Source organism: Manihot esculenta, chromosome 5, assembly GCF_001659605.2.
Source record: "Manihot esculenta cultivar AM560-2 chromosome 5, M.esculenta_v8, whole genome shotgun sequence".
Lineage (NCBI taxonomy): Eukaryota > Viridiplantae > Streptophyta > Magnoliopsida > Malpighiales > Euphorbiaceae > Manihot > Manihot esculenta.
In genome coordinates, this window is record NC_035165.2 from 27,762,640 (window position 1) to 27,834,572 (window position 71,933).

The following is a 71,933-nucleotide window of genomic DNA, read 5'->3' on the forward strand; positions in this document are numbered from 1 at the left end:
ATAACCACTATGGTGTGAATGATATGTATAATAGCTTAAACTAAATTTAAAATTATTAAATTTTATTTTTTTAATAAAATTATTGATGTGTTATAGTATTTTTTTATTGAATATGCCACTATATCTTCAAAACCATAAAATAAATTTCCAGGCTGCTCCGCATTCGCTAAGGAAAGAAGACGATGAAAACATTTTTCATCTTTATTGCATAAAAAATGGATTAATTACTTATATAATCATTTATTTTAATTAAAAATATATATCTCAAATATATATTTATATATATTTTTTTATTTTATAATTTTTATTCATTTTATTTTTTTATATATATTAAAAAAATAAATTTTTAATTATATTTATTTTAAAAATATTAAATTTTTATTAAATATGAAAAAATGTTTTTACAAAATTATTAAAAATAAGATAAAATTAAGTAATGTTATAATAATTTATATATTATAAGTAACCGACTTTCCATTAAGAATAAATCCTAGCCATTCAATTTTGATTAAATTTATCCCTTGACGCGTCGCTTACAGATCAATTGGCTAACGAATCAGCGCCCACCGCCTCTGAATAAAGACCGCGTCAGCATTCCGCAACCGACTCTGAGCTGCTTCCAGATTAACTGACACTGTGATTCAAAATAAATCCTAGCCGTTAATTTCAGCAATCACAGTTTAATCTCAGCCTTCAATCTCATTCCGACTTCTATAAATATCACTCCACCTCCCTCCGTTGGATTCTCGCCTTGGGTGATAGGTTTCAAGATGGTGGTCGGTGGTGGAGGATCTGGTTAATTCTGGTTTTTTCTTCTATTTTCTGCTAGACATCAGTGAGGTCGTGTTGGTTTGATTGTTTATATTGACGATATGATTTGTGTATGTTTCGGTTCCTATGTGCAGAAAAGATTATGATGCGAAGATAATTGTTGATGTGGATATTTCTTCTTTTCTCCATACCTGGTTATTGTTTGCAAGTTATTTTTGCCGAAGATCGAAATGCCTAGGATTATTTAGGATCACTTTCTGGTTTGGTTTAGATTTGGTAGATTGTTCACCATGTAGGTAGAATATTTTCTGGTTGATTTGTGGTGTTAGGTATTGGAATAAGCAGAATCAAGGCTTCAGATCGAAGATATTTAAATTGGTTACGTTGGCCTTCTGTTTGATTGGGGAATTTGTGTTTTTAATGAATTGCGATGCAGCTTCACACAGATCTGATGATTGGTTCATTGATTGATTTCAGCTCTAGTAGGAAAGAGAGGGTGATTCCTGATATTAACGCTGTGTTGCGGATAGCTTGATAATCGATTTAATATGATATTTTTGGATTATTGCAATTTATTCCTCTTTTCACGTCTCCACGGAGACATCCATTCAAGTTCGGTGATTTTAAATGAGTTTCTCTCTCTTGGGTCAAGTGTTATTTCGTCCCTCCTTCAACAAGTGTTCACAGTTTGATCATTTTTTTAAATCTTTAAACTCTGTTTAAAATGATTGTATGATGGCTAGCAAAAACGGTTCTTTTGGTGGTTCCTTTCTGTATCTTTTCAAGATTGGTGGTTTGTGGTTTGATTTTCAGGATCAGGGAGCATTTTATGTAATCCTTTTAAACCTGTCGGCAGGGTAGCGAGGGAGATTTTCTTTTACCCTCTTTTTTGTGCCCTCGTTAATTTAATTGGGCATGTAGAACTAGTTTCTGTGTTTTGAGCTAACTGTTCGAAGAGATGTTGACTGTGTATGATAATAACCTAATGTGATAATATTTAAATTTTTAGTGCCTCCAATGTATCATACTATGGAGCATAGTGTGATCAAACATGACGTTGTTTGGGAAGTATTCTCCTTTTTTGGTCTGGATTCTCTTAAAAATGAGAAATATCTGAGCTTTGTAAGGCATCCTGATCTTCTGCTTCTTTATCAGGAAGATAGATATAACAAATTTTACTTAAAAGACAAGAATTTATAGTACTTCCGAGTATAATAGTAGTAAATGAGTTTTAGATGTTTGTTTTCCAGGATCTGTATGTCATGGACCAATAGTGATGCATAAGTGGATTTGAGTGGGATTCCAGCGACTGGCAGCTTGTGCCTTGTGGATAGGCACGAATAGGAAGTCTTTGTTTGAGTTTTGGTGTAAGATGTGTTTGATACAATGGTATTCAGTCCTTCATAGAAGATGCTCTTTTTTGATACAATGGACTTGAGATGAACTGTATATAGGGAGAAGTTGATGTGAAAGGGAGTATTCATCGTCTTCTTTTCATGTTGGTGGTTTTTAGGTGTAAGCTTTTTTTTTGTCTGTTTCTATTGGTCCACAGGTGGTGTTGTGGTTAATTCTGATAACCATAGTAATTTTTCAGGATTCTGTTAATGTAGTGGACTAATGGATTTGGGGAGAGACATATAGATAGAGATGTTCTTTTTGCTGCACTCATTTGGTGTTAGCTACAGCTTAGATGTAAGCTTGAATATTCTATCTACAACTCAATATTTGATAATATCTGTACAGGCTTGATCCGGAAGTCTTTTTGTACCTTGGTTTTTGGTTGAGTTTTTCTACTTGAGGTTCAAATTTGTTCTTCTCAAGACCTGTCCATCAACTTTGATTATTCCAAGCATTGATGATTCCCTGGTGTGATTTCCAGGTCCATGGAGCATTTTGGTGGTTGGATGCTATGTTCACGGTGAAACCTGGGTAGTCAGGAAGATTTTTCTTTTATCTCTCCTTATTTTTCTGCCAGTTAAATTTATACCTCCATACACTTTAGTCACACAAAACTAGTTTCTGAGTTTCTATGTGTGTGTTTCCAGCTTTTGACGAAGATATGGAGCAGGGAGTTTTCTTGCCTCTTCTGATGTTTGCTCTTCCCCATTCTTGTGTGAATATTGTTATAATACTAGATTTTCTTTATCAGGTTTCCTTGGATCCAGTGGAGCCTTCTCCCTCTCTCTCTCTTCCCTTTTTTTTGCTTGTTTGAGAAAAATATTTGGCTCCTTTCCCTTAATTATCTCTTCTTAAATGTGTACAGACATACACACATTGCATATCCAATCCTTTATTTAATCTCTGCTCCTTCTCATCTTGGTTATGAAATTGAGCAGGCTTTTCTAATGATTCCACGTTTGGATTTGTTTGTCGTTCCTTGTGTTTAGTAAGCTTGCTATGCTGATAATATATTTTGTTCAATCCACTTTGAGTTCTACAGTATCATTTAAAGCAATGATGTTTTGTCATTGACCTTTCAAACTTCTTTTGTGTTAGGGGTAGGAGCAATTTAGCACTGTTCCATCTTGGTTATGATCTTTCCTCATGTTTTTGCTGATTATCTATTTTAGGATGTTTGTTTGGTTATTGGTTCAAAGATCATCATCTGAAGCTACATTTGGGTTTTTTTTTTTTTTGGGGGGGGGGGGATCAAAGAATTTATAGAACTTATGATAACAGAGTATTGGATGCTTTTTTTTTTTTTATTAAGTTGGTTTTTGCTTTTTCCTTCTAGTAAAGTGTTATTTGTACTTCCATCAACAAGTAATCTGTGTTTTTTTACGTCATGTTAAATCCTTTTTCGAGGCGTGGATTAGGATCATTCTTGGATATCATCATCATTACTCTTTGCTTAAGTTCCTTTGTCCTCAGTATTGGTGGTTTGTGGTGTGATTTCCAGGATTTCCAGGATAGTGGAGCATTTATGTAGTTCAATCCCATGTGAATTGTGAAGGCTGAAACTTGTCAACAGGGTGTGGTCAGGGAGATTTTTTTTAACCCTATTTTGTGCTTCTCTTAATATAAATTTATATATTCATAGTTACTAGGCCATATAGAACAATTTTCTGATTATGTATGTTTGCATTTGCTGTCAACTTATTGTTTTGAGGACGATGTTTACTAGGAATGATAAGGGAGTTTTCTTGCCTTCTAGAATATTGATTCTATTCGGTTTATGCCGGTAAAATCATGGAGTGGGTACTCTCTAACTTTTAGAGTTTTTTTGGTCTCCTGATCCAGGTTCATATACCCCAGTTTTTTTTGCCTAATCAAATATAAGGAGCCTAGTGTGATAAAATTATGGTATTGATTTGGAAGTATTCTCTCTTTTGCCTGGATTCTCTTAAAATTCAGAGATATTTGAGCCCCATTCCCTTGAGTTTCTGCATCCTTATCTTCTGCTAGGCTTCGAACTTGCATTTGCTTTTCCAATGATGCCATAATTGTTTTAGGGACTTGGAGGAGTGCAACAGGCTTGATTAGGATGTTAGTTCCTCAGTCAGAGTTCATAAATTTTAATATAAGAATGTGATGTCCTTGTGTAAGAACAGTAATAAATAAGTTCCAGTCTCTTTCTTTTTTCAGGATCTGCATGAGTGCATTGACAAATTCATTGTTTATGCTTGGTGAAACCTGTCGGCAGGGTGGTCAGAGAGATTTTTGTATTTTGCACTTCTGTTGATTAGATTACTATATTCATAGTCATAGGCTTGTATAATTATTTTCTGATTATGTATGTATGCATGTGTTTTTAACTTATTGTTTGCGGCAGATGTTTACTGGGAATGATAAGGAAGTTCTCTTGCCTCTGGGAAGTGTCCTCTCTTGTGCCTTGGTTCTCTAAAATGTGAGAGATATCTGAGCTGCATGCACTTTGGATCGGTAGTGATGCAGGAAGAGAGCAATGTAATTAAAGTGTTGGCCATGATTTCTTGTTATGTTGGTATGGTGCATGAAGCTTAAGGTGATTAAGTAGGATGTTGCCTTTTGTCTTGTCTCTGGGGTCCTATGGCTGGGTGTTAACCTGAGTGTGCCTCCAGTGAAGTCTTTGTGGCATCTTATGGATGGTCATGAACGGGAAGTTATTGCTTTGGTTTTGGTTGAAGGTGTGTTGGATACAATGATATTCTGCCCATAAGTGTCTACCCAAAGATGCACTGTGAAATTTCCAGTCTCCCCTAAAATAAGCTTCTGGATGGGGAAGTTCACGATTATGGAGGGAGTAATTGTTGTCCTCTGCTCATATTGTTGAGGTTCTGCGAGTAGTATCAGAGTGTTGTGTTTCTGCTTTTAATAATCTTGAATTCTTTTTGCAGTTTCTGTTCTCATTCATGGCGTGGTGCAGAGCAGTGTTCAAATGTCTTGTTGGATTTTCATTTTTATTTGTTCTTTTATTGGTTCATAGACGTTTGGTACTTGGTAGTCCTTGATATAATGGAGACATATTTTGGAAGAAAGAGTTTTTGCGTTGGTTTGTTGTTGGCTTCTTGATACCGGCATTGACAAGAGCTTGCACCTTCTTTCAATGGTGGAATATCAGAGAATATGCGCTCAGGCTTTACCAGGAAGTCTTTTGTGCCTTGGTTTTTGGATGGAAGTATTTCTAATTGACTTTCAGATTTCTAGTACTTAAGCATAGCAATTTGGATGCATGATTGATTTGTGGTGTGATTTCCAGGATTGTGGAGCGTTTTTTTCTTGTTCAATCCTGTGCACATGGTGAAACCTATTTGTTGTAATTCTGATGTCTTCCCTTACCAGGTTTTCTTGATTCCAGTGTGTAGTCATGGAGCATATCGAGATCAATTGAAGATTCTAATCAAGAAGTACCCTCATTCTTTTTTCTCTAACCTTTTTAAGGAACTTTTAAAGTCTAAGCTGCATGTGTATATAAAATTCTCCCATTGATGTTTCAACTACTTATATACCCTACCAAAGAACATGATTGCTATACTTTTATCTTTTGCATGTCCCTAGAAGTTATATGCACGAGTGCATTGAAAAGTTCATGGGCTTTGCATTGACCAATAGTGATCCAGGGTGTTGTGTTTGATAAGATAAATGTGTTGGCTGTGATTTCTTATTATGTGATCAAGTAGGAGACTGCCTTTTGTTTCTATTGTCTCTGGGTCCTGTGGCTGGCTTCTGCTCTTAGTACCAGTGTTGTTCTGCTATCCAGCCTTCCAGTGGTTCTTCTTGCAGCAGCTTGTGAACAGGAAAGTCTTTGCCAAGTTTTTGGTTTAACATATGCTCTGATACAATGAAATTGTGTCCATCATATTCCATTATGTGGTCTCACTCAAAGATGCACTTTCTTATGTCTCCAGGTTCTCTTGAGATGGACTGTATTAGAGGGAGAAGTTGATGTTTGTGAAGGGAGTATTTATTGTCCTCAGCTCATGTTATGTTGGGGGATTTCGGGTGTAGTTTTCTTGTTTGTTCTGGGTTCCATCAATGTAGTGGACATAACAGGTTGTGTTGAGATTTGCATTCATTTGGTGTCGGCTCTTTGGTTAGAGATGTGAGCTTGCATCTTCTACTACTCATTATTTGCAAATATGTGCACAGGCTTGATCAGGAAGTCATCTGCACCCACCTTGTTCTTTGGTTGAATTTTGTTCTTCTAAAATACTGAAGTATTTGGGGTCCATCAACGATGATTTTGTGGTGTGGTTTCCAGGGTCATGGAACATTTTTGTGGTTGAAATCCTATGTGCATGGTGAGAGCTGTTGGCTGGTTAGGTTAGTTCGTGGAGACTTTTTCATTTCTTTTTTTCTGGCAACCAAATTTATATTTCTGTACTCATTAGGCACATTGAATTTCTTGGTCTGTATTTTTGTGTGTCCCCAGCTTTTTATTTGAAGAGGATGTTTAAGTAAGAATGATCAGGGAGTTTCTCTTGGCTCTTCCTAGTGAATGTTGTTATAATTTTGAGATCTTTCCTTGACAGGTTTCCTTGATTCCAGTGTTAAATTGTGGAGCATAATGGTATCAATTGGTGAAGGTCAAGAACTACTATGTTTTTTTTTGGCTGTTTGAGAAATATAATTGTGATGCTGAATGGGAACAGTTGATGGTGCTCATCTTGGAAGTGTTCTCTCTCTTTTTTTTTTCCTTCTTTTCGTGGCTGTTTGAGAAATATTTTGCACCGTTTTTTTTTGGGGTCTCCCTTAGTTTGCTGTTTGAGAAATATGTCGTCTTTAATTTGATCTATCCCCTCATCGTCTTGGCTATGAGCTTGCACTTGCTTTTTTCCTGCGACTCCATGTTGTGTTGTTTGATTTATGGTTCCCCTTAGTAATGCTGTATGGGCATGTAAATTGTATTTTGCTCAATATGCTTTGCATTATGTGCATGAGATACCATTTAAAGCAATAAAATCTCTTCTCATTGATCTTTCACATTGATCTTTCAATTTCATTTTTAGATGTTTCAACTTCTCTTTCCTAATTCTTAAAAAGGCTTGGCTAATATAGGCGTTTTAGCATGTTAAAATTTCAGATTTATTGAAGGTTTACCAACTGTGATGTTTTGAGGATTGATGATTTGTGGTGTGATTTTCAGGATTGTGGAGCATTTTTTTTGTATCCCATGTGCATGGTGAAACCTGTTGGCAGGGTGCTCAGGGAGAATTTTTTTTTTTTACTATCTCTAGTTTTGTCTGGCAATTAAATTTATGCATCTCTATTTATTTAGGCACATAGATTAGTTTCTGAGCTTGCATTTTTGTATGTATTTCCAGCTTGTTATTTGAGGAGAACGTTAATCAGGGAGAACTCTTGCCCTTTCTAATATCAGCTCTTACCTTTATATAAATGGAATTCTTGAGTGAGTAGGGTTGTAATTTTGGGATCTTTCCTTATCAGGTTCTTTCTTTTTTTGGTGTCACTTTTGTGTTTTTGGTCTTTTGAACTTATTTCCAAATCTTTGAAAAGATCTTTTTTTTTCTCCCTTCCTTTCTTGGACTTTCATTTTTGGAAAATTTGCTAATATTTTAGTACATTAATGTATTGCACTTGGGTATGACGAATTTGATAGGAAAGTAGGAGTAAGTACTCCATCTTCTTTATGATCTGCTTTTCCAGCTTTTTCAGGACAGCACGAAGTGTAAATTGTGATATCAGAAACCCAGTTTAAGGAGCTCAGTTGCATGGGGTTCTCTTGCTGCAAATATAAGGTTATTTACGTTTAAGCATTAATTCCTGGTTTTCTTGCTGGCTTTAGTGTGAGCTTGAGTTTCTTCAAGGAGTTGTTTTGACAGCATGTGGATTGGGATGAACAGGAAGTTCTTGCAAGTGTCTTCAGTTTGAGGTGTTCAAAATTTTTTCTTGACAACAGGAATGTGGGTTGGATACCCCTTAGGCTCTAAGTGTCCTGCGATATTCTTCTGCCTTCTCCAAACAGCACAGCAGCCAGACAGACACAACCTTCTCCAAACCGCAGCCATCGTTCGAGTCTCCAACACCAATGCCTCCACAGGGTATGTCTCGTCTCATATCCTCTTTCTTGTTCTTCCTTCTTCGCACTTCTCCTGATCTCCTTCTTCTTCTCCGCCCTTCTTCAGTTCTTCTCCAGTTTCCTCCCTTCCTTTCCTCTCATTATTCTTCTCTCCACATCATTGTATGTCTCCACTCTCCAGCCAATCTCCAAACATAATGGGTGCTGTTGTTATGAATCTTGTGATAAATCATGAATTTCAATGTTTGTTTAGAAATTTATTATAATGGGTTTTGTTGATTTATGATTTGTTGTTCATTTATTTATGAGAATATTTGTTTATTTATTAAGAACAACACTGAATGTATCATGAGTGTTATTGATTTTAAATTGCTACTTATTCATAATTTATTTTAGTGGCATTGATGATGTTGAAGTTAGTCAACTATGTGAATATTTATATTATATATATTTATATGTATATATTTAAAATATCTAAAAATTTTAGCTTCTTGTCGCCCTTTTAAAAAAGTCATCTCGCTTCTTGCCTCTCTCCTAGGGTGATAGGAGATCTTGTTGCCTTAGTGTTGCCTCTAGCCCAAACTACAAAGATCAACACTGCCAGAGTTTTAATACAGTGATGTTGTGACCATAATCCTGTAATTTATTTTGCTTTATTGTTGGTTGCATTGTGCATCCAATTTTAAGTTCTTAATCAAGAGTTGCATATGTCTCCAGGTTCCCCACACAATTTGATCTCGTTATTGTTTGGCTTGTTATTTGTGATGGAGCATCTTTAGACGGTCTACATACTGTGTCAACCAACTTCAGCTGTTAACATGGGTTTGCAAGTCTCATCCTTTTCTCTCTTTGGTCCGTTCCCACTGTTATGCAGTTCCCGCATGTTCTGAAATAACAAGCGTTTCCTATATTTCTGGTGGTTTGCTGACTGGGTGGCATATGGGTTGGAATATAAGTGCAAGTCTTGTCCTCTTCTTTGGTCCATGTCCAGGTTTAGCTGCTGCAATTGGAAACTAGAGATGTGAAGAGAATCCTGATTTAACTTTTTGGTTCATGCTCCTACTCTCAATCTGTATTGTATTGCGATTTTAAGTCTGCATGAACCGGTTTCCTTCTCTGAGCTTGCTTCCCTCTCTCTGCATGCGTCTGCATTGATGATAAGCAATTGAGGGTGTCTGTCCCCTTCTCACATTCACATTTCTTTTACTGTAATGGAATAGAAGCTGAAAGTTGTAATTGCTTCTCAGCTATGATCTTGTTCCTTCAGTGATGTTCAGTGAGGGATAAGGCACAATTAGGCTTCAAGAAGGTGGGTGTATTTTCTGGTTTTGCACTAGTGTATTGGTGTTTTCTCACGTGTAGTTAGCTGGTTTCAAGATGTTGGGAAGGAGAACAGATGTCTTTTGATGTGTTGTTCTGTTGCTGCATCTGTATTTTCTGGTTGTGGACTAGTGGTGTTGGTCTTTTCTGTGCCACGAGTGCTGATGATTTTGCGTATTTGTTTTTTTTCCCGAGTTCTTTTTCTTCCTTTAGTGGTCTTCATTTGTATGGTTTTTAATGCATGCAACTCCGCCTGTGTTATCTAGTGCACAGCCGGTCTCAAGCCCGGATAAAGGAGGAGAGGCTGCAAATTGTTTGAACTGATGCTTGGTAGGTGATAGTCATTGCCTGACGCTTTGATTTGGGAGCTTTCAGCTAACTCATCTGTTACTTCTGATGATGATGCATTGCCTTTATTTAAATTCACAGACTTCTTTAGAATCAAAGATTTTATAAGAATTCACCTATTAAATTCGTCTTTGGAATGAAAGGATGTCTTTTTAACCTGAAAAATCTGAGCACAGTGTACTTTGCAAAGCCATTGCCCTCAGCAACCTGAATGCCTATTTTAACTCCCCAGACCGTTAATAGCTCCCTTGCTGCATTCTTTATAGCGACTGCAATGAACTGTTGCCCTCTGCAAACAACGTAAAGATGCATATCAAGGGACCCAGCTAGGGTTGATGCTAGGGTGTATCTTGTGTAGTTACTCGAAGCACATGTGCAAGAGACAGCACGAAGCACATGCACATGCACAAGAAACCTAATAAGCTTCGATGTGAATACTGCAGGCGTTCTTGATCAATAATCTCTTCTTAACTCGTTTAATTTTTAAATCAATTTTACCTTAAATTTAATAATATATATTTAAATCCAGTTTATTAGAGTGCAATCAGCCCAAATACTCAAATATTTCATGGGTTGCCAGGGATGTGTTATAGAATCAAACAGCTGTGAGATAGTGGCAAAAATACATAATCTTGTTAGTTGATTACCAGATTAATAGAGTTAGTATTATATCAACAACAACTACATTTATTTAGATTTGAGGTTTAGGAATCCACCCCGGATGTGGATTAGGTAGCCAAAACCTTTATTCATGGCAACAGATGTATTAAACTGATCCTTTTAACAAATGAGAAGCACAGCCCAATATCAAAACCAAAAGCATACTACTTGAAACATATTTCATCTCTGCATGATGCTTTGTCGGATTATATTCATCACTGCAGTTTCAGTATCCATCCTGCTGGTGATTCTCTTATCGGTATTTTCTCCATTACCTCGCAAGGCTTCATCAAAGGATCTCTCCAGGCCCTGGGTGGCACTCTCACTCTACATTCAGCAACCTCACATCTCAAGCACTAACGTGCAGCAGCCAGCTGCATGGCCAGATTCTGGAGCGTTTATCTTCCATCGCACTCTCACAGAAGGACCTGAGAACACTTCCAGGGTTGTTGGGAAGGCCCAGGGTTTCATTATTCCGATTGAAAATTTTGCACGTTCTGGTTTCAATATTATTCATCTCTCATTCGATACACCTGAGTACTCCGGCAGCCTGAATGTTCAGGCCAGGCATGTTGCACAAAGAGATAGAGAAGAACTTACGGTGGTTGGTGGGACTGGTTCCTTCGCGTTTGCTCGTGGGCTTGCTGTTTTTGCTCGGAGGGATGATCTTCCGGCAACTTACTATGTAAAGCTTCAGCTCAGATTTCCAAATCGATCTCAAATAATTCCAGGATGAGGTTGAGTTGTTTGTCCATGCTTGTGAAGGTTTTCTTCTTGAGATTGCAAAGTCCAGTTCTGAAAAGATTTATCGAGTCAAATTTAGATGAAAACGAAGGATTATATATATGCAAGTTTAATTAATTGACCTTTTAATCTTTACAAGAAATTAAAGCCATGTATTTTAACATCAAATATTTTTTATGATGTGTGCCTTGATTTTCTCTATTTGTGAATATACGTGGTGAAATGATCCGAAAATATCCGGAAACTGGACCGTTATCCGCACTAGTTTCAGACTTCAGATATACTTTTTTTGTAAATAATAAAATTTTAATTTTATATAACCTATTTTATAATTTTATATAAAAATATAATAAAAATAGAATTTAAGTATATGAATAATAGTTTTATAGTTTTTTAATTTTAAATAGGAAATTTAATTAATTTTTAATTAAATTAATTTTATTATACTAATTTTAAATTATTATGAGTAATTTTAATAATTTAATTATTTTATTAGATATATATATAATTTTTGTTAATTTTATTTTAATAGATAAAATAATTTAAAATAATTAATATTACTTATTATTTAATAACTTTATAATTAATGTATTTAATAAAATTATAATTCATTTTAAAATTTAAATAAAATTATAAATAATTAAAAAATTAAGAATATGGAGATAGAATAATTATTAAATTATCAATTCATCTTTTTTTTAATTATCTATATAAAAGAAAATCTTATCAATTAATTAAATTTGAATACATAAATTAATATAAAAATTAAGAATTTAGTATTTTTAAAATACTTTTTCATATTATTTAATATTTACATGTGCCATTCTAATAATTCTTGTCTTAATATTATTTAAATTTTTATGAACCATAAATAATAAAATTTATATTAATTCATAATTAAAATTACTTTTATTGTAATAATTTTAAATTATTATGGTAATTTTAACAATTTCATTTTTTTATCTTCGGGTTTTTAAATATAATTTTATTAATTTTATTTTAATTATAATAGTTTGAATTAATTAATATTATTTATTAGATTTAGGTAGTAAAATAATTTTAAATTAGAATTATTATTATTAAAATAATATTAACTTTTTATTTAATAATATATAATAATATTAATAATTGAATTTATCTCACAATCTTTACATATTTTAAAATTTAAGATTTTTAGATAATTTTATAATTAATTTATTTGATAAAATTATAATCCATTTTAAAATTTAAATATAATTATGAATAATTAAAAAATCAAGATTAATGAACTTAGATAACTCTTCAATTATCAGTTCATTTTATAAAATTGTGAAGATTTTATTTTTGATCCTTATAAATTAATAGAATTAAAAATTATTATTTTAAGATTTATTTTTTATATTATTTACTATTTAAATATATTATTCCAATATTTCGTATCTTAAAATTTAATATTGTTATAATTATACATATCTCTAAATTTGATATTTTTTAAACTAACTATAAAATTTATTTAAATAATAAAATATATCAATGAATTTAATATTTAAATAAAATTATAAATAATTAAAAAGTATTATTATATTTTTAACAATATTATTCTTTTTTCTCTTCATATCATAGATTACAAAATTATATTTTATTTAAGAATTATTAAATTAAAATTTAATTTTAAAAATATTATAAAATTACTTAATTTAATAATAAAGGTTTTTTTTTTGGATTTTAGTTTTTTGTTTAACACGGAATTAGGTTACATAAATTTAATATTTTATTTTTAAAACTTATACAAACACACTAAATAATTTAAATAATAATAAAAATTAAAATAATTTAACAATAATTAAATTTACTGTTTTATTGTAATAATATAAATTTTTTAATGGAGATTAAATTTTTTAAAAAACGTGAATTTCTTTTTTATTTTTTAAATTAATAATTTTTCAAATTAGAAGCATAAAATATTTTTTTTTTGGAAAAGATCTAATAATTTTAGCCATTTTTTATAAATTTTATTTTAAATTATATAACAATTTTTTTTAAAATTAATTTAAATATAAATAGGACAAGTACTTTAAATTTATATAAATTTTAAAATTATATAACTAATTAAAATTAAATTATAAATAAAATGTAATTTAAATTTAAATAAAAATCAATATTCAAATAAATTAAAATTTTAAAATAATAAAAAAGTTATATTATTTCTTAAGCAATCAAAACAGAGATCAATTAGTAATTATTAAATTTAAATAAGAATGATTTAGAAATTTTTTTATTATTTTTCTCCTCACTTTTATATATAATATAGATTATTAATTAAATAATATTATTATTAAAAAATAATTTTAAAATAAAAAGAAATGAATTAATTATAAAATAAAATAAAATACAATATATATTATATATAAGAAAACTCAGGCTATTAAAAAAATTATTCTATACTAATTTTATTCAACAACTAATATATAATATAATTAAGAAAACTTTTATAAATTATAGTTTTGATATTCTCTAAATTTTATCAGAGAATAAGTCCATTAATAATTTTATCGTGGAATATCATTTCAGAACTTAACTTGTGAATTGCCATTTTCATCCTTTTCCTCGTGTCATTAATAACTGTAATCTTTTAGCAGACTTATATAGAGTAATGAATATTTTATATTTTTATTTTATAGTAATATATTAAAAATTAATATAAAATTAAATTAATTAATTTTTAATTTATTATTTATATATTATAAACCAATTTATAACAATAAAAAATAATTCAAAGTTACATATTTGATGATTTAAATAATAAATATTTTTATTGATTTTATAGCCATACACGCCTTCTTTCTTTTTAATATTGCAATGATATAAACTCTTTTTGTATTCATAATCTTTTCTCATATCTCAAATAATTCTTGATATTGTAACCATATATAACTCTTTCTTCTTATAGCGATTCATAATTTTTTCGAATATCTCGCCACTTTAAAATAAATTTATCATTATAATTCATCTAATATATACAAATAACGATAAAGTTAATGTAATTTTAAAATTGAGTTATTTTAATTTAAATATAAAATTAATATAATTTATAAATTATAAAGATTACAATTAATACCATTTCAAAAAAAATTACGAATAATAAATGTATCATATTTTATTATTAAATTTTAGTTAAAAATTAATTAAATTAAAAAACGAAATAATAGTAAATTTATTTTTAATTTTAATTGAATTTAACTTTTTATTTTAAATTATACTTAAAAAATATTAATTTATTGTTTTAATAATTATCCAATATTTTAATAATCTTAATTTTAAAACTAATCTAATTGTATTTTCATTAATTTAAGTATTTCTTTTAATTTTTTTTAGCAAATTTCAAAATTCATTTACAAAAATTAAAATTGAAAGATTTTGTCATAATTTACAATTACATTTAAATAAAAATTAATTATATTAAAATATTAATAATAGTAAAACTTTTTTTTTATTTTTTAATTAATCATAATAAAATTAATTGTCAAATTTATCATAAAAATTTCCTTTTACGATTAATAATAAATTCAAATGAAGAATAATATATTTAATTAAAATTTTTTAAATATTAATAAATTTATATATCTTATTATTTTCTTAACTAATTTCTAAAATTAATTTAACAAATAAAAAAAATCTTCATTCCAATATATAGTATATATAAACTATAAAAATTAAAAGAATTAGAGATATATAAGTGAAATCATTTTTAAATTATACTTTTTATTTTAATTTTTTTATTTCATTAATATTTTTAATATTCATTAATTTAATTTAATTTTTTACTTTAAAAACATACATTTATTATTTTAATAATATTCTTAATATTTATCTTGACCCAAGGAGCTCTCCCAAGTCCAACTGGCTGGATGGCCCAATTGGCCATCATCAAGAGCTGTAGAAGGCTGAAAATTGGCTGGTGAACGGGTTGAGTTGCCAAAATCGAATGTGGGTTGCCTTATTCGGATTGGCTAGTAGGCATGTGGACGGATTGGCTGGCAAGATGGAAGGCCTGCCAGGCGGAACTGATAGGCGGAAGAAATTTGCTGGGCAAAATCAGCTAGCAGTAGCTAGCCTGGCAATAGGCAGCTCAGATGCCCCATAGGCCTACCAAGGAAAGCAAGGAGTTCCGTCGGCCAACCACGAATGCGCTGGGGAGCCTCGTAGGCCAACCACGAACAAGCTCGAAAATGCAGTAGGCCTATCAAGGAGGAGTCGGATGTCCCGTAAGGAGGAACTTAGATGTTTGGCGGAATTGATTGCTGCAGGAAGGCACAATCCACGGAGATGGCTTGGGCAGCAGGATTGTTGGGCCGTGGAACCTCGGCAAGACAGGCAGACGTCCTCGATTGACCAACGGGTTTGATAGCGCTAGACTCCATGGCCGGCCAGCGAACTTGGCAAGATTGGAAGCCCACAGGCCTATGATCTCGCTGAACGCCCAAAACACGGGGGAAAGGCGCGCAGGCCATGCCTCAGCACTCCCCAGACCCCTGGTAGGCCAACCAGGAGAAGATGGGTGAAAATTAGAGAGTTCTCCGGAAAATTCTAGAACCAACTGGATGAGTCTAGGCAACACCCCAATTCCAAGGCAGATTGAACAAATGGCAGTCTCTGATTGGTCCAAATAATTCAATGGCTAAGATATGTACACAGGTTGTTTTAATAATTTTTATTTTAAAATTAATTTAGTGGAATTTCAAGTAATTTAGATTTTTTCTTTAGATTTTCTTAATAAACTCTAAAATCAATTTAAAATAATAAAATTATAATCTCATGTATATCTTTATTTAAAAAATTTGATGTTATTGTATTTTTATATATCTTTTAAGATTTCCTTAATATTTTTATATATCTTTTAAGATTTCCTTAACTAACTAAATTTCATTTAAAAAATATAAAATTATCATTTATTTTAAATAATAAGATTATTAACTACTTAAGTAATTAAATTAAATAATTTCTAAATAACTTAAAAGTTAAAAACATTATAAAAAATCTCATTATTTCCAAATTTTCACTTTTATAAATTGAAAATCAGAAAAGAAAAATCTCATTATCTTCCAATTATACTGTTGGATTAGTAAATTCTTTTGAAAATTAATTAATTTTATTTTTTAATGCATAAAAAAATTACTATAAAAAAATGTAATATTTAATTTGAAACTAATAAAATAAAAAACCAAAGTATATTTATAAGATAGAGAGTAATTTTTTTATATTTTTAAACAAAAAGAAAATTCGAATTTTGAATTCAATTTGTTATAGTATTAAGCATAATCTCAAATACTGGAATTTGAAGTAATCTCGAAGTCCTATTGATTGGCATTCATCGGCAAACTTCAACTATGTTTTAAGTTTAAATACTTAAACCCTCTTCTCATATTCTTTGCTTAACCTAAGCATCGACAATCTCCATTGGTGCCTTTCAGTTTAAAGGTTTCGGCTGGATTTCCAATTTTCTGGGATTTACTAGCCATGGACAATCCATTGGAATATTACGGTGATGATTCAAGTGATCCTGATGAAAATGTGAATTCTGATTACGAATATGATGATGATGCAATTCTCTTGGCTGAGAAAGACGATGATTCCAACAAGGATTTCAAGCCACAAAACTGTAGGGTCCTGAAGCTAGAAGATGTTCGCCAACGCATGGAGGAAGATATCGCTAACGTTTCCAGCGTCCTTTCTATATCAAAAGCTGAGGCAAGTATATTACTTCGCTACTTTCATTGGTCTGTCAGCAAAGTTAATGATGTTTGGTTTGTTGATGAGTCTGAAATCCGTAAAAAACTTGGCTTGTTCGGGAAACCAGAAGTGGTTCATCATGATGATAGTGTAATTATAATATGTGGGATCTGTTTTGAATACTTTTCATATGATGGGTTATGTTCAGCTGCATGTGGTCACCTTTATTGTAAAGAATGCTGGGCTAGTTACATTACTACATCGATCAATAATGATAACCTTAGGTGTTTGTCTCTAAGGTGTCCTGAACCGTCGTGTAAGGCGGTGGTGGATCAGGACATGGTTGACTCATTAGTGTCGGAGGAAGACAGGAAGAAGTATTCTGAGTTCATGGTTAAGTCTTGCGTTGAAGAGAGCAGGAATACAAAATGGTGCCCTGGCCCAGGATGTGAGTATGTGATTGAGTTCATCGCTGGGGAAGGAAGCTTTGATGTGACTTGCATTTGTTTGGCGAGCTTTTGCTGGAACTGCGGCGAGGAAGGTCACCGTCCCTTAGATTGCGAGACTGTTAAGCTTTGGCTTTCAAAGAACATGTCGGAATCTGAGAATGTCAATTACATATTATCTTATTGCAAGCCTTGTCCGAACTGTAAGAGACCCATAGAAAAAAACCAGGGGTGTTCAAACATGACGTGCAGGATCTGTGGTCACAATTTTTGCTGGACGTGCCTTTGTCCAAATGGCTATCATCTTGCTTGTAACATATACAAAGCTTCGGATACAGAAGCCTCGAGAAAAATGATGGGACAGAAAACTATGCAGAAATATATGCATTATTTTGAACGTTGGGATGCTAATAAAAGATCCAAAGCAAAGGCTATTGCAGGTTTCGGAAATATGAAGAATGAGCAATTCAAGCGGCTGAGTAAGAAACTGAAGATTTCAGACGCAGATTTCGATTTTTTATCTAAAGCCTGGCTGCAGATAATTGAATGTAGAGGAATTCTGGGGTGGAGTTTTGTGTATGGATACAATTTGCCTGACAATGAGCCTGCAAAGAAGCAGTTTTTTGGCTACTTGCAAGGGGAAGCAGAATCTACACTGGAGAAGCTTCATCACTGTGTGGAAATTGAGATACTGTCGTTTCTCAATGTTAATAATCCATTAGAGAATTTCGATGATTACAGAAATAAGTTAATTAAACTGACTTTTGTGACAGGAAATTACTTTGAGAAGCTGGTTAAAGCATTAGAAAATGATCTACCTGGAGTCCATGAGTCTAGCAGCGGCGGCAGCAGCAGCAGCAGCAGCTCTAAGTATCAATCAGAAGATGAATATTGGATTTGTGCTAGATGTTCCCATGCCAATCCCTACTCTGTCAACAAATGCAAAGGGTGTCCGGCTGATGCTAATCTTGCAAGGATTAATTTGGACTATTTTCTTTTTATGGTAAACAACAGAACAGATTATCATTTTTATCCACGTTAGCAACAGTTCTTTTTTACTGCTTTATTTATTTACTTGCTAGATAACCAGGACTGAACCTCGCTGGTGCATGGCTTTTTGTGTTTCTCAGTTTAATATTTTCTATTCAGGGTTTATTTATTTATTTATTTACATTGTTCCATGAGTTCAAATTATCTCAAGAACAGATGCATGTGATTCATATCAAGAAGGAAATATATATATATAGATATATATATATATATTATGTTTCTTTGTTGCTGAAGTGAAACTTGCACAAATAAAAACTGCAAAATCCTTACAGGCTTAAAGCCCTGAAGAATTCCTCTACCTAAACCTTCATATCAGGAAACCTAAGCTGATGTTTATGTGGCAACTTCTTCTCATACAGATTTTTTTTTTATTTGTATTGTGTAAGTAGTATTCAGTAGAATATACAAAAGAATGTAATGACTAACAAAAAGAATAAGGTATGGTTCCTTCTTGGCCGTCATTTGTGCCAAATATATGTGTTATTTCTCGGCTACCTGCTGTCTTCTTCGGCAACAACACCATCGGAAAGTTTTGAGAGAATGAATATACAAGCTGAGGAAACCAGCACAGCTCCAGCAAAACAAGCAAGATCCAAACTGGTGACCATAGGTATTTTCTTGAATTTTTCCAACAATCCCACTTGAAGTATCATCATGACTGCATGCCCAATTCTGGACTTGGCTTGGGCAACCGTCTCCATTTGCACCCATGTTGGAAGAGACTGAAACAGACACAATAATCATCAGAAACCTTAGTATCTATACAACGTCAGGGAAAACAAAAGGAAAACAGGATCATGTCATGTGTGCAAATTTGAAAGAAAGGCTCACCTTCAAATGGTAGAGGCCAAAAAGATTTGATCCTGGGAGCAGTTGCCCATTTTCTTTCAAATTCTTTGGTTCCACAAAGATTACATATAACCCCACTCCAAACATAAACATGGCTGTTCCTACCAAGAACATGTCTGCATAACAGAAGGAACACAACTGTTCAGTAAACTGAATTAGAATCCCTTTGTTGTTACGCTTCATTTTGCAAATGAAAATTTTTTAAATTCTTTCGTTCCAATCAAAGAGAATGATTATAAAAGAAATCAATTGAATTAAATTCTTGCAGAATTCTTAATACTAAACAGAGAATTAGAAGAAAACGCTGAAGCATACAAGGCAGATGTATATACCAATGGCTTCTATAAGTAGCTGCACGATTTGTCCTCCCTCTGAACTGTGAGATAACATGCTAAAATAGTTGAAGTATGCCTCTAGAATGAGAAAGCAACCCTGCAAAATTTGATGTTAAATATGTATCTGTCAGTGTCCAACACAAGGCAGAGTTTCAAGAAAACAAAATTAATTTTTTTAAAAAATACAAGCTTCTCTCTGTTTTTTTTTTGTTTTTTTTCCAGTCTGTTTTTTTAAAATAATTAATGATAAAAATAATAGATTACCTCCACAAAACACAATACTGAACTAAGCAATGCTCCTGCTGTGGCAAATAAAGTAAAGAACCGACAATCAATTATGGCCTGCACAAGGAAAATTATATGATAATTAATTAGAAATCCACATTGACTATAAAGATTTTTAATAAATAAATAAATAAAAATAGCTAAAAATTACAACACTAGACTAAAAATTGCAGTTCCAGGAATCTGAATTTCATTTCCAGTAGAGCTCTTTGGATTTGATTTCCACGGGGATATAATAATGAATAATAAACAATCACAATGAAAAAGAACGAACCTTTTCAATGAGCGACTGGACCTGTATTTTCCACGGCTTACGTTTAACAGCAGGCCTCAAAACCTTAAACAAAGCATTACCAACAGTTGCAACCAAAGAAGCCAAATCTAATATTCCCTCATCAGCCCGTGAGTCTGTAGTGATACAGCTCTCGCTAATAGCAACGGATGCTTTCACAACCGCCGCCGTTGATTTCCTTTTATCACCATCACTTGAAACCATCTTCTGATCTCCACCCAACCCAGCAGCAGTATTCTTAGCGATGCATTTCAACGAGGCAGAAGATGAAGAAGTTGAACCAGGAGGATGAACATGAGGAAGAGGCCTAGACGAACGCAGGAGTCTTGTGGTCGCCATTACTTTTAGTTTTCTTGATTTTCGGCAGTTGGCCTGTGGAGGTTTTGGGAGTCGAAGTTCTATGCTTTTGAAGTTTTAGCCAGTTGTTGCGTGGCCTATAGTGCTTCTTATAGTGACAGTGAGAAGGAGAGAAGATTCGAAGCATATTAGCCGGAGGGAGTTTTGAGTTTTCCGCGAGAGTTTGGTGTTTGAAATTTTGACCTTACGTGATGATTTTCCAGTTTCCACCAACGTGTGGGGCCATAAGAGTTGTAAGCCTACCACGTGGCAAATGGGTATCTTTTGGAGGACTTTTACTGGGAGTTTTTCTATCGTCGGCTTGGAAGACTGTTTTGTTGGGTTCCGTTGTTCGGCAGGTGGGTGGAAGAAGGAAGATTCTCGTCGTGATTCACAAGTTGGTTCTTCTTCCAGGCCTCGCCGCCTCCGCAAGCAACGGCTATTATGGAACTTGGTACAATTCCTTATTCCCATTGGGAATGGTTTTGGCTTTGGACTTGCCCGCAATACACTCATGTGATTAATTTACGACCCAAACTTAAATTTACGGTCCCAAAACATGCACGCGGTGATCCAGCTAGCAGCTAAGGTTGACATAAAAGGACACCATCATTGTCTCTGTGATCAAATTTAGTTTCTATTCATGTTAATACTACTTTTTTTTCCATAACTTTTATTTATATTTTTATTCTTTATCATTTTAAAATTATTATAATTTTTATTTATTTAATTTTTTCATACATATTAAAAATTTAATTTTTTATTTTTTAATTATATTTATTTTAAAAATATTAAATTTATATTAAATACTAAAAAATATTTTGAAAACTTTTTTAAAAATAAAATAATTAAAATTATAATAGTAAATTTATATATTATTATAATATAAAATAATTAAATAATAATTTTAGAATAACTAAAAAAGATAAATAAAAATTAAAAAACAGAAAATATATATAAATTAATTATTATAACAGTATTTTATTTTATTTTATTTTTAAAATAATATCTTATTAATTATTTTTTAAATGAGTATTAAAATATTTTTTTAATATTTTTAAAGTGAATGTAATTAGAAAATTAATAAAAAAAATATTTTTCTATTATATTGATGCAGTTGTTTTAATAAAATTGATTGGATTTGATTTTCTTTTAATTTAATAATTTGATGTTTAATTTTTCAATGAAGCAATAAACTACATGTAAAATGCAAGCATTCAGTAACAAGTCCCTCCAAAGTTTTTTTATACCAAAAAATAGGGAAAGGATATTCCTTTTAGATACATTTTTTAAAAAATTAATTAGTGGTTTTTTATGATTTGACCATAGGAATTTTTGTTTCAATGAAATTGTAATTTTTTTTAAAAATAAATTTTATATAAACTTCTTAAAATATTATGCTAGTTTTAATTCATAAATTGAAAAGTTAAAAATTCTTTTTATTTAAATTAATTTGCAAACATCCCAAAAAATTTTCTCTCTTAAACAATAATAAATTATGAAAATTTAAAAATACTAAACAACCTTACTTCAAAATGACAAACCGAGTGCAAGATGCGACAATGGACACACGGTCGTGGGATAAAGCAAAGCAAAACAAATCAATAGCCAGATCGAGGGTCCAAAGCTTAGCTGGGGTCCCCTTCTCTCCTGCTTCTCATTTATCACGTGGGTTTGATCGTTGGATTTAGGCCTTATTTGTTCAAATCTTTTAATTTTTAAAAAATTACTATTAAAAAAATAAGATAAATAAGTTACTTTCTTTTTATTCAAAAAAATAATTTTTTTTAATTTTTAAAAATTTTAAAAATAAAAAATAATCAAACAAAAAATATATTAATTTATTGAAAATTTGAAATTTCTTGATAAACTTAATCCCAACTAAACAAGATTTTATAATAAGAATTCATCATCTATTATATGTACGATGGATTAGATTGAATGGAATTGGGAGAAAGAAACAAAAAAGAAAGAAATATACAGAACTAAACTTGCGTTTTGTTGGTAAAAAGAAAAAATATATAAATTATATATTTTTTAACAATTAAAATGCTCAAAAGAATTAATAAAAAAGTAAATTATTTTCAAAGATTCTATTCACCACTATGTAATATCCTATATTTTTTAAATCATAACTAAAAGAATAAATTATTTTATTGGTTTTTTATGAACAATATTTTTAAATACAAAGAAAAAATAATATAGAGAAAATAACTCGAAATACAAGCTTGAAAAAATTATATGCAGTGTGAATAAGTAAAAAAGGATAGAAGACTCGGGAAATTTTATACAATAAACTTGGAGTGCTGGTGATATGGTAAAGTTGCTACTTCCCAATATTAATTTAAATTAAAACATGTCAAAAAGTGTAAGCGGTCCCTAATTGTTCTTTTTTAAATTAATTCATTCAACACATTTAATAATAATTAAATAATAAAAAAATCCTTACAGCATAAATAAAATAAGCTGAAGTGAAATATTTATATCTTATTCAAAGAGAAAATATTTTTTCTGAGTTTTGAATTTTTATTTAGGACGAATTTTCATTTTCTACTATAGAGATTGGCTTTTCTTACCCCTTATCGTAGGGGAAGCGGTTGCTTCTCCTACTCAATGTTAGATACTCTATCCACCATTGAGAGATTTGACTTTCTTTTATGGTTGTATATTACAGGATTGAAGTATGACATTTGGATAGGTGATATGAATTATTCTTCTAACATTTCATGTGATTTGACTTTCTTTTGTGGTTGTATATTACAGGATTGAAATATGACATCTGAATAAATAATATGAATCATTTTCCTTAGCTTCTGATGTTTAATGGTGAAATCATTTCCGAAATGCTCACGATAACTATTTTTGGGTTGATCCGGTCTCTCACGAGCTCTATCTCGCCATTACATGCAAGTTTATCGTTTTGATCTCTCAATGATCTCTCTTGCCTCTTACAAAACTATAGATCCTTAAGCTTAACTAGTCCTTAAATTCTTGGAGGATAGCCTCTCCTTCTCAACTCTTTTAGAGTTTTTACAAATAGCAAAAGTCCTTCCGTTTTTCATATATTGCTTTTTTTTTAAAAAAATCTCGCCTTACTTGATTCAATTTTTGCATAGGAAAAAAAAAAAAGTCTCAGCTTACTTGATTGTTTTTTGCATATGAAAAAAAAAGTTTTGCCTTGATTGTTTTTAGCATATGAAAAAAAAAAAGTCTCGGCTTACATGATTGTTTTTTGCATATGAAAATCTCCACCGGTGGTGCTCCATGTTGAATCTTACTTGATTGTGCTCCATGTTGTTTCTTACTTGATTGTTTTTGGCATATGAAAATTTCCACCGGCAGTGCTCCATGTTGTTCCTCCTTCATAAGTCAGTTCCTCTCCTTGTTTCAGGTTTGACTTGGTTGAATAGGGTTTTATTGGGCTTTGGCTCATTTAGTTAAGATTGAATTGGTTGAAGAGTTTACTTTCTTTAAGGTTTTTTTTAGCTGTTTTTGGACTTTAAATATTGAGCCAAGCCTTCTATATTTCATTTTTTACTTTGGGCCATCTCTTGAAGGTCTGTGGACTTTATTGCATCTCTTTTTACTTCAATCAAATTTATCTTTGACAAAAAAAAGAATATAACATAGATGATTTGATATAAGTACTGAATATTTTTCTAAAATCAAAATGTTCTATTTTTCCTTATTACAATTTAAGGGTAAAATTAATGAAAAGATTTTGAATTTCAAAACAATTAAAATTGAAAAACTAAAATAGCTGAATTTTCCTATCCGAGAGACCAATTCATAATTAGTCACAAAGTAATGACCAAATGGCAAATTCCCTAATTAATTTCTCTTCTCTGCCTCCACTAACGTCAAGGTCAAATTCAACCATTAAAAGAGTTGATCACTCAATCACACAAATAAAAACTATTTACAAAGCGATGACATGAACACCAAGATTAAAAAGAAACTCAAAATCAGAGAATAAATGAATAAGACAAATGGAATTGCATTAGGAGATGAAGTAGAAACATTTCCCATTGTTTTTGGCCAGAATCAAATTTCCAAAGAGAGAGAAAAAAAAAATCAACCCATTAGATATTGAATATGAATGCTACTTAAACTTGATATTAAACAGATGCATGCCATTTATCACTTGCCTAATTTTTCAGGATACTCCCAGAATTTCCACATTCTCAAATCACTTGAATCATCAGAATTCCAACTAATATTTGGCAAAAATAAGAAATACATAGGAGAAGCTTTGAAGTGACAACATTCTCAAATCACTGAGATGTTCTTTGCACATAGGAAACCTACGCTTGTTGGGATTGTCATTTTTGAAGGTCAGAACAATAAAAGAAATATAGAGGCTAAAACTCTTGCTACACATTGGAATAAAAGAAAAAATAATAACATCAAAATCTCAACGATACATAATGATGAATCCTACATCGGTTGTGGAAAGGGGTAATGTGCCCCTTATATGGACTATAGACACTCCTCCCTCTTGAGCTACCTTTTGGGGTGAGTTAGGCCTGACCCAAATTTAACATGGTATCAAAGCCTCCCCATCCGATGCTAGACACCCCATAAATGTGTCACGCTCCCACATCGGTTGTGGAAAGGGTAATATGCCCCTTATATGGGCTATAGACACTCCTCCCTCTTGAGCTAACTTTTAGGGTGAACTTTTAGGGTGATATAGGCTTGGCCCAAATTTAACATGATATCAGAGCCTTCCCATCCGATGTTGGGCGCCCTATAAATGTGCCACGCACCAGTAAAAATTCTAAGCGTGAGGGGTGTGTTGATTCCTACATCGGTTCTGGAAAGGGGTAATGTGCCCCTTATATGGACTACAGGCACTCCTCCTCTTGAGCTAGCTTTTGGGGTGAGTTAGGCCTGGTCCAAATTTAACACAAAATAAAGAGCAAAAGCAACACTAGCAAGAAGGATAATCAACACATATCAGAAGAAAAATCAAGCATGAATCACTATCAAGTCCATGTATTTTATCAAAATTAACTATTTAGTCCTTTTTAAAGAAGGAAAACGAAAACTCAATTAAAAAGTACAAGTATTTTGTTTCAACCTTTCTTTTGCCAAAAAATTGTTAATCAACTTATTTTTAGTTAAATATTCAAGATTTTAATTATCAATATTATTTAGTTTCTGTAATTTTACAACTAAGAAGTTAAGTTTGGGGAGACAAAAAAGGAAAAAAAAAAAGACTTTATGCTAACTCACCCATTAATCAAACACTTGCTCATCTTCATAAAAAGAGAATGTGTAGCTGTAGAAGAAGCTTCCTCATGAATTTTTAGGCTTTCAAAATTACAATCTAACAAGAAAATTTTCATGCCTCCTATTGTGGATGAGATGGGTTTGTAGAATATCTAATTTAATTGAGAATTAAAGTAGAAGTTTCAAATTGATGGTAATCATGCATTCTTCCATGGAGTGAGAAAGAAATAGAGGGGGTGAGAGAACATTCAATGGGTGTAACAATAATGGCCTATTGCTACGCAGATTTTCAAAAAAATTTTGCTGAACTCATGAAATGAAAAAAATATTTAAAGTGATGAGTATAAATAAGATAATCAAATATAAGTATTAATACATCAAATAAGGACATTCAATCCATCATACATCTTTAATAATAATTAATTTATAGTTAAAATAAAAATTTAAATAATATAAATATGAATGAATAATTCTTCATACTCTAAATTTAATAAAAAAAAACTTGGCATTTAACAAAAAGAACTTCACATTCAACATTATTTTTATTTATAGATAGATAATTAATTTTTTATAAAAATTTAAGAAAAAGTGAGATATAACAATATAAAACTTCACAATCTAATAAAAAGAATATGAGTTATTTCCCATATAGCTTTAAAAAATAAATAAATAAAAAACCAACCATTATCATTATTTAATAATAAATAACAACCATTACCATTTTATTAATAGTAAATAACATCCATTACCATTATATTAATGGCCGTAACAAAAGTTGTATAATACATATAAAATTAAGAATTTAAATTTAAAAAAATTACTACTTAACCACAGTGGTATGGAAAAATTAATTAGTTCATCCCTCAATTTTGAAGAAATGCATTAAAACATCTCTAACGCTTTAAAAAGTCTACTAGTTAGTTTTTTCGTCAATTTTAATTATTAAATATTAAAAAAAAGTCTAAAATATCCTTAAAGAGAGTAATTAGTAAACTTTTTAAAAATTTGAAAGACTAACTAATAAATTTTTCAAAATCATAGATACTAAATAGTAAAATATTTTATAACAAAATTAACGAATTGACTGAGTAATAAATTTTTTGCTTTTTAAAATGTTAGGATATTTTAATATATTTTTCAAAATCAAATGACTAACTATTAAATTTTTCCAAATAGTAAGTTTTTCTTGAATTAATCATGAGAAAAACATAAGGGTGCAATTGAATTAGGAATGTCAAAGATAGATAACTCATGAAAGTCACCATTTCCAAACCATCCAAATAGAATTTGATGTGATCAAGCACCGAAAATATTCGACCCATTATCACTTCTATATTAAACTTCGGGTTCCAAGTTCAGGAGTCAAATTATGTTTTTTGCTGATAGTATTCTATATCTATAGGCCTAACTCCAAACCATATAAATTAGTCAGGCAAATGCATGATGAAAACTTATTAACACGTAGATTAGGCAAAAGAATTGAGCTGTCCCAACTTTTCATATGAAAGACAGTGGAAGAAGGTTAAGAAGGGAGGAATTGCAGTAGAAGATGAATTAGAAACATTTCCATTGATGTAGCCAAAACCAAATTAAGAAGCAATCCATTCAAGAGATGCTGAATTTGAATGCTACTTAAAACTCGATACCAAACAGATGCAAGCCATTTATCACTTGCCTAATTCTTCAGCACACTACCCAGAATTTTTTCTCAAATCACTTGAATCAATAGAAAATTTTCCAACTAATTGGTTCCACCTCCACTCTCCTGGTACTGAAACATTATAATGTAGCAAAATGAAAACACACAGAAGAAGCTTTGAAGTAACAGACAACAAGAAGCATTAATTCACTAATTGGAGACCTATTTGTTATGGATCCACCATTAAAAAAAGAAAATAAAAGAAAAAAAGTTTTTTTTATCAGTTCTTTTCCTTTGTCTATAAACAAATTCTAATAGAAAACATAGAAATGCGGCTCAAAAGTGCTTGAAACCTTATCATGGGCAAAATGCCTCAGGAAATAAAAGGTCTTATTCATCATCATCGCCGCATTCTTTTCCCTCAAATCACAATCATCATCTTCGTCAACAGTTAGCATCAAACAAACATTCCAAAAATCTAAATCTGAGCTTGAGCTTACCTGAAAACAACAGCCTGAATCTGAACTATCAGCCACAAATAGAAGAACCTCTTTCGGGAAGAAGCAGCTTTTACGTCCTCATCGTCATCTTCTCACCTTTTATAGTGCACTAAGCGAAAGTACGAAATTATCCTGAGCTTTTCATTTTATGTCTCGCCTATCCCTAGAAGTGAAACTCTTCCTTATTGCATCTGGACTAGGGATGGCAACGGATCGGATATTTTCTGATATTCGATCCGACCGAATTCTAATAGAACGAATTTGGATAGTTATAATCGGGTTTGGAATGGATTCGAGTTTTAAAAATAATACCCGTTGCAGGTTTGGATCGGATTCGGATTTTATGTATAGGTATCCACTATCTGAATCTGTTTATATAAATAATTAATTTAATATAAAAAATATATTTTATAATAATATTTATAAATTTTTTTTATATATTTATATTTAAAATTTTAAATTTAAATATTCTTTAGAAATATTAAATTTTTTAAATAAAAATTATTAATGAAAAATATTTTTTATATAAATTATTAATTAAAATATATAAAATTAAACGAATTCAAATTTTATTCAGATAATAATAATTAGATTTAGAACAGATTCCATAATTTAAATTAATTTTTAATTGAATTTGAAACGGATTCAAATATTACTAGTATAAATTAAATTCGGATTGGGATAGTTTAATTTTCGTATTTTACCCTGCCAGTTTACATCCCTAATCAGGGCGGTGCGGTCGCGTATAAGTACTTCCGTGGTGGGCCCTTTTTGCCTTCAACGGTCTTCTCTTGCTCAACTAGAATCGGACGCTCATTTTAGTCCTTGGTTTCTCCGGTGGGCGCTGGCCTCATAAGCTGCCAGATGAGAGATACCATAAAATCAGAATCTATTTGAACGCACTCCAAAATCGTATTTGGGAACTGGGCTTGTGTGATTGATGGGTTTCTCATCCAATTTGCAGGGGTGAGTTATGATTTTTGTAGCAGCGACTTCAAGTTTTAGCTACATTCCACCATGGCCAAAAAACGGTCGCCGTCCTCATTCGCGCGAGTTCGTCACATTAAACAGAGTTTCAAATCAGAGAGAATCTGGCTTTTTGTCAATAACTCAAGATGATAGGAGAACGTAAGTTGCTCTTTCTCTGTCACGCATTTTGACAAACACTACTCCTGCGTTCTAAATTTCACACGCTAAGCTTGGGGCTTTGCAGGTGCGAGCTTTTTAATTTGTCCAAGAGGCTAGTGCCATATGATGATGCATGGAATTGGCAAAAGGACATTGTTAGAGAGAAAAGGACATTTATCGAAAGGAAGGAAGAGTCCCCAGATACGCTAATCGTTCTACAGCATCATCCTGTGTATACATTGGGTACGGGCAGCTCTGTAGGATACCTGAATTTTGATGTAGAAGATGCTCCTTATGAGGTTTATCGAACTGAACGAGGCGGAGAAGTCACCTATCATGGGCCTGGCCAGGTATACTCTTCTTCATTGCTAAGCACTCATTTTTTCTATGTCATCTTTTCAAATTCTCAAAATCAATGGACTAAAGAGAAATCTTTATCTTTATGATACAAGGGCCTAACTAAGGATGAATTTGTATTACACTGTAGCTAATTATGTACCCAATTATCAATCTTCGAAATCACAAGATGGATCTTCATTGGTACCTCAGGGCACTTGAGGAAGTGGCCATTCGTGTTCTTTCCTCAACCTTCTCTATTGAAGCATCACGCGTTGATGGTTTAACTGGAGTTTGGGTTGGTAAGTTCCATGCCCTCCATTTGTGATTCTCTTGGATGAAAGTTCATCCCTTGCTATGGCAACTCATACTCATGAACTTTAACACTCTTTTTAGGAAGAAGTAAAGTAAGATTTTTTATGGTTTTTAGACCATGATAAGTTTTTTGGAAAATTTTTTTAAGGTATTTGAAAGTTTTAAAGAGAAGACCTTCTAAATCCACTGATTTAATGAGTTGGCTGTGGAATTTTTTGGAAAAACCTCCAAGAACCTTACTTCAAACGGCTTCAAGTTTTCGCAAACATAAACCTTAAAAAACCTCTCATTACTTTAAAAAAATCTCCTCCCAGATGAAGGATAAATGATCTTTATATGATAGTATATGTTGATGACTGGTTTTACACTATATGTGTCGAAATTGACCTAATTGGATTGTGTTTAGTGTTTGAAGAGAGTGGAATATGTAAATGTCACTTCTTGATCCTTGTGTCGAAAACTCTCCTTCAGGGGATCAGAAACTGGCTGCAATTGGGATAAAAGTTTCTCAATGGATAACTTATCATGGTTTGGCACTCAATGTCACCACAGATTTGAAACCTTTTGATTGGATAGTCCCATGTGGGATTAGGAACAGAAAGGTTGGAAGCATTAAGGGATTACTAGAGGAGGTCAGGCTGTGTAATGGAAGTGTTGATGGAGATGTGCATCATTTTGATGATTCCCAGCTGATTGATATTACTTCCAAATCCTTGATCAGAGAATTTTCTGAAGTTTTCCAGCTTAAGATTGTCATGAAACAATACCCAATTTGAGGATTTTGGAGAAGAACCATAAAAGGCTTACTGGTGGAAGATTGTGTAACTGGGTTCTTGTCTGAAACATTTGTGGTTAAGATCTTCATAATCCAAGGAGTCATTCTGCTAACAGTGGCAGAATCTTCATAACTTTGCATTTTAATGTAGTCACACTGTAGTTTTGTTTTCATTACAATGTACCTTATTCTGAAATCAAAATTCAAGAATTGCTTAGCTCTGTTGAAAACTCAAGATGTTTCCTACTGTTTTTGGAATTCAATCTAAGCAAGTTCAACAAAACTAGCCTTGATGTGATCTTGTTCTTTAATTCACCTGATAGCCAGATTCTGACCTTTTTGACCTAAATTGCAGATAAGTATCCTTGCAGGTAGGGATGTCAGTCGGGCGGGTTTTTGCGGGTACCCGATCCGTCCAAACCCTATTAGGACGGATTTGGGTTTTTATAAAACGGATTTGGGCGGGTTCGGGTTTGAAAAATGCTACCCGTCTCGGATTCGGGTAGGGTTCGGGAATAGGTGCTCGGATACCCGTTACCCGAACCCGATTAGCTATATTAACAAAACTAAGTGAAGTAACCCTAATCCCTAATTCATTTTTTCATTTTACTCTGCTTTCCTCTCTTCGTCGGCGCCTCTCTCCCTCGCTTCCCTTCCCATAGTTCTCAGTCACGCCTCTCCCCCACTTCACTGACGACTGCCGGCAGCCCAGTCGGCACCGGCGACGTCTCCTTTCTCTCCCCAGTCAGCGATCTCCCCAGTCAGCGATATCTCCTTCTCTCTCTCCAGCGGCGACATCTCCGACTTCCCAGTTGGAGACAACTCTTCCCTCTCCCCGGTCGGCATCGGCGATATCTCCTTCTCTCTCCAGTCGGTGACATCTACTCTTTTCAATTGACGCTTCTCTCCTCCACTTCACTGATGCTAGAGACAACCCTTCCCCTCCTCAATCGGCGTCGGCGACATCTCCTGGAACTCTCTTCAGGTTTACAATCAAATTTTTTGATAATCAAGATCTTTTGTGTGTATGTTCTTGAAAAATTTTTAGTTGCTATTAAAGATTTTTAGAATTTAGGAACTATTTATCTAATTATTTGGATACTGTTAAAAAATCTAATTATTTACTATTTGATTAATGTAATACTGTTGATTTTTAGAATTTATGGAATTAATCTGATTATATGATTATAAATCATTATTTGCTGGGTTGCTGAGTTGCTGGTTCTTGTTATTGAACACACTGTTGGGTTTGCTGGGTTGTGCAACTGTTAGGTGTAGTTTATTTGACAGTTTTTCTCATCGAATTGAATTAAAAAAATCGGGTTCGGGTATTGTGCGGGTATTGCTAAACGGGTTCGGGACGGGTTCGGATAGTAAAAATAAAATATTAAACGGATTTGGGACGGGTTCGGATTTTGTAAATATAATCGGGTTCGGATTTGGGTACCCTGAATTTCGCGGGTACCCTACCCGTTGCCATCCCTACTTGCAGGCCTGTAATGAGACCCCATTTCTTTGGGCTAAATTGCAGATATGGCCTCTGAATTTGATCAGTTACAGCCAACATAAAGCATCACATGATGCCACAGTTTGCGGATAATAACTAGCGCAAATATGTTATGGAATTCTTGGTGCCAATTTGCTACAGACATACACAGTCCTATTGATATGAAAGAAATACAAGACAGCAATGACAAAACCCTTTTTCCCCTTGAGGTATAAATAGTATCTTTAACCCCATTTTGAAAAGGATACTAGCTTGGTTTACACTCAAGCCATTATTGCACATCATATGCCAATTATAAGTTTATTTGTAATTTATAAATGCATTATTCTATAAGGTGGACCTGGTCTTTTTTTTTTTTTTTTTCATGACAAACATTTCTAAAACTCTTAACTCATGTGAGAAATTATATTTTCTATATGATATACTATTTTTAAAGTAATATTACACATTTGCATATAATATTCATGGCTTTTAAATATAAAATTAGTATTTCCTTCATTTCAGAGAGATGGACTTATAGTTATTTTATGAAAAAGAAATGTAGTTAATATAGTTAAAATAGAAGGTTTATTTTGTCTTTTCTCCTATGCCCTTCCCTTATAAATTTTTATTATTAAATTATTTTTAAAATTAATAAATTGTGTCTTTATATTTAGGCTTCGTTTGGTTGGGGCTAACTTAGAAAGGAAAATTCAACTTTCCATAAAGTATAAAATGTTTGACTTATTTGATTTTCATGATTCTATAACTTCTTGGGAAGTTGGTGTGTGTTACTTTCCAGGAAAGTAAATTCCCCCAAGTAATTTCAAGTTCCTTTCTTTACTTTTTATTTTACTTTTATTTTTTTTATAATTAAGTGTTTAGGTGAAAGTTTATAAAAAAAATTGAAGATTATGTTTGTTGATAGATAATGATAGTGTAAAAAATTTCATAATACAATTTTGTTTATATTATATATACATTCAAATAAAGAAATAAATTATTTAAATTAAAAATAAATATTTTTTTATATTTTATGATAATTTTTATTATTATCATAAAAAGTATATATTAATTATTATGTTGTTTGAGCATTTACTTTTTAAAATTTAAATATTTGGTTAATATATAATTTACTGTATTAAATTAAATATTATACATATACTGTATTTATTTTCTGAGAATTTAATCAAATTATATTTTTTTAAAAATAACCTTTTTAAAAATATACTTGTCAAAAAATTAACTTTTCTGAAAATAAACTATTTTGAACTAGACTTTAATAGAAATATATTAGAAAGATAATGAATAAATTATTATTTTAAAAAGATAAATAACTTTATATTTATGGGAGTGAAGAAATAAAAAATATTCATGTTCAATGAGCATTAATAAATGAAATATTGCACTTATTAGAAAAACCATCAAATCCCAATAATTAATTTGATTATAAATAGATTTATTATTGATCTTATTAATTAGGTTTTTAACTTTATAATTCATCTTATTGTTACGTCAGAACATTGTGATTGATAATAAAATAAAGGTAAATTTACTATATAGTGCTTGTTCCCCTTTTGTTTATCCATTTCAAATTACAGATTGATTTTTCTTTTTAAGATAATTTATAATAATTTAATATAACCTCTTTCCTTACCCTTTTAAACCCAATTCCACAACTAGCAGCTCATTTCCAAAGAAGCATCAACTCCTCTCTACTGAAACCACCCATATCAGAACCTCATTCCCACATTTCCTGAGTTCTAGTCCAAACCAGCAATCTCTGCTCCACTTCAACCTCACAACCGCAACCTACCCACAACAACCTTACCCTTTTTGTTTCTCAAAACTATAATCGATAGACCCATGGCTCCTACCTCTGTTTCGCTTTCCTCCATAATGCCAAACAATCAATTCTTCTCAAACCCATTTGTGAGCACCAAATCAGTGAACTGAGCCCTTTGTTCTATGTTCCTCTCTCATATTGATTTCTATTTTAATGTATAAGTCTTTGCAGGATTAGGGTTGAAACTTACTGGTTGAGTATTTCAACCATTTCACTTGCTCCCTTTTGAGGATTAGGATTGAAATGGAAACATTAAATATTATCTTGTCAAATAGAGTCTGAGCACGTTATACAAAGAATAATCATTTTCTATTAATAATTTTTAACATCAAACTTGTTAAATAATAATTGGAAATGTTTAAATTTGAAATGGTGCATGTCTTGAAAGTAAAACAAGCTTAAACAACGACAAACAAAAACAAGCATCATTTTTTTACTATTTTAATACAAAATATAAAAATATATAATATTATCTTTAATTTTTTATAATATTTTTAACATTAAAAAAATATTCTATTTATATTCTCTTTTCTTAATATTATATTATTTATTTTACTTTAATCTTATTTATTCATTTCATATTATTTTATATATTCACTCTATATATTTATATATATTTTTTTTTCTTTCAATATTTAATTGAGAAGAATTTTTATAAAAAATTATGAAATTTTGAATTTTATTATAAATTAATAAAAAAATTTTAAAAAATTAAATAAAACTACAACGGTGTCACGCCAAATATAATATGAAATCTTGTTGTATTTTAGTGTTGTGTTGGAGATTATTTTCAATGGTAAAATAAAATTTGATAATGAAAATGGGTTTAGCGCGATAAAAACAACACAAACCAGTACATAAAGTTACTATGAAAGCCATCAAAAAAAAGAAACTTGATATCACAACATTTTCATTTTTATATAGGCATGGAAGAACCAATTTGAGACAACAGTGGCACTTTAATACATATTCCTCCATTCTTTCAAACTTTAGATAGTTAATAAGGAATGTAAACTTTCAGATAACAAATTCTGATAAGTAAGACCACAATCATATATTAGTAAGTAAAACTCACTTACAAACCCAAGTTCTATAAAAATTTCAAAATTATATCGATTGAGCTGCTGGAATTAAACCGGCTCAATATTAGCCACAGGCTTCCTCCACTGCCGAAGACAAAGAAAAATCAAACAACCAAAATAGAAACTTCAATCCAAATCTAAATATAGAAAATGACAAGAAGAATAAAATCCAAACCCTCTTCACAAACGCTTTGTTTTTTCTTAACGCTTCTTTTTTCTTTCTTTCAAACCTTCCGTTCTCATTCAATTCCATTTCAATTTAAATACTTATCTAATTTATTTATTTTAATGTTTAATTTACTATAATATCTCTTAATTTGAAAATATTGCCCCTCTTTTTTTATAAGAAAGGACTTTATAAAAAACTAAAAGTTAAATAAAATAACAAAATAATACTACAATTAAAACAATAAAAGAAAACTCAATCAACAAAACAAAAGCAGCCATCCATCAACCTAATAATTTATCAAATTATTGTTATGACGAATAGTAGATGTGTAATTGTGCACGTGCCTATTTTATGATTAAAATAAATAAGATTTTGTTATATTATATTGGTAAATGGTATTTGACCACGTGATTAATAATCATGTTTTTTGACATCACATACGGTTAAAACTGGAGAAAAAAACAAAAGCACGCGCTGAATGTATCTGCAACAAGCACGGCGGAGTGGATGGGCGGCAACTACCAGTTTTCTAAAATTGTTTTTACTGCAAAATCATAACGCCGCCGCCTTCGAAAACGAAGGCCCATCACTGGATTGCAAGGGCACTGTCTGCCAGATGCTCATCTCTTTGAATTCATCATCCTCAGTTACAAATTTAATACACAACACCCAACTTTAAACGACAGCTACGTTGCTAATAAATATCTATCAATTAATTTAAAATTAAAATACTTTTCATCCACTTTTATGTTATTTAAATATGGGATAATTGAAAAAATATACTTTAGGATTAATTGTAATTCTGCCTAATATTTTTAAAAAATAGTTAATTTAAATTTATTTTTTAAATATTTAAAAATTATACTTAATCATTAAACTTTTTATTAATTTATTAATAAAAATATCATATAATCATAATATCATAACAATATAATATAATAGAATATAATTATTTATAATTATATCATATATTTTAAAAATAATTAAATTAATTTTATATTTTTAAAATTTTCACTAATTATATCAACTATTAAAATATTATTAATTTATTATTATATCATTAATAAAAACACTATATAATCATATCAAATACTATAAAATTGGTTAAATGGTGAAATTTATTTTCAAATTATATAATAAATTAAAATATTAAATTTTATTTTTTAATCTAAATTTATCTTTAAATTATTTTTAAAATATTAAATAAGACATCGTTTGTCTATTTTTTTTAATTTTTAATCAATTTGATCTTATTTGATTTTTTAATAATAATTTATAGGTAAATTTAAATTGAAAAATAAAGAATTTAATATTTTTAATTCTTACCATAAATTGCAAATTTAATATTTTTATTTAAAATTTTTATAATTTTAATAATTATTTTATAAATATAATTTTTATATAATTATAAATATTTCATATTATATTATAATGATATGAGTAATTAATCGATATTTTTTCCATAATAAATATGGATAAGAAATTTAAATAAAATTTTTTTTAATAAAATTAAAATAAAAAAATATCAATGATATAATAACGTCACAATGATATAATATTTTTATTTTTTAAAAAAAAACATAACATTTTTATTAATAAATAAATGGTTTTCTGTATCGATTTTATGTAATTGATAAAAATTTAAAAATATATAATTAAATTGATTATTTTTATACTATACAAAGTTGAATTATAGAAAGATTTATATTTTAGTTTTTGAGTATTGTTATTATTAATAAGTTAGTCCCTATATTTTTTAAAATTTATGAAAACATCCTTATTTTTTTTTTCGTCAACGAAATATTATTTTTGTCATCTTCTCTGTTCAAAATAGATAAAGGATGCGAAAAAAAAATTTTAAAATTCAATTTTACCCTCAAATAAAATCTCTTATTTAGTTTTGGATATTGCTACTATTAACAAGTCAGTCCTATATTTTTAAAGATCTATTAAACCGTTATTATCTTTTTTCATATATATCTATTAAAACGCACTTATCATTTTTTTCTGTCAACGAAATAGTCCCTTCTTCTCCTAAAAAAGAAGAAGAAAAATAAAAAGAATATGAAGAAGATGAAGAAGAAAAAGAAAAAGAAGAAAAAAAATCTCTTCCTCTTAAAGAATAAGAATAAAAAGAAAAATAAAAAAAGAATTAAATAAAAAGAAGAATCAATGAAAAAGGAGAGGCGGAGGAGGAGGAAAATAATGGGGTAATTTGTAGGGCTGAGCAAAATCCGGTTCAAACCGAAAAAACCGACCGAACCGAACCGATTTGAAAATTTGGTTCGGTTTTTTATATATTTCGGTTCGGTTCAGTTTTAAATTTCAGAAATTTTGGTTATTTCGGTTCGGTTCGGTTTTGATCAGAAAAAAACCGAAAAAACCGAACTGAACCGATTAGGGATAATAATATATTTTTTCAATAATATAGAGAAATTAAATTATATTAAAATTAAAATATTTTAATTAAATTTTAAAATACTAAAAATAAAGTGTAAAAAATTAAAAAAATATTAAAAATCGAAACCGATTAAACCGAACCGAATCGAACCGAATCAGACCGGTTCGGTTCGGTTCGGTTTCTGACCAAAATCGGTTCGGTTCGGTTTTCATAAAAACTAAAATTTCGGTTTTCGGTTTATTCGGTTCGGTTCGGTTTTGAACCGAACCGACCGAATGCTCACCCCTAGTAATTTGGTCTTTTGCTGTATTTTTAACGGTAGAAATGAAATGAAAAAATATTTTTGTTTATAAATATAGAGTTATTAATAATGGTAATACTCATAAATTAAATTATAAATTTCTCATAATTATATAATATAATTTTTTATAATTATTTTATATTATATTATAATAATCGTACGAAAATATGATAACGATGGAGTGATGATATAGTAATTTTTGTGATGATATAACAATTTTATTAGTGAATTAAAATTTTAATAATTAGATATAATTTTTAAAAATTTAAAAATATAAACTTAAATTAATTATTTAAAAAAAATAAAATAAAATTATAAAGAAATATAAACTATAAGATTTTTTTAATCATTATCCTTCCGAAGATTTAAAAAAAAAAAGATATTTTGTTCATAAAAGGCAAAAATGTCAAATTACAATACAAGTCCAAAGAAAAGTTGAGAGTTCAAATCCTAAAAAAATTAATAGAAAAAAGCCAGAGAACCCTAGACTCATTGACTTGAATACTTCCCAATCCTACAAAAGTAAAAAAAGAAGATTTTTTACCATGCAGGACTATAAAGATTTATAAATATCTCTCTAAGCAAAGAATTTTCTTTTTTTTTCTAAAAAAAAAAAAAATCCACTTAGAAGAAGTCATATAGATTCAACCGAAAGTTTCACTGAATTCTGATGAGAATTAATATTTGAAATTTAAAAGAAGGTTGAATAATTTTTATGAAGCAAAGTTAAATTTAATGATCGTACTGAAATAATCATTAAAATTTAATAACCACATATAATAATTTAATATTCTTATATGTGAATCGATTTTTTCAAATATTATTTTAGTTAACAGAATGTAATGTTATTATGTTAGTGATTAAATAGTTTGTTATTAAAAATAGTAAGGATTAAATTGTAAATTTCATCAAATTATTAGGGCCAAACCAATAAATATTCTAAATACTAAAACATCTTATAAGTTTTTTTTTTTTTTAACTAAAAAAATTGAAATTCAACTTAAAATAACTCTCCATATTATAGTGGCCTACATTTTCCCTTCTTTCTATTTCGTTAGATGAAGATTAATACAATAAATAACAATATTCTTCATTAATTTTTTTAAAAGATTATTCTAAAAATTGTTAGTTCATCAACTATTAAATATTTATTAATACTAAAAATAATTATGTATTTTTTCCTTTAATGAGTGGTTTATTAATTATTAATTTTAATAATTTAAATAAAAATATATAATTTATTTAGATAAATTAAGTTCATAATAAACCAAAACACATGAATATGAATATATATAATTTTTTATAAATAGACTCATATTTATATATTTTAAATTTATGTAAATCAAATTTAAATAAAATTTTCTCTTTTATTACTAAAGTTATTTTAATTTATTTTTTAAGTAGTCATGGCCAAATACATTGAATTGTGAAAATAGATAATTTAAAATTATCATATTATTAAATTTCTAAATATAAAAGATAATTAAATTGGATTCTTTCATCTTTCTGTTTGGCTACAATACAAAAAATCATTAATAAGAATGACATGAATAGCAAGCAATTTGATCAATTATTAAATATTGAGAAAAATTACAAATTAAGCCTTTTCACGATATTATATATAAAATAAAAAATTGGTCATGATTAAACTTTCTAAATAAAGTAAAATATTTTTTATTTAATTTAAAAAATTATAAAAAAATTAAGAAAAAAACTATGACATCCTTAAAAGATATTGAAATTCAATATATTTATAAATGAATATAATTTTAGTAAATATTGTAAACCCACCGACCCGTTTTGGTCGGCGGTGAGAAGTGCGGCGGTAGGCGAGGCAAGGAGCTTGACCCGTTGCAGAGACTAAACCCACCGACCCGTTCGTACGCATTTTACACGCGCAAAATATATGGCCGGAGAAGGTATAACGTAACGGCCTTTTCAGTTACGGCTTACATGACAGCTTTTTTTTTTTTCCGGTTGCAATAACTTTATTATTTCTTGAAGTTTGGTCTTCAATAACTCTTCAAACGGGTGAATTATATCTCTATTACATCAACATAAAAAGTTTGTAACGGCATGATATTTAAATTTAAATTCTATTTATTTAATAGAAATTATTTTTAAAAAAATATTTTTAATATTTAAAACAGTTAAAAATTTTAATCAATAAAAAATATTTTTTAATAAAAAAATAAATCATTCTAAAGAAAATAACTTCATCTTTAATAAAAAAATTATTTTGTATACTTTAATACTTTTATATAAGTTTCGACGTATAAATTTTTTAACAAATTTTATTTTTTAAATTAAAATTAAGTAATAAAAAATAAATTATCTTATAAAATATTTTTTTATAAAAAATATTTTTTAAATAAAAATTATTTTTTACAAAGAAAAGATTTAGTTATGATTTATATTCATAAGAAAATTTTTGTATATAATTTCTCTCTAAAGGGCACGTTTTTTCTCACAGCATCAGATGCATAATATATTATAATATTATTACAACCACTTATCATGGGAAACGTGAAGGGATTAGATTTCACATAAAAAAAAAAAAACAATGATCACTATGAATTAATATGGAAATGAATTTTATATTATTAAATGAGATATTTTATTATAAATTTATACATTTACTATATCCATTTTAAATAATTATACATAAATCTTGATATAAAATATTTATTTTTTATTTTAAAATAAAAAATTTCACAATAATCTAATTTAATTGTTTTTTATAATAATTTTTTATTTAAAATAAATAATTCAATTATTTTTAATTTTAAAAAATTAAAACCTTATATAATTTTATAGAAATTTATTTAAATTATTCTCTTATAAAAAAAAATAAATCTTGAAAAATGAGTTATTTTAATATATTGACTTGTAAACATATCAGATTTTTTTTCCTTATCTGCAAAGCAATGATTATAATTTATATGGCTGTTCAAAACTGCAGCATGAACACGTGAAATGAAAATAAAAGAAAAATAGTTGGATTGAGTTTCTCTGGTGGGACACTTGTCAAGCGATTAGTGGATTGAACTTTCCAATTATGGTAGATGGATTCGTTGACTCTTCTATTGCAATAGGCATGAATCAAATGTAGAATACTGTTCAGATTTTAGACGGCCATGTGATCAACGACGTCTCTATCTGAAATCTCTACCCGCAGCCATGTCAACTAGATTCCTCTTTCGAAACGAGTTTTTTTTTTTTTTTTTTTTCCTTTTTTTAAATAAGTCTAATTAAAATTATATACTTTTAAATCTAATTTATTTTTTTTCTAAATAAATTTCTTAACTTTACTTTTAAGCCAAATAAATCTTGATCTACTAAAATATTATTTTTAATAATAAATTAATATTTTTAATAGTAAAATTCCATTTTTATAAGTCTAAAATTTATTTATTATTTCTATATTTTTAATTTTTATATTAATTTTTAAAATATTAAATTTTTAATATTTTAAGTTATAAAAATAATATTTTATTATTAAAAAAATATTATATTAATCATACTCGGGCTCATACAGCTTGTTTTGAGTCTGATATCCAAAAGTAGGGTTATGTCCCTCCGGCTTTCTTAATTAATGTTCTCTTATTTAATAGTCCTTAATAAATTTGATCTTTTTATTTAAAAAAAACTTTCATATTAGTATTGATAAATCAATTAAATTGAGAGAGTTTATACAAATAAATTATCTTAAAAAGTTAAATTTTAAAAGTTACCGAATAATGTTAAAAAAACTAAAAATAAGTAAATTTACGGCTTAGTAGACCAAACTCGTTGTGGGGGTATAGTTTGTTGTAAATAGAAGAGGGCAAAATAAATAAAAAATCTCGTTTTTTTATTATTTTAAAATTATTATTTATTTTTTTACTATAATAATATATAAATTGATTATTATAATTTTATTTAATTTTATATTACTTTTTAAAAAATATTTTAAAATATTTTTTAATATTTAATAAAACTTAATGTATTTAAAATTAATATAATAAAAAATTTAATAAAAAAATAATATTTTTTAATACATGTAAAAAATAAGATAAATAAAAATTATAAAAGAGGAGAACAGTGTTGATCCTAAAAATTGAGTATTAAAATTTAGAACCGCTAAAAAGTAAAATTGATCACTAAATTATATAGCAGGAGAAAACTCTTAAATTTTATTTTTTATTAATTTGATATTATATGAAACTTTTAAACGGTAAATTATTACCGTAAAATAGATTTATGCAATAGGAATATGATATGTGGGTAACACAATTTTGTATAAAAAAATAAGATCGAAACACCATAACATTCAATTCATCATTAGAAAAACCCTTATTTAGATAGGTCGAGTCTCGATATAAAGTAATTGTTATCAAATATAGTCCAATATATTCATATTATACATGTTATAGCAGGATGATTGACTTATTTGCTGTCGATATTTTTTATCGGACAGCCGACTGCTTATCGTCTGATTATTAAAAAATTCTATACTTATCTCTATTTTTCTTACAAATAGAAAAATCATAAAGGTAAATATGCGCTATTCTCTTACGCTACTATTCTGAATTCTAAATATTATACTCGTAATTCTCTTTATCTTGAGTTGGAATAGCTGTCATAAGTATCCAGCGCCTCAAATTTTCTTTTTTACAAATTTAGCCAATTATAGCACAGTTCCACCTCGATCACATTATTAATTTAGTTTGAATTTATTATTAAAAAATTAAATAAAATTGTCACTTACCAAAATTTAAAAATTTAAATCACGCTCTACTTAATCTATTTAATTTTATTTAAATATATTTAACTTTTTAATAATAGTCCACATAATTTTTATTTAATCAAAAAATAAAAATCGGTGATAAATTTGACACTTTTACCGTTTACAAGATAGCTTTGCTAGTGGATGAGGTCTTTGAATTACGATCTCTACATATGCATATTGATGAGATATTTTTTTTTTTTATATATAATGAAAATATTATGTAATTTATCAGTTATATTTAAAATGTTATATTTTTTTCATTAAAAAAAAACTAACATGAAAAAATTTAATATTAATTATTGAATAAACTTATCAATACGTTTTTTTAAACGAGGATCGGAAATTAAAAAAGTAAAATTTAAAATTTCTCGGATTTATTTAGATACACTTACCACTAAATGCAGTCTCTTAGCTTCAACTGATTTAATTGTTGATAATATAATGGAATATAATCAAAATTTATATTAAAATTTAACTAAATTTACATATATTTATATCTCTTTATCAATATAATATGATCTAAATAATAAACCCACAACTACCACAAATTTACTCCTCAACAACATGCCTTATATGCAATTAAAAAAAATCTAAGACAACTTGGTCATATTTTATAAACATATTATAAATTATTTAGAGCCCATAATAAAAAAAATAATTTACCACAAATTAAATTAGTATATTGAGGAAATCTCTATAGTATCTTTAAAACAAATTTAAAATTTAAGAGAAGTTTTATCTTTTTTTTTCTTATTAAATTTATTTCACCATGTCTTATATGATTAATTAAAAAAATATTTTAGTTATCTAATTTAATGGATAGTACTGAATAGCATGTTGGGAAGGAATATAGTCAATAACTGAATAATTGATTCATTATCTAGAAAATCTTTTTATAAAAATTGGTACAATTTTTGCTTAAATTCGTTGTATGCAAATTTTAAATATAAGTATAAAGTTTTATTTATTTATTTTTACATATACCGTGGGTGCAAAATGAGACACTTATATTTTTTTAAGAAATTTATAATTTAATTATTGAGTATTATTATTATTAACAAGACAGTTCATGTATTTTTAAAAACTTAATTAAAATTTTTTTTTTCGTCAATAAAATAGTTATTTCATTTATTTTTACAGTTAAAAATATAGCAAAATACTAAATTACCCTCATTCTCCTCCTCCTCCTCATTTATTTTTCCTCCTCCTCCTTATTATTGATTTTTCCTACTCCTCCGTCTTCATTGATTTTTTCTCCTCCTCTTTTTTATTCTTCATTGATTTTTCCTCATTCTCTTATCCTTTGGTTCTTTTTCGATTTTTTTTTTATTCTTCTTCTTTAAGGAGGAGGAGTAAATTCTTATTCTTCTTTTTTTTTCTTCATCATCTTTTTCTTCTCCTTCTTTTTCTCCTTCTTTTTTTTCTTCTTATTCTCCTTCATCATCATCATATTCTTCTCTTTTTTTTCTTTTTTTTAAGCAGGAGGAGGAAGAAAGAATATTTCTTTGATGAAAAAAAAATGAGAATAATATTTTAATAGATATACGAAAAGATAAGAATATTTTAATAGGTATAAGAAAAAATAAAAATATTTTAATAGATATAAAGAAAGATAAAAATATTTTAATAGATTTTTAAAAATATAAAGACTAACTTATTAATAATAATAATATTTAAGAATTAAATAAATAATTTTATTTTAGTGTAAAATTAAATTTAAAAAATTTTATTTTTTTATCTTTTATTTAATTTTAACAGAAAAAAGATGAAAGAATTATTTTATTTATGAAAGAAAAAAAAATTTTAATGATTTTTTAAAATTATAAAAATGTTAATAACAATAATATTTAGTGTTTAAATTATAATTTTTTTTATTTTTTTTAATATCGATTACCGTGTGTTTTTTTTCAAGTCTTAATTTTTTTGAGAAAAAAACAAAAATAATGCATGTCTTTCACGATTCTGTATCAGAGCAAAAGAAGCTTTTTGAAGGGCAATGCTCCCCACCACTATAAATAATCATAGACCCTCACCCCCACCACTCGCTCACCACATTATTTAATTTTCTGCCTCTTATTCCCATAACCAAAATCTCCCAATTGTATCTCCAATATCTCTGCAACGCAGCACCGTCAGCTTCTACTTCGCCACCATCCTCATGGCTTCCTCAGCCCTCCCTTCTCCTTACCTCCAATCTCAATTCCAGCCTCTCAGAAGCTCATCTAAGCCCTCCTCTCGAAGATCCTTTGTCTTGCCAATCAAAGCCTCTATTTCTGATAAACCATCTATTGCTGCCTCACCGCCGTCTGTTTCCCCAGTTGAACCTTCCAAACTCCCTCTTCGCAAAATCCCCGGCGATTATGGCCTCCCTTTTATCGGACCCATCAAAGATCGACTTGATTATTTTTACAATCAAGGGAAAGAAGAGTACTTCAAATCTAGAGCTCAAAAGTACCAGTCAACGGTGTTCAGGGCCAATATGCCTCCTGGTCCTCTCATAGCTTCCAATCCACACGTGGTCGTTTTGCTTGATGGGAAGAGCTTTTCTGTTCTTTTCGATGTAACTAAGGTCGAAAAGAAAGATCTTTTCACTGGTACTTTCATGCCCTCCACAGATCTCACCGGCGGCTACAGAATTCTCTCTTATCTTGACCCGTCCGAGCCGAAGCATACCCAACTCAAGAACTTCTTGTTCTATCTCTTGAAGGCTCGCCGGGATCATGTAATCCCTGAGTTCAGTTCAACTTATACCGGGCTGTTTGAGAGCTTGGAGAAGGATCTTGCGTCAAAGGGTAAAGTCGGTTTCAACGATCCCGGCGAGCAAGCGGCGTTTAGCTTCTTGGGCCGGTGTTACTTCGGTGTAGACCCTGTGAATACTAAAGTTGGGACTGATGGACCTTCTCTGATAGCTAAATGGGTACTGTTTCAACTTGCTCCGATACTCACACTTGGCCTTCCTGCGTTTATTGAAGAACCCACCATCCACACCTTCCGGCTACCTCCTCAGCTCGTCAAAAAAGATTACCAGCGACTCTACGATTACTTCTACTCCTCCGCCGGATCCCTCCTTGACGAGGCTGAGAAGATGGGTCTCTCGCGAGAAGAAGCTTGTCACAATATCCTTTTTGCCACTTGCTTTAACACCTTCGGAGGCCTTAAGATCTTTTTCCCGAACATACTCAAGTGGATCGGTCGTGCAGGAGTGAAGCTTCATACCCAATTAGCCCAAGAGATCAGATCAGTCCTTAAATCCAACGGAGGACAGATCACGATGGCTTCTCTGGAACAGATGCCACTGATGAAATCCGCTGTGTACGAAGCATTCCGTATCGAACCGCCGGTACCAGCACAGTACGGGAAAGCAAAGCGTGATTTGGTCATCGAGAGTCACGACGCAGCTTTTGAAGTAAAAGAAGGTGAAATGATATTCGGGTACCAACCATTCGCGACGAGAGATCCGAAAATATTCGACAGACCCGATGAGTACATTCCGGATCGATTCGTCGGCGACGGAGAAAAGTTATTGAAGCACGTGCTGTGGTCAAACGGACCAGAGACAGAGCATCCAACGGTGGGAAACAAACAGTGCGCGGGTAAAGATTTCGTGGTATTTATCTCAAGACTTTTCGTGGTTGAATTATTTCGACGATACGATTCGTTTGAAATTGAAGTTGGATCATCGGCGTTGGGGTCTTCCATCACCATTACGTCGTTGAAGAGGGCGAGTTTTTAAGGCGGCTGTGGAATAGTAATTAAAGAAGAAAATTTATAGGAAAAACTCGGAGTCGTCTTCACAGATCTCGACTTCAACATCAGTTCAAATTAATTATATGTAAAAAAAAATCGTAGGATGTCTCAGCGCAGGCATGTTTGTAATAATTGAACTAAAATTTGCAGGGGGGCAAGGATGTCGGGGTGGTGAAAGGGATCTTTGCTTCTCTATCAATTATAATTTACAATCTTCATGTGCAGTGGAGATTGAATGGGATGTTCTTTAATTTATGAAATGTAATTGTTGATTTTGCCCCGTTGGACTAATAAAATTAGTAATTTCTTTTTTCTGAATAAATTGCTATTTAATTTTTAAATTATATAAAATTAATGTCTTTTAATTTTTAAAAATTTAATTATTAATGACAAATTCAAAGATAATTATTAAAAATAATTTTTATAAAATACTTTTATCATTCCATCTAATTTTTTCGTGAATCGGTTGCGTCAACGTTTTTCCATATCTTCTTTTAGAATGACCATCGATTTCCATTTTTAAGTCTTATTTTTATTTTTAAAAGAAAATTTTCGTTATTATTAATAAATTATTATTAAAAAGTCAAATAGATTGAGGAAAAAAAATAGATAAACAATGTCTTATTTAACATTTTTAAAAACAAGTCTTTTTTTTTTTTTGAAAGCAAGTCTTATTCTTAATTTTAAAAGAAAATTTTCGTTATTGGATAAAAATAATATCAGATTCCCACAATACTTCTAGGAATAAAACCTAAATGGCTAAATCCACGTGATCCAAATATTTTCCATATTTACAAGTTGACAAGCGCGTGAGAAACAGAGTTTTATGGTCCAGTCTATTACACAGTCTAGTCGTTTCAATAGGTCAAAGCATGCCCTCAATTCGTGTGCAAAACGTCTCTGGCTCGATTTCCTACACCGTCGGGTCCGAATTGGTCAGCCGTGTTCCGTTTTTATTTTATGAGAAATTTTACTATGCATATATCTATACACTCATTTAATTAAATTATAACATTAATTTAAAATTTTAAAAATAAATTACTTAAAATATAATAAAATTATATATAATATAAAATTTTTATTTTTTTTAATGATTAAGTGTACAAATGAGCTTTTACCTCCGAATACATAGTAATTTTTTTTATCTTAATAATTGAATAATTTTCGACGATAATTTTTATGAGTATTCAATTTAAATTTCTTTTTTAAAATTCAATCAACTTTGATTTTTGGCATATGCAATGCAACCATATATGATGAACGCTCGCGAGTCTTCTATGCCACGCTTAATATGGAGTCATGTCTTGGACACTTCTTATAGGTGATTTGTTCTGATGATCTGAGATCTAATAGAATAGGGTTTTACAAGGGTTTTACAAGGGTTTTTGTATTGAAAAATAATCTTAAAAAAAAACCTATGTTACCTGGGGAGAGAACTCCCCTTTTATCCATTTCGCTTTGCTTACTGGTGACGTGTAAAGGCCTCTCCGTGATTGGGACACGCGTCTCTGACATACAGATTCGGGTGTACGAGGGTATCAGCCGCCTGCTCCATGCGTAACGGCCTCTGATTCTCCTCGTGCGTACGTTCGAGCGGATCTGCCAGGCTGTCTGAGTAGGGCTCTGGATACTGGGCTGGGCCGAGAGCTGGGCCGGACGCTGGGCCCAAGAGGAGAGGACCTGCTTCGCGTGGGCTGGACCGATCTGAGTGAAGAAGCTTGATCGAGACCGGCCTTGAAGGATGAATGGGTTGGGCCTTTGGCTGTGGTCAAGGCCCAGGACCGGGGTAAAGAAATCCAGTGGTCATCAATTGCCCCTTCACCTTCTCGGTAGTTATTGCTTTCAACTGCCGAGGGGGGGAATATCAAGAACCATTATGACCGCGTCTGTTCGTGTTCAGATGCCTTCATAACATCCTTTCATCTTTCTGTCATTGCGCAGTTTTTGAATCTTATTTGCTTTTTCCCCTTTCTGGCTTTTCTCTATTCTCCGTGTCCTCTGTTACCTTTGCTTTCTTGTCGTCATTATCTGGACATGTCCTTTCTTTCCTTTCCCATGAACATCTGTCATTGCTAGCTTAGAGTCTCATATAACTCTATCTTGTGCTAGGGCCTCAGACTTCCGGGTATATATCAATGCCAGCTTTTCTTCATTCTTGAACCCTCTGTTGGAATAAGGGATTCTTCCGTTTCCAGTTTTCTGTCTGCTTCCTTCTTCCGACGAGATTGTCCTGTATTGATCTGCGAAGGATCCATTTGACGCCTTCTTCAAATGGCTGGAGGTGAGCTTGTGTTTGTATTGCTTTGTTACTCCATAGATTTGCTTTAATCTTGCCTTTATCATCTTGATAGAAAATTGTTCTGACCTGTCTCTGTTTTGAAACTTTTTGCAGTACCTGAGATAAAAATGGGTCAGCTCAAAATTTTTAAAAATTGGAGGTTACCTCTAAAGAGTCTGAGCGTTGTTTTGGAGGTCCTTCTGGTAGGGAGGTCGACGATTGAGACCATTTGGCAAGTCGCTGGAACTATTTCACCCAGGTCGTCTGGCCGGCCTCCTCCTTTGCTTGTTGTCCGGATTTCGAAGAGGTTCTGGGGTGTTGAGGGGTTTGCTCTAATTTTACCTTTCTTCGGGAGAGACAAGGAAATTTCCCCGATGCCCCTGTTATCTGCTTTTGATATAAATGGAAGTGGTGAAAATGCTCAACTTATTGTTCCCTTTGGTGTGAAGTACCAGTATTATGCGAGGCTGAGATCTGCTGTACTCAGTCAAGCTTCTGGCGATACCTTCGAATGTATGCTCAGCGATCTCCTTGGAGCCGTAACTAGAAAGCCCGTGTTTTCATGGTACATACGGACAAGCTCGGATATTATATCCTGTCCTTATGTATCGTGAATCACATCTGGGCAATCAGGGTGTCGACCTATTATAGGGGAACAGTGAGAAATACTTATGGGAATCAACTTGTTCAATTCCCCTATAATAGCGAGACAGATCTTGGCCTTTTCTGCCAAACTCACATTCTGAGCTGCGAGAGTTCCTCCGAGCTGAAGATTAGAGTAGTGAGGTAGGTGATGACGATGTAATCGTAGATGGTGAAGTATCCGGACATGTAAATCCTTTAAGGATAGTCTTCCATTCTGTAGGCCCGGACATGTAAATCCTTTAAGGATAGTTTTCCATTCTGTAGGCCCGGACATGTAAATCCTTTCAAGGATAGTCTTCCATTCTGTAATGTACTTTTCTTTTAATGAAATTCTTGTTTTTCGTTCATACTTGAGCTTGTTCTTTTCTTTGTCGTGGATGGAGTACTGATACTGCTTTCTTCAAAGCCTTAGCCAACTAAATTTTGTTTTTTCCGAGCTGAACTGACCGTATTCGTGAGCTTTTGCTTTTGATCAATGATCTGAACTCCGGATCCACTTAGCCAACTGAGCTTTCGCGTTACTCTTTCCGAGCTGGACTTACAGACCTGTGAGCTCTGTCTTTACTCGATGGGTTGAGCTTTGAATCTCTTTAGTCAGCTAAGCTCTTAAGTTACGTTTTCCGAACTGGACTGACCGACCTGTGAGCTCTATTTCAGTTTACTTTTTTCGAGCTAGAATGCCGACCTGTGAGCTCTACTGTTATTTCATAAGTTGAACTCTGAGCCCTTAGCTCTGTATGTTTCCGAGGTGCCCTTGTTGCCTCCGATCTCGCAGCATTTGTTCAATAACAATCGAATCAAATCTTATAACTTTTTAAGTGAGAAGCAGGTCTGACTTTTATCATGCTCCCACCTGTTTATACTTTTGAGTCTTTTCATGACTTGCCCCTCTATTTCCTTGGTATTTACCGTGGAAGTGGTGAAGTGGTGAATCTGGCAAGTTGAGTTACTGTGACTGACGAGTTGGGCTTGTATTATGTGGATGGCAAATGGGCTTATGTAGATGGGCTGTCATTGTGGACTTGGCCCTTGACGGATGTGGAGAAGCCCAGCGATCATCCTTTTGCCCCTTTACCTTCTCGCTGGTTATTATATAACCGTTGAGAGGGTAAACTTCGAGGGTAATTAATGATCGCGCCGCTCCAAGACAAAACTGTTCAGATCAACGTTTCATCTCATTATTGCCTTTCATTTTGAATTCCTTCTGTCTTCTGAAGAAACTAGCTCTTTTCTGCTCTCTGTCTCCCTGCAACTCCTTCTGCTTTTTTCACTTTATTGCATTTTCAGGTACGCTTCCTTGTTCTTCCATGGCCCTTTCAGAGCTTCCTGATGTTGTTGACATTGAGTCGCATATTACTCCTTCCAACATAACTAAGTACATTTCCCGGAGGCTCTTAGATACTCCTCTGTATCTGATTCGAGCGCCTTTTCCAAATGAAAGGATAGTCCTTCCTTACCCTCCCCCTTCGGGTTTGGTGGATCCTCAAGAGGGTCGTCGTATAGTGTTTTTCTTGAAGCAGAGAGAATTCGGTCTACCGTTTCCTTTTACCCCTTTCTTTATTGAGGTCTTTGAGTATTTCGGGGTGACTCCTCGGATGTTATCCCCAAACTCCATTTTGTTCATGTCCTGTTTTGAGTCTATCTGCCTGGGTTGGGGTTTTACACCCACGGCCTGTCTGTTCGTTACTTTTTTCCGCCTGGTTAAGGCGGTTCAAAACTTCTATTACTTTTCCCCCCGTAGGGGGTTATCTTTTCTCACAGGCTATAAGGATTCTATAAAGGGATGGGTAGAGAATTTCCTTGTGGCGGAGCTGAAATTAGAGTATGCCAGAACGTGGGAGGTGGATCTAAGTTGGGGGGAGGTCTTTCCGGGGTGCAACGAGTTGCCCCAATTGAGTCTTATTGAGCAGGTGGGGCTGCTTCGACTGACTTCTGTTGAGAAGAAGTATGACGTCGAGAAGTGTATGTTCGTGTCCAATCTTAGGGATATCCGGGACACGGGTATAGTGCCTTGTCCAATTATTCTGTTTCTTCTTTGTCCGTAATATCAGAAGATATGCTGACTCTTTGTACTTTCGTGTTTTTTGTAGCTTCTGAGGTAAAGATGGATGACACCAAGTTTCCCAAGAACTTTGTCCTATCTCGGGACAATATGCATGCGATTTTTGACGCTTTTGGGGATGGGCGTTCAGTGACTGAGATTGCTGCGGAGATGGTTCAAGCTGCTTCCTCCAAGAAGGTTAGCCGACTTCCCGCCAAGGTTTCTTCTAGATCTTCGAAGCCGAGCTCCCGCAGCACCAAGCCATCTAGCCGTGGTGGGTCGAGCTCAACTCTTAGGCCTGCTGAAGGGTCTAGGTCTGCCCCAGCCTCCTCGGAGGTCGTGAGGGAAGCCTCCCTAGCTATTGTGGAGCAGACCCAAGGTGCTGAACAAGTGGAGCAGGATATTGCCCGTTCTCCTGGAGGGGTGTCAGGGGAAAAATCTAAGTCCCCTGTTACTAAAGACAAAGAGGCCTCTGGGACAGGGCTGGAGATCGTCCTTATAGAGGACCCAATTCCAAAGTTTTCTACCCAAGATGTCTCTGCCCCTGTGAGGACTGAACCTGATGGTTCTGAGGGCATTCCATCAAAGACCGGGGACAAGCGCCCAGCCTCTCCTAGAACATCTGCTCCGTCTCCTGCTCGGAAGAAGTCCAGGGCTACCGCAGGAACTTCTCCAGCCCTTCCTTCCATTGGGAAGGGGAAAAGTGTTGCTGCCGAGCCTCCGTTGTCTTCTTCTGACAACGTTCTGAACACGTCGGACATTACCTCCGAGTCTTCGACCAGTGCTGTCGCCGAATTTCTCAAGGAGCGAATATTCGGTGGAATCACAGAGGCTTCAGATCCTCGTCTTCTTGCCCTGACTGGTCTCTTAGCCAGTTCTACCAAGGAACAAGTGTCCTTCCGATCTCGCTCTCGTGAGGAGCTCGGGTCTTCGATTAGAGAGATGCTTCTTATGGTAAGTTATTTTTGTTTTTTGTTTACCTCTCTTTAGGTTTGCTTCGTTTCTTTTTCTGACAGTTGTTCTTCCTTTTTAGGTGACGGGCCTCTTTATGGAGGTAGATGCTCGTGATCGCTCTCTTCGGGAGTCTGTAGACCGCTGAATTGAAGAGGCACGTCTGGAGGAAAATCTGTCTGCAACCAGTGATGCGAGGGGTAATCTGGTAGCTGCTCGGGAGCAAATGCAGTCCCTCCAGGTGAAGTTGCACTCTGCGCTAGAGGCCCTTAAAAAGGCTGATAAGAAGGCGGCTGAGACAGCAAAGCATACCGAGTCTTTAGAAGTAGAGCTGTCTCAGACTCGTAAGGTTCTCAAAATGTCTGATGAGAGGGCAGCTGCGATGGAGGTTCGTTGTGAAGAAGTTTTGAAGCAGCTGTCCTCTATGACACAGGCTCTTCAAGAGAGAAATGAGGCTGTGAGCCAGAAAGCTGAGGTCCAGCGTCAATGTGATGCTTTAAAGGCTGATTTTGAAGGACTTGAGGCTCATCTCAATGAAGTGAAAACTCAGAAGGAAAAAGCCCTAGCTCGGATGGAGGTCCTTGAGCAGGAGTTGAGTACGAGCTCTGATCGTATCAGAGACCTGGCTTCATCGGCTGAAGAGTTCAACCTTCGCTACCAGCAACTCAGCCATGAAGTCAGGACCTTGGAGCGTAAGTGTTTAGCCCTGCTTAAGGTAGTAAAGCATTTTGAAGACAAATCTCAGCTGGTGCGTGAGCAATGCATAGCGGAATACCAGGAGTCTGATGAGCTGAAAAGGAAGATCGAGCAGGCCTGTGAGGCTCACCTCCAGGACTATAAGGACTCTTCTGAGCTTAAGGAATTTGTAGCTGAGGCCTGTGGAGCACATCTTGATGAATTTAAGGCTTCTGGTGAAATGAAAGTGGCTATTCTTAAGAAAGCCTTCCGTATGTATGTGACCGGCTATAATCGCGGTTTAAGAGAAGCCAGACATGCTCCTGATACTCCTTTGGCCGAGCTTCGCAAGTACGAAGCGGACTCAGATGGCGAGCCAGTGTTGTATGGGGAGGATGATTTCCCTATGCCCCGAGGAGATTGCCGGAGGAACATATGCCGGCCAGCTGAGTCTTCTTCGGAAGAGTCCGAGCTAGAGGGGGAGGACGTGGAAGTCCCTGAGTCAGGGAAAGATGACACTAACTCTGAGAAGGAGGATCCCCACCTTGAGTCAGAGATAGCTCCTGTTGTAAACGTTGAGGGCTCTGATCCAAGGAATTCCGAGCTTCCTTCAGATGTGACTGCCAGTAGAAATAATGTAGGCGAGGGTGTTCTTACTAATGTAAGTCCTTTAAGGACTATTTATCCCCCCACTTCGTCAGAAGGATAATTTGTAATAGTTATTTGTAATGAAATATCAGTTTTCTTTTTCCTCAAAGTACTCTAATATATTTTTTCTCATATTTGTACACTATGTACTCTTATTCATAAGCTCTGGATTACTCTGGAGTTGCGTACTCAGCTTTTAGCTAATAGTCTGAGAGATCAAATCTCATACCTTTTGATGGCGACTAGCGTGTCTGTTTTTTGCTTTTAGCCTTTTCTTCTTGGTTGTGAATTTGGATGTTTGTTCCCGATAAACTGATTTTGGAGTATGGTCCTTTTCTCCTTCATTTATCCTCTTGCAGGTTTCTTCGTTTATGAGCTTTTTGAAAGAGGGAGCCCGGCCTTTTGTTTTTGGCCTTCATACCTTGGGCTTTTGAGGATGCAAGTCTATCCGAGCTGAGAGCTCGACATTTTGCCCGATAGCCAATCTTTTAGCAATAGTGTCTGTTTCGAAGTTGGCGCTTCTTGGCTATTGTGCCTTGAACCTCTTCAGGAGGTCGGAACCTGATTTTGCCTTGGTAGCTCTGGGCTCCTTTCTTTTTTGAGGTCGGAACTGTGTTTTTATGAGTTTGTCCCTGCATGGAAAATTTTCATTTCGGGAGGCTTTTAAGCCCCTCACCGACCATTTTTGTTTTCAGGAGATCTTACGAGATCCTGGCTGTTTTTGTTCCGGGGTGACCTCGGGGCCCCGCCGGCTGTTTTTTGTTTTGTTTTATTTTCCCGTGAGTTCTGGGGGATCCCGGTCTTCTTTGTTTACCCGGGAGTTCTAGGGGATCCCGGTCTTCATGCTCCGGGAGGCATCTTTATGATCCTCACCGGCCGTTCCGGGGTGACCTCGGGGCCCCGCCGGCTGTTTTTTGTTTTGTTTTGTTTTCCCGGGAGTTCTGGGGGATCCCGGTCTTCTTTGTTTACCCGGGAGTTCTAGGGGATCCCGGTCTTCATGCTCCGGGAGGCATCTTTATGATCCTCACCGGCGGTTCCGTGGTGACCTCGGGGCCCCACCGATTGTTTTTTTGTTTTAGGAGATCTTACGGGATCCTGTTTGCTTTTGTTCCGGGGTGACCTCGGGGCCCGCCGGATGTTTGTTTTGTTTTGTTTTCCCGGGAGTTCTGGGGGATCCCGGTCTTCTTTGTTTACCCGGGAGTTCTAGGGGATCCCGGTCTTCATGCTCCGGGAGGCATCTTTATGATCCTCACCGGCCGTTCCGGGGTGACCTCGGGGCCCCGCCGGCAGTTTTTTGTACCTCTTTGAGGTTTTGCATAAGATTCGGGCTCATTTACTGTCGCTTCGTCATCTCAGCTGGTTTTGGACCTAACTGAGGTCTTGTTTTTTCAAGGGATCTTTCTGAGCCCTGTTCTTTCTTTTTCATGGAAGAATATTATTCATAAAGACAATCATATTGTGTAGACAACTTTATTTACTCATATTTGTCAAAATACAATGTTTTTCTTTACAAATACTTCAAGGGAAATACCTCTTTAGGTGCTGGATGTTCCAAGCGTGGGGCTCGGGGTTTCCTTGCATATCTTCGATTCGGTATACCCCTGACTTGACCACTTTTGTCACCTTGAAAGGACCTTCCCAGGTCGGTGCTAACTTGCCCGCGGCCGCTCTTTTTCCTGTAGCTTCCAGGTTTCTTAAGGTCAGATCTCCCACTTTTAAGCTTCTTTCTCTGACCTTTTGGTTGTAATATCTTGCTGCTCGTTGTTGATAAGCGGCAGTTCGGACTTGGGCTTCTTCCCTGACTTCCTCAAGAGCATCCAGGTTGCTTCTTAACTTATCCTCATTAGCATTCTCACTAACGAATTGGACTCGATGAGTGGGGATCTGCAATTCAACTGGGACTACGGCTTCTGTGCCATAGGCAAGTGCAAACGGTGTTTCTTTAGTGGGCGCTCTGGGAGTGGTTCGGAGTGCCCATAGTATGCTATTGAGTTCTTCTACCCAATTCTCCTTTGCGCCATCCAGCCGTTTCTTTAATCCTTGAAGGATAGCTCTGTTAGTGACTTCTGTTTGGCCATTAGTCTGAGGATGAGCAACGGAGGAGAACTTATGCCATATGCCCATGTTCGTCGTGAAAGATCTGAAAATGCTACAGTCAAATTGTCTGCCGTTGTCTGAGATAAGTACTCTAGGTATGCCAAATCTGCAGATGATATGTCCCCATACGAAATCTATCATCTTGCGAGCCGTGATTGTGGCTATTGCTTCTGCTTCTGGCCATTTCGAGAAGTATTCTACAGCTACCACCTCGAATTTCCTTTGCCCCGTAGTCTTGGGGAAAGGTCCTAGGATGTCGATTCCCCATTGTGAGAAAGGCCATGGACTGGATATGTAATACCCGGCTAGACTCCGGTATCGAAATTCCAACCCTCCGGTGGAATCTCCGATGTCGGAAGCCTCTAGTAGGGTAGAAACATGTTTTCATAAAATGTTTTAAGGTATTTCATGATTTTAAGAATGAAAATTAGATGAGTTTTTGCATGAAAAGTCTTTGGAGGAAAACCCAGGTTCGGCCGCCGAAAGTCAAGTTCGGCCGCCGAACATGCATGCGTTTTGGAGGCACGTTAGGCCCCCGAAAGCATGAGTGAGGGAAGTTCAGGTTCGGCCACCGAATGTCAAGTTCGGCCGCCGAACATGGCATGCATGCGGAGGCAAGTTCGGCCCCCGAACGTGGCCTGGCCAGCCACTATAAAAGGGTCACTTAGCCGAAATGGGCGAGCTTTCTCCCATTTTCGGCCACAGCTAGCTTCCGACCTCCCTCTCCCCAGATCTAGTGTTCTTCCTCCAAATCTCTTCCATTTTCCTTGAGTTTTAAACTCACATTGTAAGTTTTGAACATTTAAACCAAGTTTTGGAGCTTTGGGAACTCAGGAGCTCATTTTCGTGGATCTCCAAGTTTAGGTCGTCTTCCTCTCGATCTTCAAGAGGTAAGGGCCGATCTTAAGCTCCTTATGTGTTTTAAGTAAGTTTTAAGTTGTTTATTGGGTAGAGATGCATGTTTAGGCTTGTTGATGAGTTTATGGGTTTTGATGATGATTTGAACAATGTATGTTGTTTGTGTGTGTTGAAGTGTTGTAGTTGGGGTATTTGATAGTTTGAGACCCCTAGGTGTGATGTATGGTGTTTATGCATGTTTTAGAACAAGTTTATGCATGATTTGAGAGTTGGGAGGCAAATGTGCATAGAGGAGCCAAAGTTTCTGCCCTTTGGCAGAAACCAGGTTCGGCAGCCGAAGGCACTTTCGGCCGCCGAACATGGCTTGAGAGGCAGCTTTAGGCTGCCAAAGCTTGCCCCCGAAAGTTGGAGTTTCGGCTCTGTCCGAGACTTTCGGCCGCCGAAGGTGCCGCCGAACATGCATGAGTTTCGCCTCTGTCTGGGAGTTTCGGCCGCCGAAGGTGCCGCCGAACCTGCCTGACTTTCGGCTCTGGAGGGACTTCTGGCCGCCGAAGGTGCCGCCGAAAGTGCCCTGTCCAGCCTTTTCTTGCATGCTTCCTAGGAATGTTTTGAGGTGTTTTTAGGAGGTTTTTGGGGGTATGTTTAGAGTTATGTTCTTGTTGTTTGGTGCCTCATTTGAGTCCACCTGTGTAGGTTCGGACCCGAGGAACCGAGACCCCCGGTTGTGAGATAGTCGTTCAGAATTCGTTGCTAAAGTTTCAGTCACCAGGTGAGTGGAACAATCCCTTAAGTTTTAAAGTAAAGTAAATGAATAAATAAATGAATCATAAAGCATTGCCCATGCATCATTATGCCATGCGATATTTCAGGATGTTTGCATTAGAATTCACGAATATGCTGCATTGCATAAATTGATGTTGATGTGGATGGTTGTTGGGTGATCCATAGTCCTCTGATGTTATGCTATGATGATATGTTATGGAAAACCAGTGAGGCCCATTCTACGCCCCTGGACTAAGTTAAGAGAAAAGACCAGTGAGGCCCATTCTACGCCCCTGGCATTTGGAGATGTTGAGGACTAATGGTGACAATACCATCCTTTATGTGATTAGCTGTGATGTGTTGCATTTCATGAAAGCATGAATAAGAAAAAGAAAGAAAAAGTTAAATAATAAAATGAATAATAATATACCTAAAAATGGAGGAATTATAAAAATAATAAAATGAATAATAATATACCTAAAAATGGAGGAATTAAAGCAAATGTTTTTAGTTTCTGCTCATTGGGCTTTATAGCTCACCCCCTCTCCCCTAACCCCAGTCTTGCAGGTGCAGAGTAGATAGAGAAGTCAGCAGAGTAAGAGAAGTTTATATAATAGCTTAGCTGTGGACATGGTTTGTTGTAAATGTAAAAGTATGAGATGTAATGTAATGTAAGTTTAATAATGTGCTTGACTAGAGTCTGTTGTATTCCCTGTACACATGGTCTTGTATGAGATATAATGTTTTTATGATGCCTATGTAATCCAAGCTTATGTTAGGTTACCTCATTGGAGTAATTGATGAGGACTCCAATGAGAGGTTTATGTTATGTTTGTGCATGCACAGGCTAGGCTTGGTAAAGAAATGCTTGAATGAAAGGAAAGTTTTTAATTTTTATGTATGTTGTTGACCATGTATGGGATTAAACAGGTTCACAGGATGTATGTTTGGCTTGCTACGGGTTCTGGCGGCCTTAAGCCGACCTGAATCCTAGCGCCGGTAGCGGTCCGGTTTCCGGGTCGTTACAGAGTGGTATCAAAGCCAGGTTCATATGGTCGGACCTAGAGTGTCGGGCTCATAGATGTGATAGAAAGTCAAGCACAATAGGAAATCATGTCCACTAGGATAGGATGTAGAGTCCTGTCTAGAATGAAAGTATGATATGCCATGTGATATGCTATGTATATGATGTGGGTTCATGTGTTTCCACATGAACCATTGGATGCTAATGTTTTATTATCTGTGCTGTTTTTCAGTAAACAGAATGCGAGGAACTCGTCGATCAGCTAGATTGACTAGAGTACCACCGGAGGATGAGAGCACGAGCGCCCGTCCTCCAGCATTGCCAAGGGCAATGTCAAGTAGGTCCAGCAGGGACAGAGCAGTGGGAGACCCCAGAAGATCTCTGGATCTGGGTAGAAACAGATCAGTAAGAGGAACGGTTCAAGGAGGCAGGTCAGTGGATGTGGGAGAAGAGATGGATGTGGACCAGAGGAGGGATGGTAGTCTTGGTGTGAGCATGCCAGAAGAGGGCATGGGTGAGTCTCAGGGAGGCACTCAGGCCTCGGGGTTTGTTCCACCACCCCAGTACCCACCTTTTTCACCATACCCCGGGTATTCGATGGGAGGTACATCGGATTACCCCAGTTTTAATCCTTACCCTTCTCACATGCCATACCCACCTTTCTACCCACAGTATCCACAGTACCCTATGTACCCACCTCCATCCTTCCATCCAGGCACAGCAAACCCTATCCCAGGGGATGCTGCACCTCCACCACCAGCAGAAACCGCAGTTACAGAAAACCAAAGACCTCAACCTACCTCATCTGGAGGGAGCAAGGTTAAGATGACCGACTATATGAAGTTGGGTGCTCCCCAGTTTGATACCGGTGATGATCCGTTTGTGTACCTGGAGAAGGTCAAAACAATTATAGATGAGATAGGGGCTGATGACAGTAGAGCCATTCAGATGGCTGGTTTCACTCTGAAATGCAAGAAGGCACGAGAGTGGTTCAAGAACTATGTGAAACCAAAGGTGGACAGTTTGTCATGGGAGGAGTTTGCGAATGAGTTCGCAGGATGGGCTTTCCCTGACAGTTCCAGGGAGCTGAAGGTGATTGAGTTTGAACAGCTGAAGCAGACAGATGAGATGGGTGTCGATGAGTACACCGATAGATTCTTAGAGTTGTTGCCGTTTGCTGGGCAACATCTGGACACAGATCCAAAGAAGTCGAGGAGGTATATCATGAGGCTCAATTCCAGGTATTCCTCTTTGATTCAGTCAGCTGATAGAGAAAGTTTCCATACCATTATAGACATGGCCAGGAGAATGGAGGCTAGTGTCGTAATAGAGGGAAAAGTCAAGCAGTCAGTGGCACAGCCTTCTGGTTCTAAGACCCCAGGTGGGGGAAGGATAGACCCTTCATCCTTGAGTTCAGCTAGTAAGAAGTGGGGCAGTACCACTAAGAAACTAAAGAAGAATAAGTTCTGGAGCAAGATCAAATCAGGTCTGGGATTAGGAGGTGGCTCAAGCTCTGGTGCTGATAATGCAGTGTGTGCAAGGTGTGGTAAGCTACACAGGGGAGTATGCCGGTTTGGGACGACAGCCTGCTACAGGTGTGGGCAAGAGGGACACATGTCTTGGGAGTGTCCGAGAGCAGTTCCTACGGCACAGCCCCAGCAGAAAACTTCGGGTAGCGTAGCACAGCCAGCAGCTTCAGCCGCAACACAGGCTAGTGGCAGAGGCCGAGGGAGAGGGTCAACCTCTTCTTCATCAGTTTACAGAGGAGAAGGTCCGTCAGCTCCAGCACGGATCTTCACAATGACGCAACAGGAGGCAAACGCATCCAACACCGTGGTGTTAGGTAATATCATCATTGGTTGTTCAGATGTTTATGCCTTAATGGACCCGGGTGCATCCCATTCTTTTGTTTCTCCAAGAGCGGTCGAGAGGTTGGGTTTGATGGTCTCTGGGTTAGAGTGTCCCCTATGGGTCAGCGGACCCAAATGTGACCCGTCAGCGGCAGAGACAGTCTGCCAGTACAGTCCAGTTTTCATAGAGGGAAGATGCCTATCCGCCGACCTAGTGGTTCTAGACTTGACAGATTTTGACGTCATTCTAGGGATGGATTGGCTATCTACCCATGGTGCTACCTTGGATTGCAGAGACAAGGTAGTTAAGTTCAGATGTCAGGATGGGTCAGAGGTTGTCTTTAGAGGAGACAGGGGGAGTACACCTAGAGGTTTGATATCAGACCTACAGGCTCGTAGGCTGCTCAGGAGGGGTTGTCAGGGTTATCTAGCTCATGTGAGAGAGCTAGACAGAGATGTCAGAGAGCCCGCCTCGGTGCCTGTGGTTAGAGAGTTCTTAGATGTTTTCCCAGACGAGCTGCCAGGTTTACCGCCTCCTAGGGAGATAGAGTTCGAAATAGAATTGATGCCAGGAACCAGACCGATCTCTATCCCTCCCTACAGGATGGCGCCAGCAGAGCTGAAAGAGCTTAAAGAACAGTTGCAAGAGCTGATAGACAAGGGTTTCATCCGACCGAGTGCCTCACCTTGGGGTGCTCCAGTGTTGTTCGTGAAAAAGAAGGATGGATCCCTCAGACTTTGTATCGACTATAGACAGTTGAACAAGGTTACTACCAAGAACAAGTACCCGTTGCCTAGGATCGATGATCTATTCGACCAGCTAGCAGGAGCAGGTTGTTTCTCCAAAATAGATCTGAGATCTGGGTATCATCAGCTGAGGATCAGAGATGAAGATGTGCCAAAGACAGCATTCAGGACCAGATATGGGCATTTTGAGTTCCTAGTGATGCCGTTCGGGTTAACAAACGCCCCTGCAGCATTCATGGATCTCATGAACAGAGTATTTAGCCAATACCTGGATCACTTCGTTATTGTCTTCATAGATGATATCTTAGTGTATTCCAGGAATGCAGAAGAACATGCCCATCATCTGCGGTTGGTCTTGCAGACTTTGAGGGAACATGGCTTGTATGCCAAGTTCTCTAAATGTGAATTCTGGCTGAGGAGCATTTCGTTCTTGGGGCATGTAGTGTCAGAGAATGGTATTGAGGTGGACCCCAAGAAGACAGAAACTGTGGCTAACTGGCCTAGACCCACTTCAGTGACAGAGATTAGAAGTTTCTTGGGTTTGGCAGGTTACTACAGGAGGTTCGTTCAGGACTTCTCAAAGATAGCAGCTCCTCTGACCAGGTTAACCAAGAAGAATCAGAAGTTTCTGTGGACCGACCAGTGCGAAGGGAGCTTTGAAGAGCTTAAGAAGAGGTTGACTTCGGCACCAGTTTTAGCTCTGCCATCTGGTGATGAGGACTTTACAGTCTTTTGTGATGCGTCCCATGTGGGACTGGGTTGTGTACTGATGCAGAATGAGAAGGTGATTGCTTATGCTTCTAGGCAGCTGAAGAAGCATGAGTTGAATTACCCCACACACGACCTGGAGATGGCAGCAGTAATCTTTGCACTCAAGATGTGGAGGCACTACCTCTATGGGGTAAAATGTGAGATCTTTACAGATCATAAGAGCCTGCAGTACATCCTGAGTCAAAGAGATTTGAATTTGAGACAGAGAAGATGGGTAGAACTGCTCAGTGACTACGATTGCAAAATCCAGTATCATCCGGGTAAGGCTAATGTTGTAGCTGATGCCTTAAGCCGGAAATCACTCGGCAGTCTATCCCACATCACAGCAGAACGAAGACCAGTAGTAAAGGAGTTCTACAAGCTCATCGAAGAAGGGCTACAGTTAGAGTTGTCAGGTACAGGTGCCTTGTTGGCTCAGATGAAAGTGACACCCGTGTTCCTAGAGCAAGTCGCTCAGAAACAGCATGAGGACCCCGAGTTAGTGAAGATTGCCAGGACTGTTCAGTCAGGCAAGAATGATGAGTTCAGATTTGACAACAAGGGGATCCTCCGCTATGGGAGTCGATTATGTGTACCAGATGACATAGGGCTAAAAGGAGACATTATGAGAGAGGCTCATAATGCAAGATACAGCATTCACCCCGGAGCCACCAAGATGTATCAAGATTTGAAGAAAGTTTATTGGTGGCCAGCGATGAAGAAAGAAGTGGCACAATTCGTGTCAGCCTGCGAAGTGTGTCAGAGGGTGAAGCTGGAACATCAGAAGCCAGCTGGAATGCTTAACCCGCTACCGATTCCAGAATGGAAATGGGAAAACATAGCTATGGACTTTGTAGTAGGGTTACCGGCGACGTCCAACAGAGTGGACTCCATATGGGTGATTGTGGACAGACTCACCAAATCTGCTCACTTCATCCCTGTCAGGAGTGGCTACTCGGTGGACAAGTTGGCGCAGGTGTATGTGGATGAGATTGTCAGGCTGCATGGGGTTCCTGTTTCGATAGTGTCAGATAGAGGGCCCCAGTTCACCTCCAGGTTTTGGCGGAGTCTGCAGAATGCCATGGGTACTAGGTTGGATTTCAGTACTGCCTTCCACCCCCAGACTGATGGACAGTCAGAAAGGACCATCCAGACAATAGAAGATATGCTCAGAATGTGTGTGCTAGATTTTGGCGGTTCTTGGAGGCAGCATCTACCTTTGGTGGAGTTTGCCTACAATAACAGCCATCATGCTAGCATCGGGATGGCTCCATATGAAGCTTTGTATGGAAGGAAGTGCAGATCACCTGTTTGCTGGGAGGAAGTTGGAGAGAAGGCCTTGGCAGGGCCTGAGCTAGTAGAGATTACCAGTAGGGTGGTACCCATAATCAGAGAGAGAATCAAGACTGCTGCAAGCAGACAGAAGAGTTATGCAGACATCCGCAGAAGGCAGATAGAGTTTCAGGAGGGGGACCTGGTATTGCTCAAAGTGTCTCCAATGAAGGGAGTGGTTCGCTTCGGGAAGAAGGGTAAACTAGCCCCACGATACATCGGACCCTTTGAAATCTTGCAAAAGATTGGGAATGTGTCGTACAAGCTGGATTTGCCTGCTTCTATGGAGAGAATCCATCCGGTTTTCCATGTTTCCATGTTGAGGAAGTTTGTGTCAGATCCGAGCAAGGTTCTTAGTGAGCCTGATGTGGAGGTCCAAGAGGATCTCACCTATGTTGAACAGCCAGTACGGATCATAGACACCCAGATCAGAAAGTTGAGAAACAAGGAAATCCCGATGGTGAAAGTCCTGTGGAACCACCACAACTTGGAAGAGTGCACTTGGGAGACACGGGAGTCTATGCTCCAGCAATACCCTCATCTCTTTTAAGGTTAGATCCCTATGTGTTGATGTGCTATATATGTATGTTATATGTTTGCCATGTTATGTGTTGTTTGGTGAACATTCGGGGACGAATGTTCTTAAGGGGGGAAGAATGTAATACCCGGCTAGACTCCGGTATCGAAATTCCAACCGTCCGGTGGAATCTCCGATGTCGAAAGCCTCTAGTAGGGTAGAAACATGTTTTCATAAAATGTTTTAAGGTATTTCATGATTTTAAGAATGAAAATTAGATGAGTTTTTGCATGAAAAGTCTTTGGAGGAAAACCCAGGTTCGGCCGCCGAAAGTCAAGTTCGGCCGCCGAACATGCATGCGTTTTGGAGGCACGTTAGGCCCCCGAAAGCATGAGTGAGGGAAGTTCAGGTTCGGCCACCGAATGTCAAGTTCGGCCGCCGAACATGGCATGCATGCGGAGGCAAGTTCGGCCCCCGAACGTGGCCTGGCCAGCCACTATAAAAGGGTCACTTAGCCGAAATGGGCGAGCTTTCTCCCATTTTCGGCCACAGCTAGCTTCCGACCTCCCTCTCCCCAGATCTAGTGTTCTTCCTCCAAATCTCTTCCATTTTCCTTGAGTTTTAAACTCACATTGCAAGTTTTGAGCATTTAAACCAAGTTTTGGAGCTTTGGGAACTCAGGAGCTCATTTTCGTGGATCTCCAAGTTTAGGTCGTCTTCCTCTCGATCTTCAAGAGGTAAGGGCCGATCTTAAGCTCCTTATGTGTTTTAAGTAAGTTTTAAGTTGTTTATTGGGTAGAGATGCATGTTTAGGCTTGTTGATGAGTTTATGGGTTTTGATGATGATTTGAACAATGTATGTTGTTTGTGTGTGTTGAAGTGTTGTAGTTGGGGTATTTGATAGTTTGAGACCCCTAGGTGTGATGTATGGTGTTTATGCATGTTTTAGAACAAGTTTATGCATGATTTGAGAGTTGGGAGGCAAATGTGCATAGAGGAGCCAAAGTTTCTGCCCTTTGGCAGAAACCAGGTTCGGCAGCCGAAGGCACTTTCGGCCGCCGAACATGGCTTGAGAGACAGCTTTAGGCTGCCGAAGCTTGCCCCCGAAAGTTGGAGTTTCGGCTCTGTCCGAGACTTTCGGCCGCCGAAGGTGCCGCCGAACATGCATGAGTTTCGCCTCTATCTGGGAGTTTCGGCCGCCGAAGGTGCCGCCGAACCTGCCTGACTTTCGGCTCTGGAGGGACTTCCGGCCGCCGAAGGTGCCGCCGAAAGTGCCCTGTCCAGCCTTTTCATGCATGCTTCCTAGGAATGTTTTGAGGTGTTTTTAGGAGGTTTTTGGGGGTATGTTTAGAGTTATGTTCTTGTTGTTTGGTGCCTCATTTGAGTCCACCTGTGTAGGTTCGGACCCGAGGAACCGAGACCCCCGGTTGTGAGATAGTCGTTCAGAATTCGTTGCTAAAGCTTCAGTCACCAGGTGAGTGGAACAATCCCTTAAGTTTTAAAGTAAAGTAAATGAATAAATAAATGAATCATAAAGCATTGCCCATGCATCATTATGCCATGCGATATTTCAGGATGTTTGCATTAGAATTCACGAATATGCTGCATTGCATAAATTGATGTTGATGTGGATGGTTGTTGGGTGATCCATAGTCCTCTGATGTTATGCTATGATGATATGTTATGGAAAACCAGTGAGGCCCATTCTACGCCCCTGGACTAAGTTAAGAGAAAAGACCAGTGAGGCCCATTCTACGCCCCTGGCATTTGGAGATGTTGAGGACTAATGGTGACAATACCATCCTTTATGTGATTAGCTGTGATGTGTTGCATTTCATGAAAGCATGAATAAGAAAAAGAAAGAAAAAGTTAAATAATAAAATGAATAATAATATACCTAAAAATGGAGGAATTATAAAAATAATAAAATGAATAATAATATACCTAAAAATGGAGGAATTAAAGCAAATGTTTTTAGTTTCTGCTCATTGGGCTTTATAGCTCACCCCCTCTCCCCTAACCCCAGTCTTGCAGGTGCAGAGTAGATAGAGAAGTCAGCAGAGTAAGAGAAGTTTATGTAATAGCTTAGCTGTGGACATGGTTTGTTGTAAATGTAAAAGTATGAGATGTAATGTAATGTAAGTTTAATAATGTGCTTGACTAGAGTCTGTTGTATTCCCTGTACACATGGTCTTGTATGAGATATAATGTTTTTATGATGCCTATGTAATCCAAGCTTATGTTAGGTTACCTCATTGGAGTAATTGATGAGGACTCCAATGAGAGGTTTATGTTATGTTTGTGCATGCACAGGCTAGGCTTGGTAAAAAAATGCTTGAATGAAAGGAAAGTTTTTAATTTTTATGTATGTTGTTGACCATGTATGGGATTAAACAGGTTCACAGGATGTATGTTTGGCTTGCTACGGGTTCTGGCGGCCTTAAGCCGACCTGAATCCTAGCGCCGGTAGCGGTCCGGTTTCCGGGTCGTTACATGCTCGCTTGAGGAGTGGCAGGGGTTCTGATGGCGTTAGCAAATCTCTGACATACGTCGCATCTTCGGACAAACTCTTCTGCTTCTTTTTTAACAGTGGGCCAGTAGTACCCTTGCCTGAATATTTTGTTGGCTAATGTCCCTGCTCCCTCGTGAGCCCCACATAGGCCTCTATGTATTTCCTCCATTACCTTTACAGCTTCTTCCGGACTCACACACCGGAGCCATGGGCTGGACTTCCCTTTTCTGTATAAGGTTCCCCTTACTGTTTGGTAGTTGGCAGCGCGAGCTGCTAGCTTTCTGGCTTCATCTTTATCTTCGGGGAGCTCACCTTCCTCCAAGTATCTCAGGTATGGGGTCATCCAAGTTGGGCTCTGTTCTACCTGCAGTACCGTGTTTGTCTTTTTAAAAGCAGGTGTGCGGACATGCTGTATATATACTTCATCGGGAAGCTGTTCTAACTCTTCTTTGGTCAATCGACTAAGCAGGTCTGCTTCCTCATTTTCATCCCGAGGTATTCTTTGAAATCTGACGATAACTCCCCGACCCGTGAGCTCGGCTTCTATAGTTTTTACTTTATCAAGATAGTTTTGCATGATGGGGTCCCTAGCCTGATATACTCCCGTCACCTGGTTGATCACCAACTGAGAGTCGCTATTCACCTCGAGGTCGGTTACCCCTACCTCCGAAGCTACCAACATTCCATTTACCAGGGCTTCATATTCGGCCATATTGTTAGAAGCCGTAAATTCTAGACGCAAGGCATAACATACTTTAAAACCTTCTGGCCCTTTAAGCATTATCCCAGCGCCACTACCCTCAGCACCTGATGCTCCGTCTACATACAGCTTCCAGCTAAATTCTTGGGGGGGCTCTCTTTCTTCCCCCTTTCTTGATATCTCTGAGGATGATCCTCCTTTTTCCTCATTGAATGCGCACTCCGCTATGAAGTCAGCCAAAGCTTGAGATTTTATGGCTGTTCGAGGTCGGTACTCTAGACAGTAAGGGCTAATTTCTACAGACCATGCCAACATCCGCCCTGAAGTTTCTGGCCTATGTAGAATCTTCTTTAAGGGTTGGTCTGTCATCACGACTCCTTGGTGGCCTTCTAGATAAACTCTGAATTTTCGGACTGCTAGTAATAAGGCGTAAGCCAATTTTTCAATGTTCGAATATCTGACCTCAGTGTCTCTGAGTACCTTGCTAACGTAGAAAACAGGTTTCTGCTCTTCTTCTTCCACCCTTACTAGCACTGCGCTGACTGCCTGTTCTGAGGCCGCCAGATATATCAGAAGTTCTTCTCCTTTTATGGGACTGCTGAGCACGTGAGGCGAGCTAAGGTACTTCTTAAGCTCTATGAAGGCCTTTTGACAATCTTCTGTCCATTCGAAATTCGGTACTTTTCTCAATTTTTTGAAGAATGGCAAGCACTTTTCTGCCGACCTTGACATGAATCGGTTAAGCGCTACTACTCTCCCAGTTAGTCTCTGAACATCTCTTACACAGGTCGATTCCGGCATATTTAGTATGGCTTCCACTTTCTCCGGGTTAGGCTCAATGCCTTTACCACTCACCATGTACCCCAAAAATTTTCCTCCCCTAATGAAGAAGGCACATTTTGCTGGATTCAACTTCATTCTGTGTTGATCTAACACCCCGAATATCTCCCTCAAATCTGCTATGTGTTGTTGGAAAGTGGAACTTTTGACCACCATATCATCCACATACACTTCCAGGTTTCTACCGATCTGGTGTTTGAAAATTTTATTCATCAACCTCTGATATGTTGCCCCGGCATTTCTCAATCCAAAGGGCATAGCCCTATAACAATAAGTTCCATCTTCAGTTATAAATGAGGTCTTTTCCTCATCCGACCTTTCCATTGGGATTTGATGATAACCCGACATAGCATCCAAAGAAGACATATAATCAAAACCGGCCGTTGAATCGACCATTTTATTAATATCAGGCAAGGGGTAACAATCTTTAGGGCAGGCCTTATTTAGGTCGGTAAAATCTATACACATCCTGTATTTGCCATTGGCTTTTTTGACTAACACAGGGTTTGCCAACCACTGTGGGTATATGACTTCCCTAATAAAACCTGCCTCTTCTAGCTTCTGCACTTCTTCCCGGGTGGCCTGCTGCTTCTCTCTTCCCACTACTCTCTTCTTTTGCTTTACTGGTCTGGCCTTGGGGAGGACATTCAATCGGTGTGTCATCACTTTGGGGTCAATTCCCGGCATGTCTGAAGGCTTCCATGCGAAGGTCAACGCGTGACTTCGAATCAGGGCCATGACTTCACCTTTTTGTTCTTTGGTGAGGCTGGCATTAAGACTGAAGACCTTGTTTGCATCTGCTCCTGATAAAGGGAAAGTTTCCAACTCTCCAACTGGCTCCGTCCGGGCTTCTTTTGTTTCATCTCTGACCTCCAGAACTTCCGAGTCGAGTGCTTCTCCAGTTGAGCTCGACTCTGTTACTGTGGCCAAGTATACCGCCCTTGCTTCTTTCTGGCTGCCCCGGACCATTCCCACTCCTTCTTCCGTTGGGAACTTGAGTGCCAAATACCTGATACTAGTGACAGCTTCAAAGTCGAACAACGCCGGTCTCCCCAAAATCGCATTGTAGCTCAGTGGGAGTTTGACCACCAAAAACACCTCATGATGGGTGCGAGCTCTGGGTGCTTCTCCTAAGGTAAGAGCCAGCTTCACCTTTCCTTCTACAAGTACCGGTGCTCCTCCGATCCCCTTGATTGGTGACTGGTCCCGAACTAGCTGTTCCTCTGGGATTCCCATCTGCTGAAACACTCGGTATGGCAGCAAGTTGACTTTACTCCCATCATCCACTAAGACCTTCTTTACCCGATAATTATGAATGACAGCTTCAACGACAAGCGCGTCATCATGGGGCATCTGAATACCCTGAGCGTCTTCTGAGGAGAAAGTGATGATCATGGGAGAGTGGTCAACGATTTGCATAACTTCACTATTGCTGGTCTCTCCTTCCCGGTTTCTCTTCTTCCCTCGACGGCTCATCCGTCCTCCCGTTCCTCCAACAATCATGTGGATGGTCCCACTGGACCCGTCATTCACTGGTCCAGCTCCTATTCTCCTAGGCGTCTGAGTTGTCGGACCAGGGTGAGGCCTCTGTCCCTCTGGTTTCTTCACAAAATTTTTGAGGTGCCCCCTTTTTATCAGCCTCTCAATCTCCGCAATTAACTGAAAACAGTTATTCGTATCGTGCCCATGGCTTCGGTGGTACTGACAATACTTGTCAGGATTTCTTTGATCTGCTTCCGACTTCATGGGTTTGGGCCACTGGAGGAACTCCTTATCCTGGACTGCCATGAGCACTTCGGCTCTGGAAGCGTTGAGGGGGGTTGGTTTCTCAGGAACCCAAGGAGGGAGCACTCTTGGTTCAAGAGCCCGAGGAGGTGGAGGAGGCCTTTGATCCCTTCTCTCCCAGGTCTGTTTGTACGGCTCAGGCCTCTTTCCATGTTTCTTCTCGTGTCTCTCCGGTCTCCTCTCCTCCGGGGCTTTCTCCTTTCCTGCCATCCCTTTGGCAAATCTACTCGTCACTAAGGCGTCATCCTGCCTTATATACTTCTCCGCCCTCTTCATCAACTCAGCCAGTGAGGTTGGAGGTTTCCTGCTCAAAGAACCAAAGAACTCGGCAGAGGTTGTTCCCTTTTGCATGGCCTCCACCGCCCTTCCTTCATCTAGCTCGGGAATCTGCAGGGCCTCCGTATTAAAACGGGCGACATACTCTCTGAGTGATTCACCTTCTTTCTGTTTCACTGTTTCTAGATAGCTCGTCTTCCTATCTGCTGGCACCCCGGCTATGAACCAGCTGATGAAGCGGGTGGCAAGATCTCCAAAACTTTTGATGCTTCCAGCCTCCAAGCTGTTGAACCACGCCCGCGCTGGTCCCGAGAGCGTTGTTGGGAACACCTTACACATTAAGGCATCTGACAGGGTTTGCAACTCCATGAAGGTCTTATAGTTCATGACATGCTCTCTCGGGTTACCAGCTCCATTATAGGCCGCCATCAGCGGCATCATAAACTTCTTGGGAACGGTCTCCTGCTGCACTATCTTTGAGAAAGGAGAAGAGGTGGGCAAAGAGGTTTGGCTCTGATCTTTCTTACCTAGCTCGGCTAAGAGCTGCTCTTTCAACCTTTTCAGCTTTTGGTTCATTTTCTCGTCTTCCGGGCTGAATCCTTTGCCCAAGCTGTATTCCTCCTCCTCTGTTTCAGTTCCCGTTTTCCTGGTTGTTCCGGCAGAATAGTTGTCCGCCTCCTCATTTTCTATCAACTCTCTTGCCCTTCTTCCATGGATTCGGGCCTCCGGTTCTTCCTCTTCCCCGGCATCGTGGCTGTTAGTTTGGAGACGGTCAGAGGTAGGTCGGGGCTCATTGGTTCTGGGTTCCTCCACTACTGGGAGTGTATTTACTGGGGTGCTAAGGCCCCTTTGTTGCATTATCTGCCCCAACCAGTGAGCGGTAGTCTGTAGCTGGAGAGTCATGGTTTGAATGTCCTGGTTAGACAGAATCATGGTGGGAGTATTCCCTGCCAAGCTTGGCGAGGGATTAAGAGGGATAGGCGTTTGGTTATTCAACGTTGTAGGGCTAGAAAAGGAGAACTGCTGCCCATCTTGGGTAGAGCTTAGGTCATTTGGAATGTTAAGGTTACTTTCTTGGTGGTTTGCCATCGTGGATCTCAGTGGGTTTTGAAAGTGAAAACTCCGGTGATGAAAAAATCTCCTTCGTTTCCCACAGACGGCGCCAATTGATGATCTGAGATCCAATAGGATAGGGTTTTACAAGGGTTTTTGTATTGAAAAATAATCTTAAAAAAAAACCTATGCTACCTGGGGAGGGAACTCCCCTTTTATCCATTTCGCTTAGCTTACTGGTGACGTGTAAAGGCCTCTCCGTGATTGGGACACGTGTCTCTGACATACAGATTCGGGTGTACGAGGGTATCAGCTGCCTGCTCCATGCGTAACGGCCTCTGATTCTCCTTGTACGTACGTTCGAGCGGATCTGTCAGGCTGTCTTAGTAGGGCTCTGGATACTGGGCTGGGCCGAGAGCTGGGCCGGACGCTGGGCCCAAGAGGAGAGGACCTGCTTCGCGTGGGCTGGACCGATCTGAGTGAAGAAGCTTGATCGAGCCCGGCCTTGAAGGATGAATGGGTTGGGCCTTTGGCTGTGGTCAAGGCCCAGGACCGGGGTAAAGAAATCCAGTGGTCATCATGTTCAATATGTATACTGCAATACGTGTAGCTTCTCCCCAGTATGTAACTGGCACCCTGAAAATATTTAATAGACACCTCATCATCTCCAGGACAGTGTGGTTTCTTCGCTCTACTACACCGTTTTGCTGTGGAGAGTAAGGTGCAGTGAGTTGGCGTTTGATGCTATGTAACTTGCAGTACTCTCCGAACTCATTTGATGCAAACTCACCTCCTCTGTCTGTTCTAAATATTTTGAGCTTACATTTGGACTGGACTTCGATCTAAGCTTTCACTTTCTTGAAAGCATTAAAAACTTCATCTTTGCTTCTAAGCATTTCAATCCACATATAACGACTGTAATCATCCACAAGCAAAAGGAAATACTTCTTTCCGCCGCATGTAGTAGGTGATATCGGCCCACACAGATCACCATGCATGAGTTCTAGAAGTTTAGTTGCTTCATACTCTCCTGCTTTCGGAAAACTTGTGCGATGCTGCTTGCTGATCACACAGGGTTCACAAACGTACTTCACTGCTTCTATCTCTAGTAAACCTTTCACCATGCTTTCTTGTGCAAGCTTGCATAAAGCTTGATAGTTAAGGTGCCCATAGTGTGTATGCCATAGGCACGACTTTTCTGACAACCTTGTCAAGTGGCACTCCGGTTTAGCTTGTATTATCCTCATTGTATACAGA

General features: G+C 35.7%; 5 protein-coding genes and 1 long non-coding RNA gene across 22 annotated transcripts; 4 read left to right on the forward strand and 2 right to left on the reverse strand.

Annotated features, from left to right (window-relative positions):
* Positions 1 to 536: 536 nt before the first annotated feature.
* LOC110615814 (pterocarpan synthase 1) lies at positions 537 to 11,569 on the forward strand. 17 transcript variants are annotated; one of them, XM_043956915.1, is made up of 4 exons: positions 586 to 6,513; positions 6,723 to 6,776; positions 7,337 to 8,252; positions 8,948 to 11,569. In XM_043956915.1, the coding sequence occupies exon 4, from the start codon at positions 10,749 to 10,751 to the stop codon at positions 11,292 to 11,294; it is 546 nt and encodes a 181-aa protein (XP_043812850.1). In that variant the 5' UTR covers positions 586 to 6,513; positions 6,723 to 6,776; positions 7,337 to 8,252; positions 8,948 to 10,748; the 3' UTR covers positions 11,295 to 11,569. The 17 variants fall into 17 exon arrangements, 16 of the variants coding, with proteins under 16 accessions (XP_043812857.1, XP_043812849.1, XP_043812851.1 ...); XM_043956920.1 differs by lacking the exon at positions 6,723 to 6,776 and having other exon boundaries at positions 7,858 to 7,949; positions 8,034 to 8,252; XM_043956919.1 differs by lacking the exon at positions 6,723 to 6,776 and having other exon boundaries at positions 7,858 to 7,949; positions 8,055 to 8,252.
* A 5,058-nt stretch (positions 11,570 to 16,627) lies between these two features.
* Positions 16,628 to 18,634, forward strand: LOC110614617 (probable E3 ubiquitin-protein ligase ARI8). Its single transcript, XM_021756192.2, has one exon. It carries the CDS (start codon positions 16,799 to 16,801, stop codon positions 18,497 to 18,499), a length of 1,701 nt encoding a protein of 566 aa, XP_021611884.1. The 5' UTR covers positions 16,628 to 16,798; the 3' UTR covers positions 18,500 to 18,634.
* Positions 18,635 to 18,751: 117 nt separating this feature from the next.
* LOC110614618 lies at positions 18,752 to 21,087 on the reverse strand. Its single transcript, XM_021756194.2, has 5 exons — positions 20,251 to 21,087; positions 19,956 to 20,033; positions 19,689 to 19,788; positions 19,339 to 19,472; positions 18,752 to 19,229 (listed from the first exon to the last, which is right to left on the reverse strand). The coding sequence occupies exons 1-5, from the start codon at positions 20,605 to 20,607 to the stop codon at positions 18,999 to 19,001; spliced, it is 900 nt and encodes a 299-aa protein (XP_021611886.1). The 5' UTR covers positions 20,608 to 21,087; the 3' UTR covers positions 18,752 to 18,998.
* A 3,676-nt stretch (positions 21,088 to 24,763) lies between these two features.
* Positions 24,764 to 28,103, reverse strand: LOC110616160. Its single transcript, XR_006350636.1, has 2 exons — positions 27,979 to 28,103; positions 24,764 to 25,497 (listed from the first exon to the last, which is right to left on the reverse strand). It is a non-coding gene; the product is annotated as an uncharacterized LOC110616160 (long non-coding RNA).
* Positions 28,104 to 28,712: 609 nt separating this feature from the next.
* Positions 28,713 to 30,753, forward strand: LOC110614611 (octanoyltransferase LIP2p, chloroplastic-like). The gene is given in 5 exon segments (XM_021756184.2): positions 28,713 to 29,106; positions 29,192 to 29,456; positions 29,594 to 29,744; positions 30,229 to 30,507; positions 30,510 to 30,753. Coding segments are annotated over 5 exon segments (939 nt in total). The 5' UTR covers positions 28,713 to 28,951; the 3' UTR covers positions 30,599 to 30,753.
* Positions 30,754 to 44,621: 13,868 nt separating this feature from the next.
* Positions 44,622 to 46,657, forward strand: LOC110615519 (allene oxide synthase). The gene has a single exon (XM_021757401.2). It carries the CDS (start codon positions 44,747 to 44,749, stop codon positions 46,319 to 46,321), a length of 1,575 nt encoding a protein of 524 aa, XP_021613093.1. The 5' UTR covers positions 44,622 to 44,746; the 3' UTR covers positions 46,322 to 46,657.
* The last annotated feature ends 25,276 nt before the right edge of the window (positions 46,658 to 71,933 follow it).

Coding starts and splice junctions, on each gene's coding strand:
- LOC110615814 (XM_043956922.1), top strand. CDS start 10,749: ATGATGCTTTGTCGGATTATATTCATCACTGCAGTTTCAGTATCCATC.
- LOC110614617 (XM_021756192.2), top strand. CDS start 16,799: ATGGACAATCCATTGGAATATTACGGTGATGATTCAAGTGATCCTGAT.
- LOC110614618 (XM_021756194.2), bottom strand. CDS start 20,607: ATGGCGACCACAAGACTCCTGCGTTCGTCTAGGCCTCTTCCTCATGTT. Junction 19,473..19,688: donor GCTACTTATAGAAGCCATTG/GTATATACATCT, acceptor TCTGTTATGCAG/ACATGTTCTTGGTAGGAACA. Junction 19,230..19,338: donor TTGGCCTCTACCATTTGAAG/GTGAGCCTTTCT, acceptor TGTCTGTTTCAG/TCTCTTCCAACATGGGTGCA.
- LOC110615519 (XM_021757401.2), top strand. CDS start 44,747: ATGGCTTCCTCAGCCCTCCCTTCTCCTTACCTCCAATCTCAATTCCAG.